Source organism: Misgurnus anguillicaudatus, chromosome 20 (assembly GCF_027580225.2).
Source record: "Misgurnus anguillicaudatus chromosome 20, ASM2758022v2, whole genome shotgun sequence".
Taxonomy (NCBI): domain Eukaryota; kingdom Metazoa; phylum Chordata; class Actinopteri; order Cypriniformes; family Cobitidae; genus Misgurnus; species Misgurnus anguillicaudatus.
The window spans coordinates 659,892-731,980 of NC_073356.2; the positions used below are offsets into that span (position 1 = coordinate 659,892).

The following is a 72,089-nucleotide window of genomic DNA, read 5'->3' on the forward strand; positions in this document are numbered from 1 at the left end:
GTCCGAGAATCAGACACAATAGATACCTTTAAATCTAGACTTAAAACTTTTCTCTTTAACAAGGCATTCACATAATTGTTTTAGTAATGGTACTCATCTCACAATAGATAGCTTGTACAACCTAATAAATAAATAAACTAAATCATCATTTTCGTCAACACTTCAAAGCATGGTAAATGCTATTAATATTTTTAAGAAAAATGTTTAATCTCTCCTTACTCGTTTACATATGGGCAGCAAACCATGAGCCGGGCATAAACTTTCAAAAACAAATGTCACGTACAAAATAGAAAAGGCTACATATAAGGAAAAGAAACGCTACTCTGTGCACATACAAACCACAATACAAGGCCAAAACTTCAAAACTAGACCAATAAAACCCTGAATCGGGCCATTAATTGCCAAGCGCAGAGGAGTGATTGAAAGTTATGTATGGCATTATGTTATCACTTGCTCGGCCCTCCTCCTGAGGTTTCTGAGTCGAGTAGGGGAGTACTGTGAAGCCCAGACAGGCATCAGGGAGATGGCTGGCGCAGTCATGTCCCCGTTTCCCCTTCACTCCCTTGCTCGTCCAGATTTCAATAAAGCTCGGTGGGTATAGATTTGTGGTGTTAAGCCCACTAGTCGGGGGCGGGACTTCAGTCCTTAAAAGGGTGTCACTGCATCCATTTCCAAAAACATTCGCCGTCCCGTGCATTTTTCTCGTTCTCCCTAAACCAAACTGTGCAGAGTCTGTCACTGGGATGACGTTGTATCTTCAATACGTATATGTACATGTGTGTGTATGTGTATGTGTATATATATATATATATATATATATATATATATATATATATATATATATATATATATATATATATATATATATATATATATATATATATATATATATATATGTTTGTGTATATGTACATGTGTATACATATGAATGGTCCCTACGCTAATTGGGTTTTGTTCTTCTTTCTTCATGTCTCGTCCTTGTCTCCGAGGACAATGAGACAAACAGACCCAGTTCCGGTAAATGTGAAAGTCGGCACACCTCTGACCCACCGGCAGACCTTCAACGTGATGCCCAGCTGATGCATGACCAACGACCACCGGCAGAACCCGCTTAACCTCCGCCTAATCTCCTTAATCGTTTCAATGTATATATAAATATATCTCCCAAGGGTTTTTCCCTCCTAGGATTTTTTTTTACTTCCCCGGCTGAGCCTGGGTTTTTTTTCTCCTAGGGGGTTTTTCAACCCAGGGAGACAGCCTTCTTGTGCTTAACTTAACTTAGCACCCTCTTCTTTACGTTAGATTAGCAATACGCACGCTTATAATGTTGATTCATAGCCGCAGCAAATTTAGTTGCTTGTGCTATCGTGTATTATGTTGTGCTATCTGTCGTTTTTCTGTGCTTTCCACTGCTTCTATTAATGTAAAGGTGCTTTGAAACAATCACCAATTGTGAAAAGCGCTATATAAATAAAATTGAATTGAATTGAATTAAAGTGACTGTGTCTGATTCTTGGACATCAGTTGGCAAATCATTCCAGAGCTTAGGGGCTAAGTTGTAAAATTATCTACCACCTTTAGACACGTTTGATACCCTAGGGATATTTAAGAGACCAGAATTTTGCGACCGCAGTGTACATGATGGATTGTATTCTGATAGTAATTATACGAGGATGTTAGGCCATTTAAGGCTTTGTAGGTGATTAGTAGTATTTTAGATTGTATGTTATATTTAACTGGTAGCCAGTGTAAAGATGCCAAAATTGGGCTTACGTGGTCATACTTCTTAGATCGAGTAAGCACTCTTGCAGCGGCGTTTTGAACCACCTGAAGCTTGTTTACCTGATTTGCATGGCATCCCCCGAGTAACGAGTTACAATAGTCTATTCTAGAGGTCATAAAAGCATGGATAAGCTTCTCTACATCTGATGCAGACAGCATATGGGATATTTTTCAGATATTTCTAAGATGAAAGAATGCTGTGCGGCAGACCTTGGAGATACGGCTATCGAAGGATAAATTGCTGTCGAACACCACACCTAAGTTCTTAACCGTGAAAGATGGCACCACAGTGCAGCCATCTATGGGCAACTTGTAATCTGACATATTTTGTTTGGAGCAATTCGGTTCAATAATAAGTATCTCTGTCTTATTGGAGTTTAACATAAGGAAGTTATGTGCCATCCAGTCCCTAATATCGCTAATGCAGTATGTTAGCTTAGAAAACTGGTGGGTTTTGCTAGGATGTGAGGAGATGTAAAGCAGGGTATCATCCACATAGCAGTGAAAATTATATATGAGAAAATTATATATGAAAATTATAATGAGAACAGGATAGGACCTAAAACTGATCCCTGTGGTACACAGTATTTACCCAGGGCGTGATATGACTCTTCCTCATTTTCATAAACAAAATGATATTGATTGGTTAGATACGATCTAAACCAGGCTTATGCTGACCACTGATGCCAACATAGTTTTCTAGCCTATTGGGTAAGATTGTGTGATCTATTGTGTCAAAGGCTGCACTATTGGCTAGTAATATAAGAATTGAGATTTCACCATGATCGGATGTTAAAAGGAGGTTATTTGTAACTTTAAGCAGTGCTGTCTCTGTGTTCTTAAAGTAATACCTCTTTAAGTAATTTTGTGGGAATGGGGTCTAATATACAGAACGATGATTTGGATGATACTAATTTAGAGAGCTCTTCTATTGTAGTAGCTTTTCGTATGGTAATCTAGTGTTAAATGTACTATTGAGTGGTGGCTGCTTGCGTAGCTTCGATGTTTTCCCTAATAACTGCAATTTTGTTTGTAAAGAAGTTCATTAAATTGTTACTACTGTGTTGAAATTTAGTATCGGTTTCGCAACTGTACTAAAGAGGAAACAGGGGTTATTATGATTTTCTTTAATAAGCTTGCTGAGATAGGTAGATCTGGCAGTTTTATTGCCTGTCTGTAGTGTATTTTTGTAATGTTTCCATGCTGTGCGCCATACCTCTAACTTTGTGCTTCAATCATTTATTTCCATTTTTCAAAGCTGCCTTTTTAACCTCTGGGGTCCGACCATTTTGGGACACTGTCCAGAGGTTGTGACATGCTCTTACATTTGGTCTTTTTTCAGTTGCTTTAAAACATAATAATGGCAAGTGTCTCATAACACTGGGTTCAGCACAAACTGGGCCACAATATTTTATGAGCTACATGTATGTACATGTTTGTATTTTTGAGAGAATAATGTTTATGCATGGTTTTTAAAAAAACAAAATTTTTAAGTCACTGATATAAGTCCACAAAACCCATACTAAACATGTTTTAACAAGACTTTTCTAAACAGAATCTAGTAGTCTAGAGTTTTTTTCTTTAAAATTATGTGAAAATCATCCTGCCTACTCATTCACATAAAACAATGTATTGATTTAGAAATTGTAAGACACTTTTTGTTTAGAGGGGCCGTATGCGAGAAGGATTGATTGACAGCTGAGCAACAAAAGACTCGCATAATGAGCTGCATAATGAGGCAGGAATGTGAGAGGAAACTACAGTAAAGAATGTGAGGAGGACAAATAAATGTAGACATGTTTGTTTGTGGTATATTAAGAAGTTAACTATATAATCAAAATAGAATTGAAGGTCAGTAGGACATTTTCAGTTTATTTGGAAACAAACCCTATTCAAAAATGTAACTTGTATAAACTAAGAAACTGATACACAACAGAGCTGTAAACTTCATGTGGCTCATGTTATCATATAACTTTGCCCAAAAAGTGTGAATATGTTTTTCCACTTCATAGTTTTGTACTGATGAGAGGGATGCAGACATGTAAGAGAGTTATAAACAGCTGTTAGCATAAATTGTCCACAGAAATACCCTTACACATAACTGACAAGTAAATTTCACTGATAGCACTACATTCAGATAAATTATCATGTACACAAACTAAATTCAGAACATCTCAGATAAGCAGTGATTAGTTTTATAAAAAGCTGTTTTCAGATGACTGTTTTTTAAGATGCCCATCGATTGCCTAGCTTCTGTTTATAATGCGTTTCTGTAAGCGGGTATGAACTTTAAAAACACATTGCATATGGCTTCCATGTGCGCGAGCTCGCGTCTCCACCTAAACAACGCGGCGCTCATAACAATGGTGTCTCGTGTAAAGCACAATGGATGGAATTGTTAACAATGTATGTAATCATATTACAGCACACACTTAAAAGATCTTGCAGTGCAGTCTTACTCACAGCATGTAGAACTGCCATTACGTGATGATCACACGTCCTCGTTTGTAAACAATGCGAAAGTTTTTCTATCAGAATATATATATATATATTTTCGATTGTGTGTTTCCCCTGCTTCTATTAATGTAAAGCTGCTTTAAAACAATTACTAATTATTTAATTAAATTTAAATTTAATTTTAATTTTAATTTTAATTTTAATTTTAATTTTAATTTTAATTTTAATTTTAATTTTAATTTTAATTTTAATTTGTGATGGGAGTAATTTACTGTAATTCCACTACTTTTATCAGTAACGAGTATGTAACAAAGTATTTTTTTAAATCAAGTAACGCAATTACAATTACTGAAATATAAATGAGTTTGAGAAATAAATAAATAAATAAAATAAATAAATAAATCTGAGAAATGTTCATATATATCTTAGATGTTTACATCGGCCTTCATGGAAGAGAACGATCCGTGATTGTTGTTTCCAGAAAAATATTCACACTGCGCTGTACAACTTTTAAAACGTGTTAAAACTCCATAGAATGTGCGAGTGCGCATTTAGTGTCAGTTTCAGTTTCACTCGCTCCGTATCCGACAAAACAATCCACCTGCTCTGTGTCCGTCGGACAAAACAATCCACGTACTCCGTTTTCTGATTAAATATCTTCCTTTAATCCTGTGTATCATTTAAATCCAACAGAAAACATATACAAACAATATATGACCAAAGAGTGCACTACTGCCACAAGCTTCACAAGCTGTGTCCCAATTCCATGGCCGCGCCCTTCTAAGCATGCAACCTAAAAAGGTGAGCACTCGGTCTTTCAAGGTGGAAGCCTCAGAAGTTCGCGAAGAGAACTGAAATGAGACGGTCTAACCTTCGGAGGACCCATAATTTGCGTCATCTGCTGCACACACACACCGCGCCTGTCAGCAGAACACATCAGAGATGTTTCTGGCTTATTAAAATAAATATGGAATCAGAAAAATGATAATTTTTTTTAGAAAATATGAAAATATTTAAGAATATGATCCAAATTCTTAAAGAGACAATACACAATTTTAACACACTATATATTTTCAATGTAAACACACAGAATATTTGTCTTAGTTTATTTATGTATATCATTTAGATCATTAAGCTTACATATTAAGATAATTTCTAACAAAAATATTCAACGGCTGAATCTAAAGCAAAATAGGCTCCTACAGTATGTGATATATTAGAGTCTTACATGTAAAATAACCCATCCATATTATTTTGTTTGCTTTTTAAATGTATATATGAACAGGACTGAACAATCAGACATAAAAGTACCTTAAAAGTTACTTTCCCTAGTTACTAATTACTTAAGATATACAGTAACTGGTAGAGTAACTCAATTACTTTTAAAAGAAGTAACTAGGAACTGTAACTAATTACTAATTTTCCGTAACACTGAATTTAATTTAGCAGGCCAGGTCTCCCCAGAAATGCTTCCAATTGTCTATAAACCCTATGTTATACTGTGGGCATCCAGCCATGAAGTAACACTAATCTACTATTAGTCTCATCACCCCAGAGCATATTTTATTGTCTGACATTGCTTTTGCAATTTCACACACCTCTTTAATAGTACTGTCACGGACAGGGGCTGGCTGTTCTAGGCTAAAGCCACGCCCCTTCTCAACTTCCACCTCGAGGAGGTCCCCAAAGCCAACCCAATGACCAAACAACACGAGAACAGGTAAGTATAAAACAATCTTTATTAAATTTAAATATTTAAAATGTCTTGGGGAATGGGGAAAGGGGGATTAAAACTAAATCTAGCTCTGCCCTCCAGGTGGGCCTCAGCCGGGGGATGACGGGAAACAAGGGGCCAACGGGGGTCCGGGGCGTGGGATTCAGGCTCCGTCCTGGCCTTAATAATCCGTGGCGCGCTCCTTCTTCCTCCTGGAGGCAGAATCAGAACCAGTATGAGTGTGGGGGGTTATTATATTGGTCGCGTACCTGAGTCTTCCTCGGGGAGGCTCTCCCTTGTAGTTACACAGTTTTCATCAGGTTACTCACTACTCCTTTCCTTCTCTCCACAGGTATCGACTTGGACACAGAAGCACAGTTAGTTTGCTTTAAGATGGCTCTCACCTCTCGACTGGACTCAGCGTACCGTAAGTACAGGTCTTTGCTCGGTTTCTCCTCAAAATATTCACTCTCTATCCTCTTCTCTCCACAGGTATCGACTTGGACACAGAAGCACAGTTAGTTTGCTTTAAGATGGCTCTCACCTCTCGACTGGACTCAGCGTAGCGTAAGTACAGGTTTTTGCTCGGTTTCTCCTCAGAATATTCACTCTCTATCCTCTTCTCTCCACAGGTATCGACTTGGACACAGAAGCACAGTTAGTTTGCTTTAAGATGGCTCTCACCTCTCGACTGGACTCAGCGTACCGTAAGTACAGGTTTTTGCTCGGTTTCTCCTCAGGTTCTTCTCCACAAGTCTACCGGATACAGTGCATGCTCCGTCTCTATGGATCGACAGCTTAAGAGATTAATAGGCACACAGGCAGCAGTGGCGGACTTACAGCAGTCGGCGCGACGTGCCATGGGGTAGGTAGTTCTTAGGTGGCGTCGGGGGCAAACCCTCACGACCGCTCGATGGTGGCAGAGGGGTGGAATATCCCAACGTCTCACCGGGCCGAGCGCTGCCCTTTCCTCGTTGCCATCAGGCGTTCGAACTCTGGACAGGGGCGCCCCTTTGTAGAGGCCATGGGACGATGGAATTACGTCACCTCTCTCTCTGCAACAACAATGTTTATACAATCGAAAACGTCAACAATAATAGCTCCAAATCGTACTCACACCTCTGCTGTTTCCTCGGCGCTTCACCGCCACTCTTCACATCCGCCCGATGTCTAGACGGGGGAAAATCGTTTCTGGGCACCGTACTATTTCTGGAGGCCCGAAGCACGCTCACAACGTATGCTGTACTGAACAGAGCTAAAGCCAGCAGCCTCTTTGTCCTCTCTCGACGAAGTGCGTGAAGGCGGGGGTTAATCTGACAAGACACACAGGAATACACCGCAACCCACAGCAATATACAGCACCACGTCAAAAATAAAGGTTTCCACAGCACAAAGACTCACCCACCACTCCAAGTGTACGAAAAAGACGCCCGTCTTCCTTCACTTCGCTTAATTCAGATTTGGCGATGGAAATATGCGGCCCAGCTAGTGGTGTCGTTGTTGTGTCTGCTTTGGTAAGTATTTCCTCGGCTAACCCACCACGCTCTGTTAGGGGTAGGGCCGTCCTCCTTCTCCTGGAGGGAGTTAACATAAGCCAGGTTAATACACAAGATACTTTCAGCTAGATCTAGGTACTCACAGCGATGCCGTCTTAAATCCCCTTTTTCACTTCGTCTGAATCCGTCATGTGTTCGCTCTCCTCACAACCTTTAAGGTTCGCGATGACTTCCCAATTAACAGTTCCAGCCTGAGAGAGAGAGAGAGTTAGACAGCCACAAACAGCGCACCAGTGGCCACAACACAGCGCTTCCACACACACCCAAAAGGTCTCCAGACTGTGAATAAACTTGGCCTTAAGTATTGCCTTGTTCAGCGTATCTTCCAATCACTAACCGCTGTCCCCAACTAGGCACAGGTGCATCGAATTCGCCGATTTTCCGGCTCGCGGCGCTTACCGGAAGTCCGGTGTTCGTCTTTTCCGGTCCGGGCGGAAACACTTCCGGGCGGAACCAAACTTCCATAATTTTGGTTCCGCCCCAAAGAAAAAAAAGATCGTCACCTTGTGACAGTACCTTTGGTGATCTCCGACTGGAGGAAACTGGTGACATTGGATGGCAAAAATAACAATCTTAGAAAACTTACGCTTAGCATTAGCCAGCACTTTAAGTTTGGATCTAATGTCAGACGCTCTGGCTCCCGCAATACATTCGACCATGGTGGCTGGTGCCTCAATGTTCACATTCCTGAGAATAAAATCACCAATAACCAGGGCACTTTTAACAGACATCTCAGCTGGTATGCTGCTGAGGGGGGACAATCTGTTAGATAGAATCACAGGAGCGTGGGGTGGGTGCCAGTGGCGGAGTGGCCATCGGGAGAGTCGGGACATTTCCCGGTGGGCCGGTAGTGTTTTGAGGCTGCAAGGGTCGGTCTGATAATAGTTATACATTGCGAGTTATATCAACCCGTCTCGCGGCTTGATGTGCGGTCGCTTCCCGGTGGTCAAACTGTGCAGCCTCTTTGCTCAACATAAAAGTGCTCAACCTGTTCGACAGGTCCAACCATGTTTAGGATTTTAAAATATATAGGGGGATCATTGAACAGCGCTCCCCAAATGGCATAGCCTATCGGCCTTTGATGTAAAAAGCCGCGACGCCGAATGCCTGTTTATTGGAGTACATATGCGGTCGGATTGATCCATCAAGCAGATAGACTATTTGATAGTAAGTGTGGATAAAGGATGTTTAAAATCTCTAGCTTGGTGGTCAGTACATGAATGGATCAAATCAGCACATTTGCAAATGTTTGTCTCCATATGGCTATATAATAAAATAAAAATAAGAAGGGTAACTTTGCAGTATTGCAGTATTTGATGATTTTATTATTATTATGAAAATTTTTTTTTTTTGCAGATTGATTACGATTTGTATTACCATAGTTTTACTACAAATACAAGACCTTTTTTTTTACCACGGAGGGCCGGTGGTATACGAAATTTCCCGGTACATTTTTTGGTCCCACTCCACCCCTGGTGGGTGCAGAATATGACAATTCCGCCTGACAGTCACCCAGTTAGTCAGCTGCCTTGACTCTGATGTAGGAACCGAGCCTTGTGTATTACCATTAGCACTAGGCACATCCGAAACAGTGTTTGTAACATAAGCAGTCTTACTATCCTCAACTAGCGTTTGGATGCGCACTTCTAGTTCTGCAAACTTCTCCATCAGCCTATCTACTTTTTTACACATAGTGCATGTAAAACCCTCTTTGCTGGTGGGGAAGGCTAAACTATACATGTGGCATGAAATGCAGGTTACAATAACAAGCAGAGTCTTACCGCTTTCATGCTGGGTGATGGTTTCTCCATTCACCCGAACGAAGTCCGTGAAGCTGCAATGCGTGGGGGACTCGGTCGCTGCATGCCTCAGTTGCTTACGGACGTCTGGAGCCAGGGTGAAGTGGGCGCTGTGCTGCACGTTGGATCTACAAAAGCCGGGCAGCAGCTCCTCCACAGCATCCCGCTCTGGTGAGGACAGGTCTGAAAAGCATACATCGGATAAATTCGCCAGTAAATCGGCAAGGAAGACAGATGTACTGCTAGCAGGCTTTATGCTAACACTGGGTTTTACTAGTATTAAATCATTTCGCTTAGTAATACTTTTCAACAACCATCAAGGTAAAGTATTCCTAAGATAAACTAATAAGTTATATTATATAGATAGGAACAATATAGTAAGAAAGGAGGATTTAGACGATAAACTTGACAGGGCTCCGAGCTAAGATCATGCAGCAGTGTTGAACCAGCATTCAATGCTGGTGAACCAGGTAATGAATTCCAAAATTTTACACATTTCATTCATCTGAGCAAAGGATGTTTTACAGAAAGCAATTTTACAGTTTCCACTAGAAGCCGCTCTAGTGGACCTTCTACACGCAATCTCTCAATCAGTGCACACAAAGGCTTAGGGGCAAGACTATTTAAAGGAGGTCTACGTAGGTTCTGAAATTTCTAATCGTTACTGACACCAGTGGCCGTTATAGAAACTGCAGCCAGTCTCATGCTCGTTTTTGGTGGGCACACTCGTACGAGAATGACCACAACAACCAGAGTTGCCGTAGCAACCACAGACAGCTCATTGAGATTCACCAGCATGTAGGAAGTTACAGTACAGTAAGGCTATTGTTTGACAAACCATATTTTAGTAAAATGTTGCAGTGCTACTTTATATTTTCAACTGAAGTCTACTTCTAAAGGTTTTGTAACACTACACTGTAAAACAGACCCCCGACACTCACAATCATAATGCACTTGTGCTCTGAATAAAGATAATTCATATAAGACAGTAACTTTTGAAACGGTCCTGTGCTACATGCTATTGTTAGCATTACACCACAAAACCAATGCTATCGTTAGCATTACACCACAAAAACAATGCTATCGTTAGCATTACACCACAATAAAATAAAATATATCACAAATGGCCTGTAACTGTCTTACCTTTGTAGTAAAAAGAAAGCCAGATCGGGGGATGTTTTCATACGCAGAGCTGACCGGAGCTCCCTCCAAGAATCAAATGCCAATCTGATGTTTACTCTTGTCTTTCCCCCGACGCCGGTCACGCTCTATTTTGGCCACACTAGATAAGGATTACATTATGTTTGGCTCATAAATATACAAATGAAAACTCTATCTTAAAGATTTTTTTAATTAATAAGCTACATAATGCCCCTTTAAACATTTAAAAATTTATTTTACATAATGAAAAAAATAAAATTTTCAAAGCTTAAAATCTTGTATCTGCTTAAAATCTGGCAACGTTGGTATTTTATATGCTTTCTATCTAAAATTTTTAAGGCTCTATTATAGAGTCGTTCAATGCGATTATGTATTGAATAACTTGTCTGGGACCAAACTGTCAATCCATATGTCTGATAGTATCATAGTATTTAAAAACAGAAATGCATGATCATAAGTTAATAATAATCACAGTCATCAGTAGGGGTGTGACCAGGGCTGCCTTAACCTTATGTGAGGCCCTGGGGCTAAGAGGTTTTGTATGCCCCCCATCCCCTCGATTTATAGTCTCATTTTTTTAAAGTGTAATATCTAGGTAATCTACATCACGAAATGCATTAGTTTCTTTCGAGACATACAACTGTGAGTTTTCCCTCTTTGACCCAGAAAACACCATAATATTGTTATTAACATATCACAAGACACTTTATTTAACAACCACACACAGCAACTTGTGATAATAAAACCAAAATGTGTGAAAGTATATATGTTTATAAGCTTTATGTTTATATAGTTATTGGAATATACAAATTTGCAGAAAATTGCCACTCACTAACCAAATGCCCAGCACAGTTTTAAAAATATAAGAAGTTAAAGTTAGTTTTAAAGTGAAAATGCTTTAATGATAACAAAAGATAAGTCTTTATAGACAGAATCTTGTTTTTTAATCAGTTATTAATTGTGTAGGCTATTGAAGATATAGGGCCAATCCCATTTCTCTGTCTTACCCCTTCCCCTTACCCCTACCCCTTAGTTTTGCACGTTCACGTGAGAGTAAGGGCTATCCCAATTCTCGTTTTGATCAAGGGGTAGGGCTAAGGGCAAGTGGTAGATACCCCTTAAAACCAAGAATTTCCGCGAGCTTACTTGAAACCAAGGGGTACCCAGAATACACTTCGCAACCGGCAAAAATGCCGGCCAGAGAGTCCCATAAATGTAAGTATTTTCGGCTTAATAATTAATTAAAAAATTACTAACGTCTTGTTTTGTGCTCTACACAGTCCTGTTCATATATATTTGAATTATGTTCTTAATTTAAATGTTTTAAAATTTCGCTAGTTTGCTACGCTAACGTTACGTTGCTGATTTGCACAACATTCCCGTATTTGCTGATTTGCACAACATTCCCGTATTTCTCTAACTAGCCATGAATGGACTGCATGCTTATCTACAGTTTTAACTAAATTCCATTAACGTTAGCAGCGAATTTCGTTTGATATCAGTGCATAACACTACTTGCTTTGGAGACATCGGTACGTGCTTTACGTATACCGTCCTATATCACACAGGGACGCCATAAGAAACTCGGCGGCTGATTCACTTTCGCTTACACTTGCACTCGGCATCTTGGAAGTTTGTGATCAACATTTGTCGCGTCTGGTGATGTTGCAGCCAGCAAACTACGATGTATGATGACGTAACCGTAACCAAGCGGTGTCTCATTTCATAGGGGTATGTTTTCACCCCTAGCGCTTAACACTTGGTTTTGAGGGACAAGGGCTAGGGGTAAGACGAAGTGGTAGGGGAAGGGGAAGGGGTAAGACAGAGAAATGGGATTGGCCCATAGTATGCATTGTTTTAGTATTTATGCATACATAAGCATGTAAAACGAACAATTATGAATATGCACAAAACAGACAGGGAACATACCTGTATATATCTTTAGATAAGGAGATTATAAATATGAACGGTGCTATCAGGGGATGATCATTAGAGATGGTCTTGTCACTCTTTACTGTCTTAGACTTGCACCTTTACCGTTGCATCGTATTTCTAAACCAAGATGTGTGTATTTGTGAGCTAACGTCGTGTCAAACTACATCGCTCCAGCTGCACACTCGTCACTGATATAAACGCAAGTAAACTTAAACTTTATAACAACTAACAGCATTATGTGCAGGAACTCCTTTCTTTATTTGGCCGCACAGTTTCTTACGCACGGTTGGAGAGACTTCTGCATGACAGAGACTGGCAAGCGCGCGCGAGAAAGAGACCTGCACCTCACTAGTGCTTATTATGAAATTTCAGAAATGACTCTTTCATTTGTTGGTGGATTATTTCCCGTTTCTCTGTCACATTCAGTCTAACATGCAGGATTGCCAAGTTGACAACGCGCACTTAATTACATTACAGGGAATAGAAAAATCTGTTACGTCTGACATTTTATTTCACGGTAAGTTACCATGGACCAATCAGCAGCCATGTAACATGCAATTGGAGTGATTGACAGAAAACCTGACAAGTTACAAAACAATATGACCTTTTCAGCTAATCATGAACGCAAACATGGGAGGCCCCTGAACTTGGGAGGCCCCTGGGCTTCAGCCCAGGTAAGCCCGTACATTAAGGCGGCCTTGGGTGTGACGAGACACTTAATCCATGAGACGAGACGAAACACGAGATTGGGTTCACGAGAACGAGACGATATTTTTACACTTTTTAAGAAACTGAAATCACATTATTTTTAAATGTTTTAACTAACCCGAGAAGATGCAATAATAATAATTGATTCAAATAAAGTATTAAAACCAAGTTACATTAAACAACATTTTGTGGCCTATAAATAAAAAGCATTATGTACGTATTATAACAAATGCCTGCAGGGGGCAATAGAGGACTCGTCTCGCGGACGCTGTCTTCAGTTTCACTTTAGACGGAGAGAAACGCTTATTTTTAGTCAAACAATGTTTAAATCCATATTAAAATGTAATATATGTCCATTTCTTTACACTAGAAATGATACAGCTACTGTCATTTTTTGAGCAAGAACATGCGGACATTAAATCATGTAAACTCTGTGTGAGGGTTTAATCTGCTGAGACTTCACATCTGACACTGATCAACAGACAAACACAACGCGTCTCAGACTTCACACGAGCTCCCAAACGAACATTATTGGAAACCCAAACAAAAAAAGCAAACGCAGTAAAAGACAAATATAATGCATGCACTGTAAAAGGGTCAAACAGAAAGCTGCATCCTCCGGAGGTCGCATATGCAGGCTGCATACGTCATCAAGGTTTATTTCAGATCATTAACTGAGCATTACATTCGCAAGTTGTGAGCATATTACAATAATTTGCGAGTAACTAAATAATTTGTAAACTTTATAATTGTTAATAGTCTCTAATAAGACACTGATGAAGTAAATGCAGTTTTAAAATGCGACCTCCGAAGGATGCAGTCTTTTATTTGAGAAACGGCCAGCACCTCAACAAGAAATCTCGCGAGACACATTTAATCTCGCAAGATCTCGTCACACCCCTAGTCATCAGGGGGTTAAGCGTACTACAGATCTCATTTGTCAAATGTGTTACTGGCCTAACATGTGGCGAGATATAAAAAAATGTTGCACAGAATGTGAGCGTTGTATGGTGGCCAAGGCCTCACAGACTAAGGTGAGAACATTTGCAGAGAGTTTATTAGCTAGTAGGCCTTTGGAGATTATTGCCATTGATTTTACAGTGTTGCAAAGTAATGGACAGAAAAATTTCTTAGTTGTAACTAGGGATGCATATCAATTAATCGCGATTAATCTATAGCAGAATAAAAGTTTTTGTTTACATCATATATGTGTGTGTACTGTATAAAATAACTTTGTATAGTTAAATGCACACACATGCATGTATATATTTAAGCAATGTTTACATGTGTATATACATTTGTATATTTATGTATAATTTATATTATATATAAATATAAATACTTAATATATAAATATATTTTTTTCTTAAAATTATACATGCATGTTAGCATATTTATATATACATAATTATTATACACAGTTCACACACATATATGATGTAAACAAAAACTATTATTCGGCTATAGATTAATCGCGATTAATTGATATGCATCCCTAGTTGTAACGAATGTTTTTTCTAAATTTACACAAGGTAAATGATGAAATTGTGGAGCATACACTATTAGATTGGGTCACTCAGCATCAAGAGTATTTAAACTCTATTTATGCTAGTTGCCAGAATGCAATTGGAGGCAGTAGCTGAACACAGTAGAGCTCCTGGCACTTTAGAGTATACTGTATCATTTGAAATCATTTTCAGGGTTGTCACAAGAACCAAGACGTTTGGAGTTCTACTGTGTATGAGGTGGTGACTTGTAGTGATAAGGTAGGGACATTGTACAAAATGAAGCCACGGGGAACAGAGGGGACTATTAAAGTTATGCATCGCACCGTTCTACATGTAGTACAGCAGGCCAGCACCCAAATCCTTTTCGTCTGCCTCAAGCTGTGACACAGAATGTTTTCCCCAATATAGTGGAAGTTAGTTCTCTACTTACTCCCTTTAGACCTTGGCAGTAGTGATGTAGTTTGAGTACTCACCAGGACAAGAATCAGGCAAGGGTGTATATAGTAGAGTCAGTAGGGGGTGCCGCTGAGCTGTTTTTTCCACACTGCGTCACATGCGGCTGGGTGGATTTGCTCTTATATACACCACTTCCGGTGGATGTGGCGTGCTGTTGAATTGTTTGGTGCGCATGTGGTTGTTTGTTGCTGGAAGGACAAAGTGCTGAAAGGCCTTTTTTAAATGAGTAGTATTTATTGTTTAGAGTTTAACGGATTTGTCTTTTTGTGTATTGTGAGGTGTCTAACCCCCAGCAATACTTATATTGTATGTATGCTCAACGAAGTCCTTGAGTGAGATTAAATCGAGAAAGAAAAAAGTTTAATAAATGTATTGAATGTAATGTATTTAATAAAAATATTTATAGCAATATTGACCTAAGTGTATTCATAGGTCTGCGGGAAGCCTTTGTGGGATCTTCTACCCATGTAAATTGGAGTGGCGTAGTCATTGGTAATTAGAATTATTAATCTGGCTCTGTTACATCTGTCCAGTAACAGTTTCTGCAGCATCCCTCCTGCACACCATTGTCACACTCTCAGCTGGTATATCTATCCCAGTTAAGGAGATGGGAGTAGTTCTATTTCGTTTCTCCTAACCGCTTGAGGCGGGGCTTACAGCGCATTGATGTCATCACACAAATGTGCTGGTCGAGTATTAGTAACCACAAAGTCACCTGTGACATGGTTGACATCATCGATGTTCCCAGGCACAAAAGAGAAGTCGACCCAGGAAGTGATCTCTTGCATCTTCTCTCGATTAAAGGAGGATTGAAATTGGTCTAAGGCGCTGAAGTTTCACTACCCACGAGGTTGGAGCTGTGAAAAACTGGTTTACCCTCCTAGAGACTGTGTTAGTCTAGCCATAATTCTTTCAATTCTTTCGCTCAGAGGGAATATTGAGCCCAGCGTGGCGGTGTTTCTCACTCTGAAATTAGACAAATCTAATTTACTTTATATAATTTAGAAAATTCTTATTGTGGCAGCAGATTGTTGTTATTAAGTGTTCTATTAGAACTTAAGCAGCAGTACAGCAGAGTCTACTCAGAGCCAGGGTGTACTTGCTGGTGGCTACTGTATTGTATGTTGTCCCGCCTAGTTCACGCTTCATGCTTCAGAGACAGCACTTACCCTTTGGCCATTAGATACTTGAATTGCACTGATTGCTAGCAGCACTTCTCCACCTGTATACAGTTGCACTTTTCTCTCAAAGGGGCATGGTACTTTTTAATGTTTGCAGGTCTGGTCTCATTGTCTACTGTCTGCTGGGTACTGTTGTTGTTGTTGATGTTCAGTGTTTATTCTTATGATGGTTGTCTGTTATTCAATGTTTATATCTGATGATATGATGATGCTTTTTATGTCTGAGGGTGTGGTACCAAGACATAAGTTATAGATAGATAAGTGTACAGAGCAGCAGCGTTCTCACTGAAACCCCACCAGCCAGGCAAGCTGAGCTGCCATCGCCATCATCATCATCAACAGGCAAAGGGCAGGACGTGGCTCTCAGACCGGATCCCAGGTCACAAGTCAGAATACAACGGCGGCATCAGAGGCTGGCCGAGCATCAGTTCAGCCAGTCTTAAAGGCAGCATTAGCCCATTTGTGACTGGATACAGCACCAGCGGCCATACCCAAGCAGAATGCCCTTTTTAGAGGTTCCACGCAGCCCTCCACATGGGTAATGCCATCCTCAGCCCCATATATTGAAGAGCTGCAGAGATGCTGGGCGGACCTTAGACGGCTTTTCCATCTCCCCAGGGACTGCAGGGTACTGGCAGCCATGCAGGACGAACCCATATATGGTCTTCAGAACATGCCGAACATAGAACCATCGCACTCGCATCATGGCCAGTTACCCATCAGGATGCACAGATGGTTTTCGTTGCCCTACTACCTCCAAGACTCGTGGCTCTGCACAGGATAACTGAGCCGAGGCAAGTCGCCCCTCTAGAGACCAGAGATGGCGGACTGGCAGACGGTCACAGCATCACGCCGGCGGTTAAACGTTTTTCCATCTATCAGCTCGAACGCTGGAAAGCGATAACATCAGACCCCTGGGTGCTGGCAACTCTGTCAAGGGACTACAGCATCCAATTTCAACGATGACCACCAAGATTACGAGGGGTTAAGACAATAGATGAATGCTCTCTTAGAAAAAGGGGCCATTACACTAATCGACAGGCGGACATGGGACGGTGGGTTCTATTCAACATACTTCAAGACATCACAATAACCCCCTTCAAGGTCCTGAAATTCCATATGTTGTGCACTGTGGATGTTTACAACCAACGACCTAAAGGATGCGTATTCCCATGTTCCGATTGTACCACATCACAGGCAGTTTCTTCAGTTCTTCCCAACTTAGACCCACTGTGCAAGTCTCTTTAGTAATGCACACTTTATTTAAAAGTTGTTGCTGACAGACACACAAGAGAAAATGTATCTCAAAACTGTTGCACACCATTTCCAGGAAACATTGAACGTGCCCCCCATGTAAAACTACAGTGCAGAATGACATGACCTTATTGTGTGGAGTTTGCATGTTCTCCCAGTGGGGGTGTAACGGTTTAAATTACTCACGGTTCGGGGCGTATCATGGTTTCGGTACACTTTGGTCACAAAAAATAAAAACCTATGGCATTTTTAATCTCTGTCAAAATCAATATTTTCACTTAAGAGCACTTGTATTATTATACAGTACCAACTTTACTGTGCACTTCAAAATGAACATAAAATAGCTCAGAACACTGGGTTACTTTTAGTATTCTATGCCACTATCTTCAAGTTTTTTTGCAAGAATATCAGTTTGTTAACATTTTAACACAGAAGGCAATGTGTGCCGTTTCTGTCTCACCTGCGATCGCGTGCTATCAACAACACCCTGGTGATGACGGCGCAATAAGGACTCGTCATATTAGATGTATTATTAATTGCTTTGAGCATACAGCACTTGCGAATTTTACATTTTTGCCACGTTTTCTTAAACATCGCTGCTGCAGTAGACTTAAATCAAGCTGGCGGTGCCTCTTGAACCAAACTTCCATAATTTTGGTTCCGCCCAAAAGAAAAAAAAAAGATCGTCACCTTGTGACATATGAATTAACCAATTCTCGCTATGAATATAGCCATAGATGCTGGAATGGTTTAAAGAAAGAAAGAAAAAAAGAAAGAAAAAAAAACATTGATCATAATTGGCAAACGTAAGATATTGTATGTACTATATGAAGTCACTGGGTACCATCAACTGTGTGATTATTTATCAAAATGTCTTATTTTGTGTTCAACAGAAGAAAGAAACTCATACAGGTTTAAAACAACACAAGGATGGGTAGGGGAGAGTGGGGTGAGTTGTGCCAGTTTTTACTCAAAGTGACTTTAAAGTGAGGCCATGACAGTAATGCCTTTAACGTAAGGTTGTACATATATTTCAGGATGTTGTGCATCCCTGAGAACAATAACTTTGGATCTGAAATAAATTGTTTCAGAAATATAGCTTTTGGGAAAAAAGTGGTCTTGTGGCACAACTTGCCCCTGGTGCGGGGTAAGTTGTGCCTTTAGGGAAAATAAATTGTGCCAGTGAATATTTTAATGTTATGAATTGTAATGCTATATTAAAGCAAGACAAATTCAATACACAATTACTCATTTAAGGTTTATTTAAAGATTGTCACTCTATTAAGCTGTTGGAATAAGTCATATTTTGTAGTTTTTGGAAAAACACAACTTAAATACACAATATATGATATTTCTGAATAATTTCAAGCAAAGTGGCTTTGGCAATAGATGCCCGTTGACATACACAGAATGCTGTCTGTCAATTATGTAATGAATAAGAATAAAGTGACTAGACTAATTTCTAAACATCCTATTGTGACTTGGCCACTTAAAAACTTAATACGACTTCTCTTTAATAACATAGTACAAACTCAAAACTGAAATCAATGTTAGCTAAATAAAACAAAAGGCAGGTAGGCGTAAGTCAAACACTGATGAGGCATGTCCATCTCCTCACTTCTCCAGATTATCCCCTGTGAGTATGTAGGTCTAGGGGGTCTGGATCTGGCCTACTATTTTACATCCCACTTGTCAATACTGCAGGGGAATATAAACTTATGCTGTTATGGCTGTACCACCAAGTTTTTGGGGTGTGGGTAGTTTCTTGAGCAATCACCTCTGGTACAACTTAACCCAGGCCCTTTGGCACAAATCTCCCCAGACCTACAAGTCTGAACAATTAGCATGATCCAGCAGTTAAGAGCTAACATTATGCTAACTGTATAGACTCCTTGTCTAGCCTGCGAAAGCACTAAAACATGTGTGAAATATTTTCTATTTTTCTATAAAAAACTTAATCTAGGGTGACTATACATGCCATTCTTCCCGGACACGTCCTGGCCAGGATTTCGGTGCGTCTTCCGGAAGTTGTATTTGTTGACCGCATATGCCATTCAGTTAAAAACATAAGACATACAATCGTAGTTTCATTCTTCCATTAAAATGTAACGGTTGCTTTTCTGTAATAATAATAATAATAATAATAATCCTCTATGACAGGGGTCTCCAACACGTTGCTCGCGAGCTACTGGTAGCTCGTGTCTTAATTGCAGGTAGATCGCTCGTGGGTTTATTTATTTATTTATTTTCTGTGGTTATGGCGCATTTGGATGTCTGGTTAGTGTTACAAGCGCCTGTGGTACTAAAAACTGGGTGCGTGTTTGGCGTCGCGTTGTAGACCGGCGTATCATATGACATCAGTAATTATGTATGATCCAAAATCAAACAGATAAGTCCGCGCATCTGCGCCCCGGCAACCGGCCAATCCATCCGCGCAATGCTGTGAAGCCCGCGCTACAGCAACCGGCCGATGCGCGCAACGCTTTGAAGCCGAACACACCTAGAATCGAGGCACTATGTTTAAAAAGGATGACGTGATTTTCGGATTCACCTTTGGTAAAACGAAAATACAGTCGTTGCCACAGGTTCAATGGGTTATCATCTCATATTTAAACATCAAATGTCAAGAGATACCAGAGAGCCATACGAACATTACATCTTGACTGAGAACAGGTGAGAGGATGACATGACACAGCTAACGTTAATCGCTAAGATGATAGCAAAAGACTTAAGGCTGTTTAATATTATGAAGCTTGTGCTTTGACTGAACGTGTCTAAAAGCATGCTGATGATGCGCATCCAAAACAGGAGTTAAACTTTCTGTCCAGTATAACTTAGTTTAAGTCTTACATTTTGTGCAGATGCACGTTATATAATACATTTATGTTGTATCAAGGCTTAATATTATGTAGAGTGCGTCATACAGTAAAGCGAATCAGTTTGTGTTTATTAACCCTTTAGTTTCACTTCATCACGCAGCTTTTCCTGTTAGAGGTTTCTGTTAAACATCTATTTCATTAATAATATACTATTCATTTTTCTGTCATAGTTTCTTCAAAATTAAATTTTATTTGTGTGTTTTTAATAAAAATATTTTTATTTTCACAATGACGCCCTTTTCATTGCCTCAGTTAATCGAGTACTCGTTTTTCAGACATATGGATTAATCTAAATGAAAAAATGACATACATGCACATCCCTATTATGAATCCAAAAGCAGTAAATACTCTCTGTATGTTTGGATCATCTTTCTAAATCTGATCTTTAATAAATTATTTTTTTTATTCAAACTGTGTTTTTTTTGGAAGAATCCTACCCATATCTAAGAGGTAATAAAAAGGATAAATAAAGACAACATGAAAGCTTTTTTGTTGTTGTTTAAAAGGATCTGTACTTTCATTTGATGTATCGTATGTTTATGTTTAAAGAAATGCATTTTCTGGGAGGTATTAAAATTTTGTGAAAAATATTTAAAAAAAATGCTGGCACTGGCTGGCAACTTTAAAAAAAAATGCTGTAGAGGAAAGAGTTCAAATCACAGTGAATTAATAGATTGTTGTCTATTAACTCACTAATTTAGGTATTACGTGACACAAGTAGCTCTCGACCACTTTTATTTTTTAGAAAGTAGCTCTCCAATGAAAAAAGGTTGGAGACCCCTGCTCTATGAGGTGCGCGGTCGTCAAATATGACTTCCGGAAGACGAACCCAAAATCCTGGCCAGGACGCGTCCGGGAAGAATGGCGCGTATGGTCACCCTACTTAATAATTTTTTGGAGCTAAAATGTGCCTACCTCTCATGCCATGTGTCTCTCTTTCTTTAAGGATAAGTCAAATTGACTTATCAAAATTATGTGGTCACATGACCAATTTCTTCTATGGTTTTCCAGAAACAAGGGGTGGAACTACTTCCCCCCTGGCACAAATCACCCCACTCTCCCCTAAATTATGACAAAGTTTTAATTTTTGGGTAAACTATCCCTTTAAATGCTATTCCATTACATTTTCCAAAGCAACACATACAGTGCATTATACATTCTATCATGTGCATTTCCTGGGAATTGAATTAACCCATATTTTACTCACACTTTAGTTGTATATGACTTTCTTCTTTCAAACAAACACCATTGGAGTTACATTAAATAATTTTCAGGCCCTTTTCAGATTTATAATGGTATTGAATAGTGCCACATTTTTAAAGCTACAAAAACTACTCCCACCTCCTTAACTGGGATAGATATACCAGCTGAGAGTGAGGCAATGGTGTGGAGGAGGGATGCTGCAAAAACTGCTAGTGGAGGTGAGAGATGCCAATATATAGAGAGACTCTTTGAGCTGACTGGTTGGATTATGGATTACAGTGTTCTTCTTCTTCTTCTTCCGTTTTAATGGCGGTTGGCAACTAACTTTAATAGTGCATTACCGCCACCATCTGGACTGGAGTGTGGTACTAGAGTCTAATCCTTTCAAAATATGAGACAAATATGCAAAAAAAATAATAATATATACACAACACTCAAACAAAACAAAATCAATCTAAATTATTTTAATTAATCCTGTATTCCTCAAAAATTCAATTACATACTTAAAACAAATTCCACCTGAGCTTATTTGTAAAATGTCCTGTAAATTTAACCTCATATGTTCTCCTTGCAATTGTGCTATTAATCTTTGTCTTTCTTCCTGATATTTAGTACAGTGTAAAATAACATGCTCTATTGTTTCTGAATTACCGCAAAATAGACAGTTGCCATCAGCATGCTTCTTCATTATTACCAGTGTATTGTTTAATCGTGTGTGACCATATCTCATTCTTGAAAATACATCCTCCTCCTCCTTACTTCTGTTCGTATTTCTGCCCTTTCCCACTTTGTTCTGTATACTATAGTACTGTCTTCCAGTCTGCCCACTGTCCCATAATGTTTGCCATTTTCCCTTCATTTTGTTTTTAACCATACTTTTAATTTCTGCTTTACTGTAATTTACCTCAATATCTATGTTAGGCTTTCCAGCTGCTTGCTTAGCGTATTTATCTGCTGACTCATTTCCTACAACTCCTATATGAGCTGGTACCCATACAAGAGTTACATCAATTCCTGACCTCACCAGATTGTTTGCCACTTTTAGAATATCATATACAATGTCCTGCCTTGAGTTTGACTGAAACGTTTTGATACTAATTAAGGCTGAACTGGAATCTGAAGCAATTATTGCCTTCCTAGGCCTATTGACATCCACCCAAATCAAAGCTAGCCCCACAGCGATCAACTCTGCTGTGTAAACGGCTAAATCATCACTGATTCTTTTACCCACTTCAATTTTTAATTTAGGGATAACATAAGCAACCCCCATTCTTGTATCCGTCCGTTTAGATGCATCTGTATATATAATTAAATCCTCCCTATACCTCTCCATTAAATAGTTCTGCACCCTGTATTTGTCTATGTCATTTTCTTGCTTTTCTTCTAATAGTCCCAAATCAATGGACATCTCTTTAAAAACCCATGGTGGATTAACTGGTAACGCTACAGTAGGACTTATTTTTAACTCATTAATCCTCATTTCATTTACTTTATCATTGATGACCCAACCAAAACTTCTGACTTGAGCGTTTCCACGCTCTTGACATTGCTTCAGCACTGATTGACTCATATGTTTTTCATTATGACCTCTCAAGTTTGCCCAATACACAAGGGCTAGCTGATCTCTTCTAAGGTGAAGAGGCATTTCTCCCATCTCCACCTGGACAGCTGTCACTGGCGTGGTTTTGACAGCACCACAGCATAATCTCAACGCCTGATTTTGGATCACATCCAACTTGTTCAGCCATGTTTTGGCTGCAGATCCATATATTAAGCAACCATAATCAAATATAGACCTGATCAAACCTGTATAAATTGTTCTTAAAGCATGTCTACTTGCTCACCACTCCGCACAAACACCTCATTACATTTATTACTTTTTTGCACTTATCAATTATTTTTTGAATATGCATTGCCCATGTCAATCTTTGATCAAACCATTTGCCCAAGTATTTAAAGGAATCAACCCTTTCTAACTCATTAGCAGAAAGTTTCACTTTTATTTCCTTGGCCAGTTTCTTTCTTGAAAAAAAAACATTATTTTGGTTTTATCAATAGAGATCCTAAAACCACATCTAATAGCCCAATTATCCACTACATCAACTGCTTGCTGAATCTTATTCATCACAAATTCCACATTCCTCCCTCTTTTCCATAATGTACCATCATCTGCAAACAATGCTACATCTACAAAATTCTCTACTTCCTTAAAAATGTCATTAATCATGATGGAGAACAATAGAGGACTGATAATACTCCCTTGCGGAATACCATTTTCTACCTGATACCGCTCACTTGTCACCCCATTTATCCTTACTATTATTGATCTCTCTGACAAAAATTCCTTAATCCATGTAAACACTCTTCCCTTGATTCCCATATGATTTAACTTAATCAAAAGGCCTTTCTTCCACATCATGTCGTACGCTTTCTCAATATCACAAAAGACAGCCACCACTGACTCCTTGTTCACTTGAGCTTTTCTTATGGCATCCTCCAAACACACTAAAGGATCCATAGTACCTCTACCTCTTCTAAAACCACTCTGATAATTTAGTATCAATCCTTTAGTCTCAACTATATATATAAGTCTGTCATTTATTATTCTTTCCATTGTTTTCTCCAATTGTGACGTAAGTGCTATTGGCCTGTAGTTGTTAGGAATCTTTGGGTCTTTTCCAGGCCTTTTAATAGGGATAATTATAGATTCTTTCCATGCTCTTGGAATATTTCCCTCTGTCCATACCTTATTGTAAAGACATAACAATATTTATTTTCCTTTATCAGTTAGGTTCTCAACATAGCATAACAAATCCCATCCCCCCCTGGTGAAGATTTACCTAACTTTCTTAGTGCAATATTTAGTTCAGTTAATGTGAATAATTCATTCAACACCCCTCCTGTCACATCTTCATTCTCAAAATCATGTTCATATTTTTCCATTGTTTCTGCTCTTGCTCTTTTTTCCTGTTGACTCAGATTTTCATTACTATGTACCTTACTTAATACCTTTGCCATTATCTCTGCTTTGCCAATGTTACTAGTGATTACATTCTGACCATCATTCATCACAGGATATCCATACTCTTTTCCGCTCCCTTTCATTTTCTTTATCATGCCCCAAACTCTCTCTACTGGAGTAGTCCTTCCTATAGAGTCACAGAACCTTCTCCAGCAACTATTCTTAGCCTCCCTTATAGTTTTCCTTACAGCTGCTTGAGATTTCTTAAACTTGATTAAATTCTGGAAATTGTGTGTTCTTTTCAAAATTCTAAAAGCTTTGTTCCTCTCTTTATTTGCTGTTTTACATTCATTAGACCACCATGGTACTATTTTATTTAAATTTTTGGATTTAGGAATGGCTAAACTTGCAGCACTGATTATGCCAGCACCAATATCCATGCACAAACTTTCAATATCTCTGTGCACATCTATTGCTGAAAGCATCTCATCACTACTCTCTCTAAATTTTTCCCAATCTGCTTTCTCTAATATCCATCTCTCATTTTTGACTTCATGTTCAACTGCAGCTTTCATTCCTACTTGAATTATAATAGGGAAATGGTCACTACCTACAGCATTGTCCTTTAATACCTCCCATTCACACTTATCTGCTAATGACATAGTAGCCAATGAGAGATCTATTGCTGATTCTGTTCCCCTAACAACATCAATTCTAGTTCCTGATCCATCATTCAGACAAACTAACTCTTCCTCATCCATAAATTCTAACATTACATCCCCATTAACATCATTCCTTTCCCCCCACAATGTACTATGTGCATTAAAATCACCACACCATATCACTCTCCCCTTTGTATCCTTCCCAATATCTGCCAATTGGCTTAATTCTAATTGCCTACATAGATTATAGAAATTTATTATCTCTATACTACCTTCGTTTGAACAAACTTCTATTATAATGTACTCTAGATCAGTCCCTCTTTTAATTTCTCTATATTGAATGCCTTTTTGTATGAAGGTTATGACTCCCCCACCTTTACCAGCTTCTCTATCTCTCCTTATTGAGGTATATCCTTTAATAACAAAATCCAGTTTAGGAATCAACCAACTTTCCTGTATACAAATAACATTAGGTTTTACACACATCTCATCAACATATTTTTTAAATTCCTGCCCATTCGCTATTAAGCTCCTCGCATTCCATTGCAATATAATCAAAACCATTATGCAGTCCCACCCCATGTCTGAGATTGTTGTGTTTCATCATTAAGAATGTCTCTCACTCTTTCCCAAGGCATTCCCTTTGCATCCAGGAATTTCTCGGCTGACTTGACAATTATTTTAATTCTTTCTGTTCTACTACTGGTCTGTGCTGAACAATTGATTATTTCAGCCATGAAGAGCACAAAATCACCTTTACTCACAATCAATGTATCTTCTTGTAATTTTTTACATTTGACACAGTCCCTTACATCTTTAGTCCTATCCTTTATTGTTTCTCTCATCACACCTCTTGGACTTTCTTAGTTGCCTCTGCGTATGAAACACATTGGACTGCTTTAATTCGCTGTACCTCTTGCATTCTTTTGTTAGCCTCACAACCCCCATATGCTGCGCTATGTTCTCCTCCACAGTTACAGCATTTTAGTTTTGCCCCCTCTTCACACTTTCCATATTCATGTTCACCACTACATTTACTGCACCTTTGTTTGCCCTTACATATCGCCGCTACATGCCCATACCGTTGGCATTTAAAACACCGCAGTGGAGGCGGAACATAGACCTTGACATCATAGCTCATATAACCAATAAAAACTTTCCCTGGGAGTTTGTCTTCCTCAAAAGTTAACATTATTGATAAACTGTCACAAATATTTCCATTTCTTCTTGTTTTAAGTCGTTTTGCTTCCCTTACTTTAACATTGTTAATTCCTTCTTTCACTGAATCCACTGACTCACTTAGAGGAATCCCTGATATTACACCCCTAACAATGTTTTTATCATATGCCATTGAACACTTCACTCGCTGTCCATTCAGTTTATTTATCTTTATTGCTTTCTGTTGTTGCTTCTCATTTTTACATATTACCAATTAGGGCTGCACGATATATCGAAAATGTATCGCCATCGCGATAACTGTGTATGCGATATGCATATCGCAGGGAGCTGCGATAACTTGCATTTGTTTTACGTGTCTATCATTTGTGTGTTGCATGCTTAGATCGTCCAAATTACACTGATCAGAAGGTGGTTCCCACACACTTACTTTACTTGAGCGGCTCTCTCAAGTATATTAACAACTGCCCACGTATATTTAGCATCAAATTTTGTCTTTTTTTGTCCGTGATAATGACATTATGCGTGCGAGCACGTCATGTCTTTTCTGATGAGTTCGCTGTGCGTTCGCATGCTTTCTGTTTCTCGATGAATTAGGTGCGACGCAAAGCTCAGTGTCACATTGAATCATTGTATCCTTCCATGTTCCTGAACTTGATCATAGTTGTATCCATTAGAGGTCTTCACGGAAGGACACGAGTCTATATTTTGAAAGGTCAGTTGGGTCCGAGTCGGTCCCGTTTTAATTACTTCAGGTACCGGGTCTGTTTCAACCCAAGTCGATCAGAGACGGTGTTGTGTCGAACTCAGTTCCCCCTATGTTTCCCCTTTAGTGTAGTGCTTTTATAGCGTTTTCATCACGTTACATTTAGAAAGATTAAAGATTTGAATTGGTTATACTAAAAAGGCATAATATCATGTATTTTATAATACAATTTATTAAATATTTCATACATTTGACCGTTTTCTATTAGGGTATTTCTTTTAAAATATAGCCTGTCTTTTTCTTTTTTTTCCTTTACTGGTTGTCTTAAAAATGTAATGTTTGCATACATAATTAAATAAATATTATACATATAATATGATTCATACTGTAAAAATAATTGACTTACCATTAAGAACAATACAGATACATTACAGAAATGCACACATATACATCTCAGTAGCCATTAAAACTTAATATATAAATAATAAAACTTATAACGTGATAAAAACGCCATAAAAACACTACACTGAAGGGAAAAATAGAGGGAACATAGGGGGAACAGACTTCGACACAACAACGGCCGTGAAGAGTCAAGGGCTCGTTATAGTCGTGCGTAGGTCCTACGGCGTAGCATCGACGTCGTAGCCTACGCGTCGGTTTTCATTTATACTTCTGCGTCGTTGTCCGCGTCGACGTGTATGTACACATGCAGACCGCTAGTCGGCAGTATCCGAGAAAATCTAACTAACAGTAGCAGCAGTGCAACAGCCGAAGAAGCGGCATTGTGTATGTTTGAAAGAAACAGGCAGCAATGGCGGCACGTCGACAGCGACTATTGTTGGAGCTTGAAATGTTAAACATTGAAGAACAGATTATTTTTCTAAAACTACTAAAAAAGAAACGACGACAAAATGACAGAAGATGGGGTGTTCGACCATTGCATCAAACGAGAGAACACGAAGGAGAGTTTGTCACGCTTGTCCAACAGATGCGGGACATGGATGAGGAGATGCATTTCCGATATTTTCGTATGTCGGCAAGTCGATTTGACGATTTGGTTCGTCGTTTACAACCCTTTATAAGTCATCAGTCAACCCATGGTATGCCAATAGATCTTCGGCAAAGACTGGCAGTGACCCTCCGTTTGTTAGCTTCAGGTGCTACCCAACAAACAGTAGCTGCTAGCTACAAAATAGCGGCATGCACAATGTCTTCTATTGTGTCCGAGGTCTGTAAAGCACTTTGGAAAGCATTGCAGCCAGAATTTCTACCATGCTGCAATGCAGCGCAGTGGGAAGCTATCGCAGCTGATTTTTGGCGGTTGTGGAACTTTCCGAACTGTGTTGGAAGCATCGATGGAAAGCATGTAAACATCAAGGCCCCGCCGTCATCTGGTTGTGACTATTTTAACTACAAGGGTGTACACTCCATTGTCCTTTTGGCTACCTGCGACGCCAGGTATAGATTTACCATGGTTGATGTGGGAGGATACGGGCGAGAAAGTGATGGAGGAATCTTTAAGGAGAGCAAATTTGGTTCCATGTTGCTCGAGCAGAAACTGAATCTGCCCCCGCCAGCCAATCTCCCAGGGACCAGAGTCACACTGCCACATGTGATAGTTGGAGATGCTGCTTTTCCACTTCTGAATAATCTCATGCGTCCCTTTCAAGGTATGTTGTGATATATTTTGTGTGTGTGTGATGTGTATGTATTTCGTGTATATATTTATTTCCATGCGTGTTTGTTATGGACTTGAGCATTGCACATTGCATGTCTATTATAACTATGTTTACAATTCTAATATAATCTACTGTAATATCCTCTTGAGTACATTATGTATGCAAAAGTTATGTAACTACACAATTAAAACAATTGTATTTTGTTTTCCCAAAGGAGGCGCAACCAAGACAATGGAAAAGCAGATTTACAACTACAGACATTCCAGAGCCAGACGTGTTATCGAGAACAGCTTTGGAATTTTGGTGGCAAGATGGAGAATTCTGGGACGAGCCCTGGAATTCCATCCGGACAAAGCAGTCGATGTTGTGAAGGCGTGTGTCATGCTTCACAACTTTCTCACATACACAGATGAAGTGAACACGCCTGCAAACCGATACATCCCTGCTAATTTTGTGGACACAGATGCTTCTGGTGTCCCTCAACCTGGGGAATGGCGAGCGGTTGTTGCAGACAATGGTACTTTACATGCACTTGATCCACGCTACCTGTCAAGGTGCCGTACCAGTAGAGCTTCTATGGGTGTTCGTAATGACCTAATGTCATTCTTTTAGTCACCACAAGGACTTGTACCATGGCAGAACCACATTGTTTGTCGTGGACTATTAAATAATGTTCTCTAAACAATCTGATTGTTAATATGTGACTTGTGAGATGCAAGTGTAAGGCCAAAGTATCACATTTTGCTGATATTGATGCTTCTGTGAGACGATGAAACATTCTTGGTCAAAAGGCATATCAAATAAATGTGATTTGACAGAAAATGTATTTGTGTGGTATTGTACTTTCTAGATATTATTACATATTTCAGGTTAATCAATTTCTGTTGTAAGCTTACGCAACAAATTATTCAACAAATTAATTTTTGGTTTGTTTCTTGGCTGATCTATTACACTTTATAGATCTGTTTATTTTCCATGTAAAGAAACACATTACAACATATTACAGTTGTTTGTTATTGCTTAACACACATATTATCAAACCGTATTCTGCGCAAAACACAAACTTCATGGTAAAAGTTATGAAGTCAATCTCATATTCTCCTATGGAAAATTACTTTTGACTGATGAAAATACATGACAAACACCAGGCCTACAGTACTCCCTAGCCTTGCAAAATACCGGTGAAATTATAAATTAATTCTTCAGTTTCACTTTAATTGGAAAAAGAACCTTAATGTATTTCCAATGACCACATTTTGAATGGAAGTTTCTTTTATTCTCGGTCTAAAAATTTTAAAGGGTGTACATTACATGAAGCAGTACAGAAAAACAAAGTATGTCAATGATGTGAAGTACATAGTTGTGTGTTTTCATACTCGGAATCTGATTAAATCGGTTCAAATTGAAGGAATTTTTGTTGAGTTTTTCAAGACACATTGAAAAAATTTTACTTGTGTTAAGTTTAATAATCTAACTGTGTATCAGGTATGTGGTTTACCAACCGAGGCAAATAAAACCACTTTTACGTGTGTTAGCATTTGAGAAATGCTGTAATATTCAAGTTTGAAAGGCAAGAATGAATGCACAATGAATAGTGCAATATTACGAAGACAACAATGTTTTTTTCTTTAAACGTTTTATTAAACAATTCTATTATTAAATAGATATTAAAAGTCAAAATAAAACACTATAAACATGAAACTGGTGTAGTAGCACACAATTAAAAGTGGCAGCACAGTTTATTTCTGTTGCCGATTCAAGTATGGAATACACATATACAAACATTAAAAGGTAATACAATAAAAATGGAACTTGTGTAACGTAATGAGAAAAGTGCACACAAACGTGGCAGCACAGTGTATGTCTGCTGCTGTTTCAAATATTGAAATATACATATATAGACATTAAAGGGAATTAAAATGAAACGTGTGTAATGTAATCAAAAAAGTGCACACAAACGTGGCAGCACAGCTTATGTCTGTTGCTGTTTCAAATATTTCAATATACATATATAGACATTAAAAGGAATAACAATGAAACTTGTGTAATGTAATGAAAAAAGTGCACACAAACGTGGCAGCAAAGCTTATGTCTGTTGCTGTTTTCAGTATGGAGTATAAATATGAAATATACATAGACATTAAAAAGGTAGTCCAATCAAAAAACACTAGAAAAATTAAACTTGTGTAATTTAAAAACAAAGTGCACACAATTAAACGTGGCAGCACAGTTTATTTCTGTTGCTGTTTATCGAATAATAGTTTATAGATGTCGAAGATGGCCTGCGGCCGATGTTCATCGGGCAATCGACGCAGCATGTCCGCAACAGTTTCTCCAAACCGACTGTATTCTTTCAAAAGTTTGTTCTGGAGTTCACAACGACGGGCCTCCAGCAATTCCAGCTGCTTGGACAAGTCCTCGTCCGGTTCTCTCCTCTTTCGCTTGTGCGTTGATTTCGGGCTAGTGAAAAGAGGAGATGGCGGGCAGGCCGAGCTGGACTCTGGGCTGGAGGACGATGCCATCGACTGGGTTTGCGTCTCCTCTGCTGGCGTGTACTCTGTCGGCGTTTCGTCACCTTGTGAGCTGGCCACGACCCCGTTCTCATTTGCACTCTAGTAAAAACACGTAAACAATTTAATGAGCACGTTTTCGTACCAAATAAAGAACAATACCAACCGGGTCATGTAAGCAAGCAAGCAAACAAACAAACCAACTAGCTTGTTGGCTACTAGGCTAGCTAACGATCATCTGTACTAGACACGCTTTTATGCAACTCAAATAATCATGAAAGTTATATTTACCTCATGTTTGTCGTAGTTGCTTTCAGTCTGCCGATGCTTTACATGTGGTTCCAGCCAAGAAAGAAAAATGTAAAGTGCTGGAACTTTCTTTCCTCCTGGGTCGCCGCTCCTGGCACTGCCTAGCTTTTTGCGAAGTCGAACGAATTTGTCTCGCATGTTCTTCCATCGCTTCAAGCATTCGGTCTTCTCCAACCCCATATTTTCCACGATTTCTCGCCAAGAATTACTGGCCATCTGCGCATCTTTATAATGCGAAGAAGTTGTATCATAAAGATGGACGTATTTTCTAACTTCTTCAGCCAATCTCTCTTCGACTTGATCCATTTTTTTTTCGTCGCAAGCGGAAATGCGTAGGAGGAAATGCAACGCAATAAATAGGGTGGGCTTTTGGCCGGTGAGGGAGGGATTCTAGCCAAACAATCACAGCGCTTGCGGTCCGCGTAGAACTGACGCGCTGTTAGAAATTTTGTGAGGTGCGCGTCAGGCTACGCAGAGCTACGCACAGGCTACGGCGTAGGACCTACGCACGACTATAAATCGCCCTTCAGTCAGCGCTAACGCACTAAAGCGCATGTGCAGTCTCAAGCGTGCCTCCGGTTTCTATGGCGATGAAAACTGACTCTTGTTTATATAAAGTCACGGCCACGCGCTGCACTTTCTTTCTCCCATGTTTATAGTATTATTATCAATGAACCGTCTTTTTATATCTAAAATGTTTGCTACAAAGACGGTAGCAAATAACCAATGTTAATGCCAAGCCCATGTACTGAACGAGCAGCTCAAACTGTCAAACAGTCATTATGTAAGCTGAATCTACATACTTTATATAGAGTATACTTTTGAATCTAAAATAATTAAGGATTAAGCTCTTTTAATCTGCAACAGAGGAATAGAAAGAGAGGCACTTTTACTGCTTCTACACAAACCAATCAACTTTATAATCTTTAGACCTATTTATAATCCATAGACCTGCATTGTCTATCATTAATATACTATACATTTTATTGTATAAAGTTAGTCTTTCTACACCTTTCACAATGTTAATAAATCCATTTAAAGGGGGTCATATTCACAAGTTCATTCAGCTTTGTTCATGTCAAAGAGAAAGGAAAGAGAGTTTGGAGTGGTTGGATTTATGAAATTAATATAAATATTCAATAAATCAAAGTATTGCGTTATGGTCACACATTACTAGTTTTTTTGTCACATGTATAGCATATTTTAATTACATCTTTAGAATATGCATTACCTCTTTATTTCATACCATATCTAAATGCTAAAATAAAAGCAAATAAAAAAAGAATTTCTCTAAGTAAGACATATCGCAAGGCATATCGCCATCGCACCCACCAACAGAACTATCGCATATCGCATATTTTCTCATTATCGTGCAGCCCTATTACCAATAAAGAACCATTCCTCAACTTTTTAGCGCTCCTTACCTCCCCAATTTCTTTATGCAGAGATTTAGTTAGTTGGATTGGACTCCAGTCGTCAAAAGTAGTCCCCTCCTGCAGTAGTTTGATAAATACCTTGATCTCAACTTCACTCCTTTTCACCGTTTTTATTCCTTTTTCAATGTCACTATTATCTGATTCATCTCTATCTTTATTTTTCCGTTTTCTCTGTACTACTTTCCATTCTTCCAAACTCCCGCGTCCAACATCCATCTCCCCATCCTCACTTCCTGATCCGTCACTTTCAAACTCCTGACCATTCACAGTCCAGTTGTTGCCAACCGCCTTAAGCGCCTGAAGTTCCCGATCCACCATGCGATCCACAGACAAACGTCCTCCCGCGTTCCCTTCCGCCATTCTACAGACTCAGCTCCCCCCGACGCAACTTCCTCGGATTACAGTGTTTCTCAACCCTGATCCTCAAGGACCCTCTTCCAGAATGTCTCCTTAATTAACACACCTGATTTAAATTATTAGCTTGATAGGGTGACATTCTGGAAGGAGGCTGATGAGTTGGTTCAGGTGTTTTAAATAAGGAGACATCTAAGGCCCTGTTTACACGTACATGGTTATTTTTAAAAACTGAGAGATTTACCTTCGTTTGTGCCCCTCGTTTACACGCAAACGGAGAACTCGCCTCTGAAACCGATTGTTTCTAAAAACTCCGGCTAGAGTGGAGATCCTGAAAATCTTCGGTTGCACATAAACTGAGACAAACGGATGTTTAAGCAGGCAACGTCACAGAGTATGCGCCAGAGCTCGCACCTACGTCAAAAGTGCGACCTATGTTTACATGTGACTGCTACTCTGAACGCTTCCAAGATCACATTTATGTTCGTGCAAACTCGTTTCGTGTGTTTGTATTTGCAAATAGAGCTGCTCCATTATGTCGAGGAGCAGAGACGAGTGCTCGGAGGTCAGCAATTTTACGCGTGTTTGACTTCATGCGGCGCTGCAAGAACCGACAGACGGATGATGTCAAAGTACTGCCGGTGATTGGCTTACGTGGGCTTGAGCGTCTCTTGACGGCAAATATGCACGTGTACGTGTAAATAAACACTTTTCTGAAAACTGACATGTGTGCACGATATTATTTTTGAAACCGGAGAGGTTGAAATGTCCGTTTATGAAAATAGCCATCCACGTGTAAACATGGCCTAAAACTTTCTGGAAGGGGGTCCTTGAGGACCAGGGTTGAGAAACACTGGATTACATGACCATGCTCCTCCTTTATTTAATTTAGTTAAATAAACTTCATTAAATGTCTTCCGAGGTAAAGCAATGAGTTTTTGAAAATACATATTTATATTAAACTCTAGAAATTAAAGCCGTAATGTTTTATAAGGTATGATATGCTGCAATGTCTGCCTGAAATGAATTTAACAAAACAAAATGAATTGTCTTTTGTTTGTAACATACGTGATGCGAAATGCAGAGACGATCTCAGTCCCATTATATTAAAGAAAAGACTGACGCTTTTATGTGTTAAGAGCGCAATAGATCCTTAAATCTAACATATTCATACTGAAAGCTAATCCAAATGATCATTTCAATCACTGCAATGGAACAATTTGTTGCATGTTTCCACAAGATGTCGCCATACTCAAGTAAGAAAAATGCATGTTTGTGGTTTATTTAAATACTTTTGCCAATGTGCTCAAGAGGTGTCACCCTTTTCATATTTTGTAACTTCAAAACCTTGTTGTACAGATATGAACGTATAAGTGATGTACTTTCTAAAACCGCAAACGGAGCGGAGCTATAAAAGCCTGTTGAGTTTAGGCTATAATATAATATCCTCAGATTATGTGGAAAGCGAAGTCGGGCCACTATACTGTGCCTCAAATAAAAGAGACGACGAAGGAGGCGCTCTCCTGAACACTTTAACAAGAGAGGAAATCAAGAAATTTGGACAGTGGTGAACGAGCAGACGGTGACTCCTGGTTATGGAGAGAAATTCCTCATTTCTGCCATTAGAAAGTCCGTTCTTTTAACCCATCACTGTCTTCTTTTGGAGAGGAAGAGCTGTCATGGGAGGCACGTTGCACTTCTCACGCGTCTGGATTGATGGTGAACCGCGAAACTTCACAGTGGATGAAGAACATCTCGACGTTGACGTGATACACTGTAACAAAGGCAAGTAAAACACATTCCTGTCATTGTCTTCCGAGGAGCGTGATAGCTACAGTTTTGTTTATGTAACCAGTATACAGCACAAAAATCATCACAGATTTTATCTATTGACTTGACCTTATTAAAGGTCGATCGGTATTTATTGTCACAGTCTAACATCAAGTTTGAACGAAAATTGATAGTCTGCGAACGAAAATGGAACTGCTTTAAAAGTCATATTTAATTTTGGGAATAAGTTTTGATTTCTTTGGTAATATTTGCATATGATGGACACTCGACAAATGTTTTATGCTGCAATGTCTGCCTGAAATAATGAATTTAATAAAACGACATTAATCGTCGTTTGTTTGTAAGAGTGTATGCGTGATGCAACATGCAAACACGATCTTAGTCCTATTTAAAGAAAAGACTGACGCTTTTATGTGTTTGTTAATATTACTAAAGGCTAATATAATTTTCACGAGGCGTCCTGCAGTGTCATTCAGAATTGATGAATGAATGTAGGCAAAAGAGTTTTTGAAACATGTTAATGCGGTATGAGGCGTGGTAAATGCACCAGGGTCAGGTCATAGTGTTCATGCATCACCACACTACAAATATTAAAGATTAACACGAACAGTCTCATTCTACCGGAAGGGGCCTCCATAGTTTTAGGAGATCTCTCGGTGTTAGTGTATAAAATAATGGTTCGATCTTGAACACCGTGATCAGGCAGGCACAGTTCGGATTTTAAGATCGATCTATAGCTGCTGTTTATAGACTGCTTTATATGATTAATTTTCACCCATTTGGAGACCAGAGTGAACAGCCATTAAAAGTAAAGCTGAACCTGGTAATGGAAAAAGAGGTCTGGATTTCATCAGTTCGATCTTTTGATGAATCAGTCCAAACATATGTGGCACTATACATTGCTTTTGTATGTGGATCTCGTTTGGAAGTTGACTGTATCATTGTTGTTAAATTTATGGGATATGTGGATTAGTTTAACAGCCAGAAAAGTCTTTAATAACAAAATGGCCACAACCTTAGTGTTTTCTTGCTTACAAATTCTACTCTAGTAGAACATCCAAAGCATTTCCCATGAGTTTAAACAAACCAAGCAAGTCAGCAGGATGGTAGGCTAAATGACATTTTCAGAGTTGTTGAAAAAAACCCTCAAACAGAGCATTTGTTCCAGAATGAATAAGCCACGTATAGTGAATTCAAACCTAGCAACGGTTGTTCGTTTTTTCCTCTTCAAGTGGTGTAGATTTTGTTAGATAATGTCCCTGCTGAAAAAAAAGCAATAAAACCATTACAGAAAAGTGTAATGGTTTTCATTAAAACACCCATAGGAATCACACTGCAAAAAATGTAAGAAAGTCATTTTTTGCATTTTTTTGCAGTTCATTAGCTTTTACCATTAAAACCACTAAACTGTAGTGTGTTTTGGGCCATATTCCATTAGATCCAATGCATAGAACCAATACAGACCAAGAAAAACCAATACACACTGTAGTGTGTTTTGGACCATATTCCATTAGAACCAATAAAATTCCCAATAAAACCATTAGAATTTTCTGTAATGGTTTTATTGTTTTTTCAACAGGGTTTGTTGAGGTACAACACATCTTACTTTTAAGAATGGGTATATTTATAATGTATGTGATGTATTTGTAGCATATGATTTATGTGTGATGACATCTAAACAGCTGTGAACATTTTTTATTGAAGTGTTTTATGTGTCTATACACATTTCACATCTCTTTCGCTTAAGTTATCTTGACATTTTTCATCTAATGATTTTCATGGATTTAATGTAGCATTACTTTGTACCAGATTTTTCTGGATATGATGTTGCTGCACAGCCTCTAATTGTGAAAGAGTTTAGTGAATTTTGTTTACACATGTGGTGTTGCTTTGGATGGCCGTCACACGTTTTTCCTTCAGATGTTCAAGACCATGTGACTTTATATGATCTAAGCATTTATTAGCAAACAAAAACACTGCAACTGTTCTCATAAATTATTTAAAACAACACTGTAAATTAAATATTAATAAAATAGCAGACAGCATGCTTAAAAGAAAAAAAGAGCTCCAGGGATCATTAGTATTAATTTGTCGTTCAATATACATACAGTGTAAACAGATTAGTTTGGAGGTTCAGAAACAAGCATTACTGGTTAAAAAGACGTTTACATAAGCCTTTTGACAAAAATTAGTATGCATGAGTTTAGCCCTTACCATGCTGACCCTTTTACTTTCGCTTTTTCAGACTCCCATTGGAGTGGGGTGTGCACTGGACCAGCCTAGGGCAATGAGGAGTCATAAGTCCAGTGACCGGAAATCACCTTCCCGTCAGCGCCTGCCACGTTTTAGTCTTCACTCCAGGAGGAAGAAGGAAGGTGTGATACAGGGAAAGCTACGTATTCGCTCCATGCCTGGTGCCTTTCTGGTGCTTGGTGTGGTGGTGGTTATTATTGGCACTGCGCTTGCCGTGGCAGGCTACTGGCCTTACCGTGCCCATCGTGCAACACTGGACACTGTAGAGGAAGGGTCCTCCGGCACTTCAGGATGGGGAGTAGGGTCCAAAGGCCTTTTATCTGCAGCAAGTCTGGTTCACAGTGAAAGGATGAAATTACTGGGTCCTGTCATTATGGGAGTGGGACTCTTTATACTTATTTGTGCCAACACGGTCCTCTATGAGAATCGTGATAGGGAAACTCGAATGCTTCTGGCTCAGATGAGGAGTGTGATCTGCTCAGTTTCTGCAGCTGTTCCTTCGGCAGACCTCTTACAGGTGAACTCTCTTGCCAGGCACTACCAATGGGTCAGCAGTTTACCTGCAGCCCACCTGAACATTCTCTGCTTGCAGGAATTATCCAGCTCAGAGCCACTACTCCAAGTGAAGAGCATAGATGAGGAGGAGAGCGTACAGCAGCGGGAAACCATGCACACCGAGGTCCTTCATCATCAGGACTCTTCGTCCACCTCCTCCATTCATTCATCCAAATCCTGCAACATTAGCAAAGTAATTTTTTGTGATGAGGAGCAAGGGACCACCCCTGGGCTTAATTTGCGGCTAGAAAGTCACTTTGGACTCAGCAACTGTGTTACTGCGTCCTCCATGTCGACACTAGGTGGGGAGGACTGCGAAAGCTTTTCCATCCCGAACAGAAGATCTTACAGCATGAGCCACAGGACTAGACCACAAATAATTCCATGTAATGTGATGCATACAGAGGACAAGCCCATGATCTCTATGGGTCACCACAGTCTGCTTCCAAGACAATCCAGCTCTGAGGTGTGCGTGAGTATGGTTGGGTTTGACCTCGAACTTAAACCTATGGAAGAACAGAGGCACCGCAGCTGGCCTAGGCTAGACCTCAGAAATGTCAGGAGGTACCTAAAGCTTGAGAACAAGGACGACTCTGTTGACAGATTACTGGACCAGCTTGAGCAACAATGCTTACAGCTGGACAAAAGCTATGGCTCGGGTCCTTTCCAGTGAGGCGAGGGTAAACGATTTCTTCAGGGTTAATGGACTGGCAAATCTCATGGTTATATGGACGAGCCTTACTAAAAGGTGATGCACACCTGGAATAACCAAACCAGAAATGGACACAAGTTTCTGGTGGATGTTTTAGCACAGCTTCGGCAAACCCTTTAAGCTGACCGATCTCCAAGAACAAACCAGTTCTCTCACTTGACTAGTTTTTGCTTAACTGGTGTGTTTTGAGATCTGTGGAGTATGGAAATGTTCCCCAAAAGGTATTTAACTTGGTCCACGCTGCTCTTAATGGCATGGAAATTTGAATTCACCTCAAGGCATTAGCTGGGGCGGAGGTCTTTTTAAGACATGGTAACATGCTAAACAGCTTAAACTGCATGAATCCTATATTCTGTGTAAATGGGGAACAGGTGAAATCAGTTTGTTATTGTTTCGAAAGCACTACTTGTTTTCACGACACAGTAAGCAGAATTTTTGAAGCATCACAAATATACGAGGTAAAATACATCATTGATACGTAAATTCAAAGCAAGACTTCGGAAGTTAAGTTAGCCAGAAGCATGATCCCAGTGTTGATAATTACTAGAGGTTTACTTTGAATTATAATGAGATTTGTGCAAATGGATAATTCCGGTATTTTGACCAAAATAAATTGATTCTTCCATTTAATTTATTAGGTTCTTCCTTTGCACAGAGCATCTCTCTTCACATATTCTGTTCCATCTCTGCCTTATGGCAATCAAACAGAACAGGGTTGTCTTCGCTTCATTTATGAAGGTGTTCAGTTTTTGCATGCACTAATGCGGGTACATACTGTAATTGCTTACCCTTTAGCAGGCGGAGCTGAACCCAGCTCCTCCTTTTTGCAGTGAGAATGTGTAAATTCAATCTGTTTTCAAAACAGTCAACTGTCTCTATTTTGTCTGTGTAGCCTGTTTTTTGTACACAGTGTTGTATGCCGTGTGTTAATGTACTGAGCAATATCCACAATCTGACTGACAGATCAGTTATTGTGTCAGACCCTTTACACATTTGAATTGAATTTCCATGCCTGTGTTGCAAATAAAAGTAAAAACAAAACCTTGTTAAATGTATTTGCCATCAATGCACTGCTTTGAATGCAGTCCTGCATGCAGTATTGGGCTAGTTACTAAAAAAATGTAATATAGAGTATTACTTATTAGTAGTTATTATTTTCAAAAGAATATTATTACTTAATACTCCCAGTAACGGTGATTAGTTACACTACTAGTTACATTACTATTCCATTACACCCCAAAAAATGGTATCCATGAAATCAAGTTACAGATAAATAAAGAGTAAAACTAGCTCAAACTATTTTTCTTCTGTAATTTAATAATGCAGTACAGGGCTTAAGCTGGTGGAACCAACTAAACATGTTCGCAGAACGATAAAGAGCTAGCTTCCTGCGTTGGTGACGTTGTGACAAAAAGTAACTAGTAACTAGCCATTTTTTGGATGTTAACTGTAATGTAAAAAAAATTTAATTAGTTACACTACTGGTAACCAGGAAAAGTATAATATTATTACAGTAACTAGTTACTAATTGCTGCCCAACACTGCTCATAATATGTATATTTACCTCAAACATTTTTGTCTTTACTGTACCTTTTTCTGGAATTAATTTCACTTAAACTGTTTAACATACAGGCTCTGCTTAAGAAATTAGAAAATCTCTCATCTTGATTAAGAAACCATGTCCTGGTATCTTCTATTAAAGAACCACTAACAGGTAATTGTGATATTTTTGGCAGTTTTTTTAATCGCGGTATGCATCTTGGCATTTATTCATTTTAGCAGTTGTTTATTGTTAGTGTTAGTTCATAGACTGTGCAACTAATGTTAACAGATAAAACATAATTTTACATATGATTTAGTAAAGGTGGTTAACAGTACACTTACTGTTGAGAGGAGCCCCTTTTGTTTCAGGTGGAGGGATACCAATAGAACAGACCTAATGCTGTTTGAGGGGATGCGCAGTCTCACGTTGGTGTCCTCTATATTTTAGGTTGCTATGAAGTTTGTTTAAAATTAGTAAATTAAATATTTATACTTAAAACAATTCAGAATCAGATTTCAAAATTTCAGCTGATTCTTCAAAGTCTAACCATAACATTTGCATAAAGAAATGCAATTGGTCTTCTTTGCTATTGAATTTTTAAATTGCCTTTTTATTTCTACAGTGTATCAATATCGCCTATTAACGATTGCAGCTCAGCCTTGCAATACTAAAGTCATTGGTTTAATTTCTGGAAAACACCCACTGTGTACTGTAGGTCTGGAGACACCAGTATATAAATGCTTATATTTTTTTACTCTTAATACAAATTTAAAATTACAAGTTATATTATTAGATTATTGTATTAAAACCATGTCATCCCAACATGATTTAGGACTTTCTCTAAAAAGCATCTATTTTCAATAGAAGCAAGACAAGTTGACCTTTTGAACAAAGAAAATTAAATGAGCAATGTTATACGAATAGGCTAACATTTGATTCATGCCTTATAAAATAAATAAGAACAATTTATATGAATTTATATCAAAATATTGTATCATTTTTATCAAAGTGGTCTCCAGGGGCGTCTGTAGACCCCTTTGTCAAGTTTAAGTTTACGTGATTTACCTTATTTGGCAGTGTATGCATTTACATTGATCACAGCAAAAACTGATCTATATGCAATGTATAGTAACCCAATTCACGTTTGTACAAGCAAAACAATCACATTTGAACTGAAACATCATCTGTGTGACACAATCGCATTTTATTGCTGTTTGTGTTTCCTTTCTGCATAGCAAATCAGCACAACGAAGTCCATGAGATGGCATGCGATTGAGTTATCTTATGAAAACATGATGAAACTAATGCACGTTTCTCAACAATATCAATAATCTGATTTTGACTCGATCACTACTTGGCTACTTTAGATGGACATCAGAATGTTTTTATAATTTTTTGAGAGAAAGTAAATGTTTTATATGTTTGCAAATTGTATGCAATTTATGCCTTAATGTTAATAATGTTCACCAAATTGTATGCAATTTATGCCTTAATGTTAATAATGTTCACGTTAGAAGTATGTGAAGATACTTTAATATTTTTTTGAAGCTTGTGTTAGAAAAAGTAATGGGTGGCCTGTACCCCAGTAGAGCTTTATGTGCCACACATTTTAAATCCACTATCTACCCAATAAATAAAAATCAAACATTAACAAAAACATGACAAATGACATTTTTTGTGCATTTGGTTTATTGAGTTGTAAGTAATAAGCGAAGTTGGAGTAAGGTTAACAGAATTACAAATTCCCTGTTGAAATTATCCTCAGCAGTGTTTTTGTCAGAAGCCAACCCCACCCCCCACCCCCCCCCCATTAGATTTGAGACTTTATATGACTCCTCCTGGGCAGGTATGCAGTCTCTCATGATCTCTTTTAATTTAATTGGTCATTTATAAGATGGCTTCTGCAAATCTAACAGCTTGTAATGCTAGCAGGCAACGAGTAACAGGAGGCACAGCAGAGGATTAAGACACAAAACTCTTTTGTATATGTTGTTTTAAACAACCTTAATGTTTCTCATCCAGTATAAATAAACATAGAACTATTATTTTTTTATTTTATATTTTTGATTCAATTTGGCCTTTTTTGTAAATAACTTTTATGGTGTCCTTATTCCAAATAAAAAGATAAAATGCTGAAATGAGGTAAGGGTCCTTTTAATATATACGTTTTTAAAGTAGGTTTAAATTCACTAGTTTATTCACAAACATGCATGTAGTAGCTGTATGTAGTACTGTATGTAGTAGCTCATTTTGCAGCGTTGTTGAGAATCTGGTAAATAATTGTGTTGTACAGATACATTATCTACATTATCTTCAGGCAAACGATTATTATACACCAGTAGTGCATTAAAAACGTTGGGCAAAAGTTTGTACAGTTTTAGGCTGCCTGTTGGTACCTTCTTTACAGAATCCATTAAAAACACCACTTCTCTCTGCTAAACACCACCAGATGTGACCCACACAAGTCTGAGAAAACATTTTCAAACCGATCTGTGAAAATAAACATTGTGGATCATAATATGACCTGTTTACCTTACACAGTGAACTGCAGGCCATGTTTTTTTTAAGTGGATAAGAGTTTTATAAGATATATCATGTGACTCTAAGCTTGGATTGAATGCATGCTGTTGGAGGTTGTTTATGTGTGTGTGTGTGTGTGTGTGTGTGTGTGTGTGTGTGTGTGTGTGTGTGTGTGTGTGTGTGTGTGTGTGTGTGTGTTAGTAAGGAGGTTGTCTAAATGGCCTGGGTGTAATTGTTTTTTACTGCTGCATGTCCCAGAGGCAGTCTCATTGGCTTGTGTGGAAGAAGTCAATGGGTTCCAGGTGCGAATCGACATAGCTTAAAAAGATAATGTCACAGAAAGAAAGGAGAAGAGAAATCCGGCAGTCCTTGACTGAAAACGCTGTTTTTCTGGTCTTTTTCTTCTTGGGTATGTAAAAATGTCTTAAATTAAAAGACAAATGAGCCATTCAATTCTATTTATTTATGTAGCGCTTTTCACAATTGGTAATTGTTTCAAAGCAACTTTACATTAATAGAAGCAGGGAAAACACAGAAAAATCGACAGACAACATAAGTAGCAAAATACAGTGGCTATGAATAAGCAAGCGTATAAGCCAATGTTGGCTGACTCCCCAGGGTTGAAAAAACCCCTAGGAGAAAGAACGTTGAAGAACGGCCAGTAGATCAGTGGTGTGTTAACCTTCACGGCAGCCGGAGCTGGGTCTGTTTGTCTCAATGTCCTCGGGATCCAGGACAAGACAGGGAGAGAGAAACAAATCCTGTTAGCGTAGGGGCCGTTCGCATGTAAAGCAAGTGTCACACAGTGTTGTGGTTTAATATCCGCTCGGTTCCAGACAGGCTAGCTATTGCGGCATTAGTGTATTACCCAGATGAGTAATGTGAATGCTTTGTTCAGTACACGCTAACTATTGCGAGATAAGTACATTTACTAGACAAATTATGTGAATGCTTTGTTAAAGAGAAAAGTCTTAAGTGTAGACTGATCGACTGTGTCTGATTCTCGGATATCAGTTGTCAAATCATTCCAGAGCTTAGGGGCTAAGTAGGGAAAGGATCTACGACCTTTAGACACTTTTGATATCCTAGGGATAATTAAGAGACCAGCATTTTGTGATCGCAGTGTACGTGATGGATTGTATTCTGATAGCAATTCTTTAATATACGAGGGTGCTAGGCCATTTAAGGCTTTGTAGGTGATTAGTAATATTTTAAATTTTATGTAATATTAAACTGGTAGCCAGTGTAAAGATGCCAGAATTGGACTTATGTGGTCATACTTTTTAGATCGAGTAAGCACTCTGCGGTGGCGTTTTGAACCAGCTGTAACTTGTTTACCTGATTTACGTGACATCCCCCGGGTAACGAGTTACAATAGTCTATTCTAGAGGTTATAAAAGCGTGGATAAGCTTTTCTGCATCTGATGCAGACAGCATATGGCGTATTTTTTAGATATTTTTTAAGATGGAAGAATGCTGTGCGGCAGACGTTAGAGATATGACTATCGAAGGAAAAATTGCTGTCAAACATCACACCTAAGTTCTTAACCGTGGAAGATGGCACCACAGTGCAGCCATCTATGGCCAACTTGTAATCTGACATATTATGTTTGGAGCGATTTGGTTCAATAATAAGTATCTCTGTCTTATTGGAGTTTAGCATAAGAAAGTTATGTGCCATCCAGTCACTTATATCGCTAATACAATCTGTTAGTTTATAGAACTGGTGTGTTTCGTTAGAATGTGAGGAGATTTAAAGCTGGGTATCATCCGCATAGCAGTGAAAACTTATGTTATGTTTCCTGATAATGTCTCCTAGAGGTAACATATATAAGGAGAACAAGACAGGACCTAAAACTGATCTGCGTACGCCATATTTAACAGAGGAGTGATATGACTCTTTCTCATAAACAAAATGATGGCAATTTGTTAGATACGATCTAAACCAGGTTAACGCCTGACCACTGTAAAAACTCAACACCTTCAGGACAATTTGTAACAAGGCTACTTTTCATTTTCATTTAAAGAAAAAAAGTTTAAAAATGTGTACCTGTGTACTTAAAGATCATGTATTATGCTTTTGCAAAAATTCCTTTTCATGCAGTGTGTCATGTGGTTGTAAGTGAATGTAAACAGTCTGCAAAAGCGGAAAGTAAACCGTAACTTAAGATCGCTGAAAAGAGATGTCCAGAGTTTGAATCACTTTTCCGTAAAGTTGCTACAATGCAATGCATTCTACGTAGTCTCTACTACGTTATGTGCAGTGTTGGGGTAGTTACTCAAAAAATGTAATTAGTTACTAGTTACTAGTTACTTCTTAAAATTGTAATGAGATTACTTTACTAGTTACTGCATTTGAAAAGTAACTTCACTACTTATTACTTTACTTTCCTTTTTCTTAATTTACCACATAGATACATGGACATGGTTTAGGCGGGGTCGGCTGATGATGAGTGACTACTTTAAATGACCGGCCAGGGCTCTAGACTAACTTTTTGCACTGGTTGCACTGGTGCAACTAACATTTTTTCTTAGGTGCACCAGCACAAAAGTTAGGTGCACCCTAATTTTTGACCCCATCGGATTTATAGTTCGCCCAAAAATTAAAATTCTGTATAATTTATTTGTAAATCAGGTTTGTAACTCTCATGTTGTTACAAACCTGTATAAATGTCTTTGTTCTGGTGAACATGAATGAAAATATTTTGAGGAATGTTTGTAACCAAACCATTCATGAGCCCCATTCACTTCCATAGTATTATTTTTTCCTACTATAGACGTGAATGGGGCTCATGCTTGGTTTGGTTATTAACATTTCTCAAAAAATGTTGCTTCGTGTTTAACAGAACAAAGATATTTATACAGGTTTGTAACAAAATGTATTATTTATTTTTGGGTGAACTGTCCCTTTAACACCGCAAGTTTAGCGCCCATGGTGGTTTCATACAGAATATAAACATGTAGGGCTATTTTATAATTTTCATGTTGTCATTCCATTTTCCTTATACGAGTCATGCACAGTCCTGTTTGATAACCCGCATCCGCGCGATTAAAATAACACTTGACCCGTTATCCGACATCAGCATCAATTTATTTCATACCCGTTTTACTGCGACCGGCCGCACCGCAAATCGTGATGTAAGTAGAAACCTTTAAAGATCTTCATGCAGAACATTGACAGAAATAAGCACAGGACCATGACTGTTTAAATATATTATCATTTAATGTGAAACTTTGTGAGGGTCGGCTGATTGACAGCTGAGCGGTCAGCAGTGTTTGAACACTCATAAGCGCTGCGCTTATATTTATTATTACCTTATAAATTGATGATATGATTGCAGTGATTCCAAAGGGATGTCCAAAAAAACTCAAGTAGAATGTTAAATGTTTAAAGTTTAATGTCTCTTTCTCGCTGCCCTGTGTAAACCCACGCGGGTGATGGCATGAAACGCGTGAGGAGCTTGCATTTTGCATTACCTTAAATTACCTTAAATTACCTTAAATTATGGTCATACAAATAAAAGTAAAACAACATTCAAAACTGTAATGTGTAAATTTATTTATGTAAAGTTACACTCGCAATAATAACAAAACATTGTGCTTTTTTAAATAGGTAAAAAGTGTTTTGTGCTGCATCGGTTTGGGAAGCGCGTCACACAATAAATACACTCATATAGGCTACTTTTGAATTCGTTTTGTTAATTTGCTAATTATTTAAGGGAAACACATTTCATATAGGCTTATTTATTTTATTATTTTTTCACCAAAGAAAGGCGTAATCATCACGTTCTATTCATTTTAATGCTTTTTGCGCATAAACTAAACCCGTGGGGGAATTATTTATAGGCCTAAATGAATCAACAACGCAAATCAAGGAATTAACTTATTTCTCTATTTAAGACAGTCTGCCAGGGCGGTAACAGTGATACATCAAACACCGAAAAGTTTATAGGATTAGATTTGGAAGTAAGATTATGAAGAAAACAGCGGTCCTGACTCCTGGCTTTTTTCTATAAATTGAGCGCACGCGACATTGCTGTTCGGGTTACGTTCAAATAATTTCTTTAAAAGAATTATGCTCTGGCTCTGACTCGATTGAGGTTCATTACCTAATTCCGTCTTCGGGTTCAGACCTCTCGATCCCTGACCGGTAAGTTAAGCAGGATCTTTCGCCACAAGTGTTGTATTGCCATGCTGGGCTTACAAATGCTCAGACAGGTTGCTCATCGCGTTGTCAGCAGTTGAAAGACACTTGTCGTGTGGGCATAGTGTGCATTTCACACGAATATTTTTGTCCTTTCGAGCAATACGCTGAAAGTTATGTGAATATCGCCCCAGTGGCTGAAACCCTCCGTCTTCATTTCCCGCTCCCCTTTGCACCAGCAGCTACGTCAAATCAATCTCTATGGCAACGGCACACGTACAGGGACACGCATGCACGCACCACTGAGAGGCTGTTTACACTTGGCATTAACATGCGTTTTCGTCGATCGGATCACAAGTGGACGACGTTAATGCCAGTTGTAAACGGTGTTCAAAACGTTTTGAGCTCGTCCACTTTCGACCACTTTCAACCACATCCAGAGGTGGTCGAAACCACTTTCGATCGGATCGCTTTGGAGTTGCGGAACGCACATGTGATTGAATGCGTTCGAACAGCCACACGCGACCGCCTTTTCTCCGCCCATTTATCTAATCTGAGGTATTAAACACACGTTTTACGTCTTTTTTGACTTCTGGCGTGAACATTCGGTGAACAGCGCTATTTTTAGCCTTTCATTGATAAAACTAAGCGGCTGATCTCCGTAGTTTCGTTTTGAAAGCGGGTGAAAGTTGCGCGATCCAATTTCATCAATTGCGCTGAAAATTCAAAGAAAGCTCTTACATACTCATGTACAAAACATTGTGCAGTATGTTTACTTGCTAAACAAGCAGTGGACACTGACATTATATTAGATCGCGTCCATATAAACTCATAATTACTCCCGCTCGGGTTTGAATGACAGCAGAGAGACTCGCCCACCGTCTCACAGACCACCCCCTCATAGTATTCAGCACAGAAGCGGTCGAAAGTGGACAAAAGAGACGGATTTAAATACCAGGTGTAAACGTAATGTGTCTCTCTCGTCCACTTGTGATCCGATCGATGAAAACACATGTTAATGCCAAGTGTAAACAGCCTCTGAAATAGACAGAACTTTACACCCAGGCAAACACTGCTTGGGTAACGCAGGAAAGCGCGTTCCTATAGTCTAGTAAAGTAGTGTAGTTACCAATATTATTAGTGTAATGCGTTACTTTACTTCGTTACCCAAAAAAGTAATGTAGTTACTGTAATCCGTTACTTTGTAACTCGTTACCCCCAACACTGGTTATGTGTATAACATCACGCTGTGCTAATTCTCTGCGCGGTGTAAGCGAATTCGGTTAATTTTCACCTGCAAAGGAGGAGGTTCTGAACAATCAGTAATTAAATTAAATCTACAATACCACAACTAATGACTGCTGCTTTAATCTGTAAGCTAACCTGGACTAACTCAGCCTTACCTTGTTTACCAGTGATGTGTATACAGTTTTTTGGCACTCTGCATATCTTTTTATTTAATAAAAACTGTTATGATAGTAATGTGAAGTATGAATAGGTTTTAGTAAAAAAACAAAGACTAGACCCATCGAAGCCTGTGAATATTTTCTCCCCCAAACAAAAGTGAGTGAATATGTACTGTATGCAGCATTGTCACTGTGACCATTCAGAGCAGAGTAGCGTCACACAAAGGAGGGGTTTGGCAAGATCAATCTTCGGACGATTCATTTGAGAGGCGTTGGGAAATAAGGAAAAATTAAATGCATATTACAAAACAAGTGTTTTTTGACCTTGCATGCATGTAAACCTGTTGTTGGTGACTCTAAAAAGCACATATTAACCTTTCTAATAGCATAATATGGACACGTTAATAGGTCAAAAATTATGGTACTACTATTTTAGATTATTGACTTACGGTTATTATTGAGTCAAATACAATATTCAGGAGTTTTATGCTGTTTATAATCAGTTTCTCTATGAAGGCTCCATATTGCTCCATATAATCAATTCAATTCAATTTTATTTATATAGCGCTTTTCACAAGTGTTAATTGTTGCAAAGCAGCTTTACATGAGTAGATGTAGAGGAGAACACAGAAAATCAATAGATAATATAAGCAGTAGAACATAGCGGCTAAGGTTAAACCGTACAAGCAAGCGTATTAATAATGTTATATATACAGTAAGTGCTAAGCTAAGCCAAAGTTGGCTGACTCTCCCTGGGACTAAGCAGATTAAACTGGTTTAGCCGGTGGTTGCCGGTCGCGCATCGGCTAGGCATCACGTTGAAGGACAGCCAGTAGATCAGTGGTGCGATGACCTTCACAGCAACAGGAACTGGGTCTGTTTGTGTCATTGTCCTCAGGGTCGAGGACGAGACAGGGAGACAAAAACAGAGTTCTATTAGCGTAGGGGCCGTTCGCATGTAATGCAAGTGTCATACATTATAGTTGTTTAAGTCAGCTCGGTTCCAGACAGGCTAACTATTGCGGCAATAGTGTATTACCCATATGAGGTGTGTGAGTGCTTTGTTTTAGACAAAATAACTACTGCTGGAAAAGTACATTTACTGGACATATTTTATGTGAATGCTTTGTTAAAGAAGAATGTCTTAAGTTTAGATTTAAATTGATCGACTGTGTCTGATACTCGAACATTATTTGGTAAATCATTCCAGAGCTTAGGGGCCAAGTAGGAAAAGGATCTACCACCTTTAGACACTTTTGATATACTTAGACATATTTGATATGATAGGGATAATTAAGAGACCCGAATTTTGTGAGCGCAGTTTACGTGGTGGATTGTATTCTGATAGTAGTTCTTTAATATACGAGGGCGCTAGGCTATTTAAGGCTTTGTAGGTGGTTAGTAATGTCACAGGGTGACTATTGTAGGGCAGAACCAAAAGCGGCAGAGATTGGTTCCGCCCGAAGATGGTTTCCGCCCAGGCCGCATTCGACGACACACCACTTTACTTCCTGGTCTCCCTAGCAACCCAAATCAGGAGAAAACAAGCAACAGGTGCAGCAAATTAATGTAGCAGCTCCGATTGGGAGAAGGAATAAGGACGGGCCACATAAATAGAGCGGTAGCAACTTACAGAGGGAGAGTTGTTTCGGGCACGAGCTCCATTGTTGCCTAGGGCAGAAATTCACACGCTCCGTCCTTGGAGGAGCCAGAGGGCGCCGTTGATCCATAGAGTGCTTAGAGCGAAAGGAGAGAGTACGGCAGCCAAGAGAGGCAAAAGAGGACGGAGCTGTGAGAGTTAAAGGAGCACTGCACCACAGTGCTTGACCAAAGTGGATGTTGATGAAGATCTTGTGAACCTTATAGGTTGAAAAACGAGCGGAGTACGACATACATTGAGAGGAACAAAGGAGAAGGAAACGTAGAAAATTGCGACAGTTGTGAGTAACAAAACCTTTTATTGAAACGAATTGAATACTGACTTGTGATTTTACTGGATACCTCCAGGAGAGGGAGGGCGGCCCTACCCCTGAGATAGCGTGGTGGGTGAGCCGAAGGAACCTCCACTGAAGCAACCACAGCAACGAAACGAACAACTAGGCCATATTTCCCATCGCCAAATTCGACCAAAGCGAAGTGGAGGAAGACGGGCGTCTTTTGTGTACACCTGAGTGTGGTCTTTGTGCTTTAGAAACTTTCAAGTTGAAGTGGTGCTGTGTATTGCTGTGCAATCGTTGTCTTATCAGACGTACCCCCGCCTTTACCTAGTTCGTCGAGGGAAGACGAAGAGGCAAACGGTCCTAGAGAGACCTATCTATTATATGCTGTGAGTGTGCTTCAGGTTCAAAGCAACGGTGTGGTGCCCTGGAACGATTTCCCGTCTGAACATTGGGCGGATTTTGGAGAGTGGCGGTGAAGAACAGAAAAGTGGCAGTGTGTGAGTACAATCACGGGCCATTAGTGTTGATACCTTACCTGTGTGATTTCCATTGTCGCAGAGCTAGAGGCGAAGGAGTTCCGCCGCCCCGAGGTCTCTACAAAGGGGCGCCCCTGTCCAGTGTTCGATCGCCCAACGGGCAGAGAGGAGAGGGCAGCGCTCGACCCGGTGGGACGTTTCGCCCCTCTGCAGACCATCGAGCTCGCCGAGAGGGTTCGCCCCCGGCGCCGTATAGGAACTGTTGCCCATCTGACACATCGTGGACGTCAATGGACGTAAGTCCGCCACTTCGCAAAAGTGCATTTTAATTTTATGCTTACCTTGTGTGTCTGGTCATTGGGGTGGCTTTGGGAACCTCCTCGAGGTGGAAAAAGGGGCGTGACCTTATTAACATCTGGGTCCACCCCTACCTGTGTTTTAAATTGTATGCAATATTTAACTGGTAGCCAATGCCAGAATAGGACTAATGTGGTCATACTTTTTAGATCGAGTAAGCACTCTTGCGGCGGCGTTTTGAACCAGCTGTAGGATAATCATAAGGCTTCTTCTAGAGTTCATCTCTAAAACTATGCAAATCTGACTTAGTGCTGTCAGACGGCAGTGAGAGAGACAGAATGGCAAACATTAAGTGAAGGTGAAAGTATTTCAAGCAACCAACGACCTTGATGTTTTTACAGGGAGTTTCACAGGTCTGTTGATGTTCATCATTTAATATTTCCCTATTCATGAATATCAGCTGAAGTCACTCACATCTCAAACTTGTCTGATGCCATTTTGAGTACCTGAAGTGGTCGCAAAAGAACTAGAAGCTATGCCTTCAATATGTTGTAAGCATCAAAATAGCTATTTTTGCAACATTGAGAAGGCTCTACACAACATGATACTTTGCTCGAAGTTTCACCTGTGTCTCTGCACGTGAACTCGAGCATTGGGGACATTGTTTTTGTATACAGAGTTTGCTGGAAATAAGGTTTTGAACGGCTGACTTTGGTTGTGTTGTCGTCCGCTTACCGCCATCTTGCCAGTCAAGATGTATCGATCTCCGAATGCGACGTAAGGAGGGAGGAGGAGAGTAAAGATGGATAGCTCCTTAAAGCATAGTTCCATATAAATGCACGGATAATTCTGTGTTTTGTCGCAATATTGACCTTCTAGTTGAAAAAGGAGCCTCATACGAGATTCTTTCATTCGCATTTGGAAATTGATTTTTTAGGACTGGCAAAGGTGGCGAGCGGACACCATAACAGCCAAAGTCAGTTGTTCAAAACCTTTCTTTTTAGTAAACTCTGTGTACACAAACAATGTTCTCAGTGCTCATGTGTAGAGATCCAGGTGATACTTCGAGCAAAGTTTCATTTTGTGTCGTGCCTTCTTAGTGTTGTAAAAGTAGAGGTAGTTCGGTAGCAGTGGACAGCGGCTGGAAGAACGCATCAGGGATCGAGTAGGCATCACACCCTAACCAAGATATTTTTTTAAAAGTAGGATTTGCGAAATGTTGTCTTTCGTAGCCATTTCCCGTATCCGTAAAATCATAGACAGTAAAAGATAAGAAATCCGTAAATCGTAGCATGCTATCCAATGCTTGTCAGTAGCCTACTGGTACTCGGTAGGTACTCAAGATGGCGGCAGGCAACTGGAATGACGTAAAAAGGTCACATGACTGATATTTATGAATTACCAGGCAAATAAGGGCAATGTTAATACCCAGTATAAACATAATTTGAACCCGATAGATTCTTATTTAATAGTTTTGCAGCTTTTTAATTCAAACAAGATCAAACAATGTTATCACATAATTACATACAATCACATCTGTAACCCTGTGTGAAATCTAGGCAAATGTTTTAAAATCTTATGAAGTTTAATTTCACTCATTGATTGATTGCAATCTTTGACATGAGCTTACTCAGTCAATATTTACAAAATCTTCTTTACATTATGTTGGATGAGTTTATGTAAAAAACAGTCAATCACAAAAAATGACTTAAGCTGGGTTTTCACAGACTGTCGGATGGAAATTAGCATTTCGCTACGATCTGGCATGTTTACATGTATGATTGTCATGCTTGTTCATTAATATGCACTGTCCCTATCAAATAAATAAATAATAAAAAAGCTTGTCAAGTATGCAATGCATTCTCAAAATGTGACCTCTGCATTTAACCCATCCTAGTGTAGTGAACACACACACACACATTCTGGTTTCCATGTTTTGTGGGGACATTCCATAGACGTAATGCATTTTATACCACACAAACTGTATATTCTATTCCCCTTACCTACCCCATTCCCTAATCCCAACCATCACAGAAACCTTTCTGATACTTCACATTTTCAAGAAACATCATTCTGTTTGATTTATAAGCATGTTTCCTCATGGGGACATCAAAATGTCCCCACAAGGTCACAAAAACACTGGTATTCATATCTTTGTGGGGACGTGATTATTACCAGGTACACACACACACACACACACACACACACACACACACACACACGGAGCAGTGGGCAGTTATCCCAGCACCCAGGGAGCAATTGGTGTAAGGTAACTGCCTTATAAAGAAACTTATATGTCAGTAGTCACTTTATAGTTATATTGTTTACTGAGCCTAAAGGTTATGCATACAGAAACTAGACCTGAGATGAAGACCTTGAAGTTCAGGGTAAACATTTCCGGTCGGGAATGAGGTCTATGAGTGGACTGTGCTGGAAGATAAACCTCTGTATAATGTACTTTGAGCTGAGAATTATTACACGCTGAGCCTTGAGCATTAAGATCCTTTTAAATAAACGTAACAAGACCTTTGAATGTCCTTTTACTGTATCCAGAGGGAAGAAATGCTGACATACTAAAAGTGACACTGTTAACATACTGTATGTCCTTCTTGTTAATTATACATTTTAGAACAAATCTCCTATGGAGATATAATTACTTCCTAGAATAAGATGCTGTTATATCTTATTATTATTGCACATGCTGTAAATGGCCCATCACGTCTTAACAGACTTAGCATTGTTTTGCTTATGTGTGACCTCATCTAAGATAAGGAAAGCTGAGCAGATTGAAATAGGCTAAACAAAAGACTTTGACAACCAATAGATCCTTTCAAACATATTCAATTCAATATTGTTTATACAGCGCTTGTAACAATTGTTTATCATATCAATGTATCATCACATGAAAGCAAAGAACAACAAAGCATGGCAGTTTTAAATATAGTTTGGGATGAATAAGGAGGATAGAGTACATGAAGGTATTCATAATTGATAGAACAATGTAGTATGTAATAGTCTAATTTTAGTATTAGCATGGTTACTAAAAAAGTTTTTAAAGTGGTTAAGGTACTATCACAGAAAAATTCAATTCAATTTTATTTATATAGCGCTTTTTACAATACTTAATTGTTTCAAAGCAGCTTTACATTAATAGAAGCCGTAAAAGCACAGAAAAACGACAGATAGCACAACATAATACACAATAGCATAAGCAGTCAAATTTGCTGCGGCTATGACTCGACATTATGAGCGAGCGTATTACTAATGTAACGTCTAGAAGAAGAAGCTAAGTTAAGCCCAAGCAGGCTACCTCCCCGGAGTAAAAAAACCCCTAGGAGAAAAAAAAACAAAAACCCCGGGTTGTTTAGCAGAGGAAATTTAAAAAAAAAATCCTAGGAGGGAAAAACCCTTGGGAGATATATATATATGTATATACACAAATATAAACGGATAAGGAGATTAAGCGGGGATAATGCGGAGATTAAGCGGAGATTAAGCGGGTCCTGCCGGTGATCGTTGGTCAGGCATCAGCTGGGCATCACGTTGAAGGACGACCAGTAGATCAGAGGTGTGCCGACTTTCACATCTACCGGAACTGAGTCTGTTTGTCCCATTGTCCTCGGGGTCGAGGACGAGACAGGGAGAGAAAAACGAAATCATATTAGCGTAGGGGCCGTTCACATGTAATGCAAGTGTCACACAGTGATGTGGTTTAATCAGCTTAGTTTCAGACAGACTAACTATTGCGGCATAATTATATTATCCACAGTTGAGGATTTTGCAAATTGGGGGCCCACTGCGACGGTATATATGGTAACTAAAGGTCACCTTCCGATCTTTAAGAGAAAATGAAACCTGTCGACCCATTTGACTAAGGCCTGTAACCCCACTGTCGTCGTTAATGCAGGTTCAGTGGCAAACGGGTCTATATTGCATACTATTTACAAGACCACGAGAAAACGCCAACATCACTACCTGACCATACGTGTCAAGCCGTTTGACTAAGGCTGGAGGCCCCACTGTCGTCGTTAATGCAGGTTCAATGGCACACGGGTCTGTATGGCATACTATTCGCAAGACAAAGAAAGCGCCAAAATCACAACCCAATCATACGTGACAACCCGTTTGACTAAGGCTGGAGGCCCCACTGTCGTCGTTAATGCAGGTTCAGTGGCAAACGGGTTTGTATGGCATACTATTCGCAAGACAAAGAAAGCGCCAAAATCACAACCCACCCATACGTGCCAACCCGTTTGACTAAGGCTGGAGGCCCGACTGTCGTCGTTAATGCAGGTTCAGTGGCAAACGGGTTTGTATGGCATACTATTCACAAGACACACGAAACGCCAAAATCCCAACCCGACCATACGTGCCAACCCGTTTGACTAAGGCCGGTAGCCCCACTGTCGTCGTTAATGCAGGTTCAGTGGCAAACGGGTCTGTATGGCATCCTATTCACAAGACACACGAAAGTTCCAAAATCGCAACCCGGCCATACGATAAGATAAGGTTTTTATTTATTTATTTGGTTGGTCTGTGTTATGACCGCGAGTGCTTTGTTCCGTACAAATAACTATTTCAAGTTAAGTACCTTTACTAGACAAATTATGCGAATGCTTTGTTGAAGAGAAAAGTTTTAAGTCTAGATTTAAAATGATCGGCTGTGTCTGATTCTCGGACATCGGTTGGTAAATCATTCCAGAGCTAAGGGGCTAAGTAGGAAAAGGATTTTCCACTTTTAGACACTTTTGATAGTCTAGGGATAATCAAGAGACCAGAATTTTGCGACCGTAGTGTGCGTGATGGATTGTATTCTGATAGTAATTCTCTAAGATATGAGGGTGCTAGGCCATTTAAAGCTTTGTAGGTGATTAGTGATATTTTAAATTGTATGTGATATTTAACTGGTAGCCAGTGTAAAGATGCCAGAATTGGGCTTATGTGGTCATACTTTTTAGATCAAGTAAGTACCCTTGCAGAAGCGTTTTGAACTAGCTGAAGCTTGTTTACTTGATTTGCATGGCATCCCCCGAGTAGCGAGTTACAATAGTCTATTCTAGAGGTCATAAAAGCATGGATAAGCTTCTCTGCATCAGATGTAGACAGTATACGGCGTATTTTCGAGTATTTCTAAGATGGAAAAATGCTGTGCGGCAGACGTTGGCGATATGACTATCGAAGGATAAGTTGCTGTCGAACATCACACCTAAGTTCCTAACCGTGGAAGATGTCACCACAGTGCAGCCATCTATGTGCAACTTGTAATCTGACATATTATGTTTGTAGCGATTCGGTTCAATAATAAGTATCTTTGTCTTATTGGAGTTGAGCTTAAGAAAGTTATGTGCCATCCAGTCACTAACATCGCTAATGCAGCCTGTTAGCTTAGAAAACGTGTGTGTTTCGCTGGGATGTGAGGAGATGTAAAGCTGGGTATCATCCGCATAGCAGTGAAAACTTATGTTATGTTTCCTGATAATGTCTCCTAGGGGTAACATATATAACGAGAACAGGATAGGACCTGAAACCGATCCCTGCGGTACACCGTATTTAACCAGGGAGTGATATGACTCTTCCTCGTCTACATAAACAAAGTAATAGCAATTGGTTAGATACGACCTAAACCAGGCTAGCGCCTGACCACTGATACCAACATAGTTTTCTAGTCTATTGAGTAAGATTGTGTGAACTATTGTGTCAAAGGCTGCACTAAGGTCTAGTAATATAAGAATTGAGATTTCACCATGATCGGATGTTAATAGAGTGCCGAAGTCATGACGTCACTTTGTAGGCCAATCCGGAAGTTAGCGGCGCATGGGTTCCCTCGATCGAAAAGCCATTCATTTTCCCCATAGACTTTTGGAAAATCACAAAAAATAAGATCTGTGTTCAACAAAGAGTTATGAACCTTACACGTTTTGTCTATCAAGATAATCTTTATAAGTTAATCGAAAATGTATACATTTTGAAGCCTAAATAAAGCCGTCAGATATAAAATGCTAACGGTATGCTATAAACGGACTACAGCACACCGGTCGCGGATCAACGTCATCATCAAGCTTCCTCAAACTTTATTTAAAAAAACACGCTCGCTCATTATGATCTGCGCTGTTTATGGACACTTATCCACTTTTTCATGAGAAATATTGCCCATTCGTTATTTCCAAAAATGTTAGAAATTGTGTTTACGCGTGCCTCTTTGAGATTTTTTGTTAATGTTTTATTTATTTATTAGTTTATTATTTTGTTAGTTTATATAAACCTTAATATTATTTTCTTTGTGATTAAGGTTATTATGCCTGATCATTGTGCCCCAAATAACCTTTAAAGATTATCTTTCACTGTATAATGTTTGATTGTATGTTTGCATACCATTTGCTAATTCGCCAGAAAAAAAAACATCTCAGAAGCACTAGCTATTGCCGTATCAATTTCCAATCTTATGTACTTTTTCTTAGTTAGACGATAGAAAACCATAGATCGAGGAGAGAGAACCAATATAAATCTGGACATAACAGTGCAGCTTAGAGGCTGGTTTACTTACCGGTATTGTAAGGGCCAGCATGATTGAGGGACAAGGTTTATCAAGTCTCATTAAGTAAAACTATGGAGAGATAGAGGAGTTATAATAGTGGTCTATGTATTTATAAGATAACTATACAATCTCTGAACAAACAGAACACAGTTAAATTCCAAACATTTAATATAATAGTTATATATAATTATATATGTTGAATTTAAAGAGAATTGTCCAATAGCATCAATGCTTAAATACAATATATTATAATTAAACCATATGTGTTCCCTAAATAAACCAAATATACTAATTTTGTTCACATTTTCTATATATTTTTACCTGGTAATCCACAAGCCCCAATGTGAGAGCCTGTGTAGTAAATTTTATCTCAGATTACTGTGAGCTGACTGGTGTATAGTTACAACAGTATACAATAGTTTAACATTTAATTTTTGGTATTTGTTAGACAGTTGACTTACAGTGCATTCAAGCTATAGATATCAGCGTGTTCTCTGGGAATTAAAAGTTAACAAAATGCTCCAGCTCCAATCACTGATCCACAGAAACAATGCAGCAAGTTTTGTAGTAAACATCTTTATTTTCATAAAATAAGTAAACTGAAAACAAACTATATACTATATAATTCACATGACAAGTCTCTACAGGGAAAGAAGGTATTTTTGCAACACAATGTGAATGCCCACATGGAAAATGCATGTGCACGTGTGTATAGTTGTGGCGAATTTTAATCAAGGTCCTCAAGGATGATTTCTTTGGGTCTCCTCCATCCAGCAAAGTACGTAATGGAATCCTCAAAATGAGCAACATATTCACACACAGCACTGAAAGTATCTATATCTGGCAATCCTGTCTCCATTCGAATCACACTTTCACTCATCTGAAATGCTGAATTCCTGTCATGACAGTTACTTGTTTGCCTTTGGAGTTAGTCTTTAAGAAGCTGAATCTCTGTTATGGAATGCTCTAACTCAATCTCAAGCTGGATTCTTCTTCTTCGTCCAGACTGCAGCTCTTCTTTAGTTGTGCTTCTATTTGGTTGTTCCTCAGCATTGATAGTGAGGGTTTGATCAGCCGGAGATGGTTCATCATCTTTGTCAGGCATAAATTGTAGCCATTTCCTCCTCTTTATCAATGGGTGGTGGAACATTTTTAGGCACATCAGTCCTATCCTGTCTCAGGGAGTATGAATGATCTTTCAAAATTTGTCCAGTGGGAACATCATTTGTGGATATAAACAAAACGGGGACATTTTATCCCCTGCAGGAAAATGACAGCAGATGCGAGAATGGACACTGGGCATCCGGTCAGCTCGTCTAAGGATATATTCAAAATAAGCAGTGTTAGTTTTATGGAAGTTACACCTTTACAAATTAAAATTACAAAAATCACACAATAAAATATGTGTATTAAATTAGAATGGAGTTTTCAGCATTTACATTAATCTTCTTCATTGATCCGTCCATGTTTATATAGCACATTCAATATAGTTAACATTTACTACTAAAATAACAAAGATTAATATCATTGTTACCTAATGCCTAACTAGTGCTGTTTACAAATACAATCATTATTATTAGTGGGTAAAGCAAAGTTGAATAAAAGTCAATAAACCAGGTATTATTTTGAATATTTAAATTAAACACATTTCTCGACGTAACGTTAGCCTTTAATAAAACTGCAGCGGATCTAATCTATTAAACAGCAAAGTAAACAAGCTTTAAGATATTTTAAGAGAAAGACACAGGTATTTTAGCTGTTGATTTTGTTATGAAAAACGTTTATTCTTGCTAACTTAGCCTTTTTAATTCCATCTGACCGTCGAAGTATCATATCATTAGCGTGTTAAGCAATATGCACCATTAAAGTTTGGTCGTGGCCACATTAAAGGGAAAGTTCGGCCAAAAACGATATTAAACCCATGATTTACTCACCCCAAGCTGTCCGAGTTGCATATGTCCATCATTTTTCAGACAAACACATTTTCGGATATTTTAGAAAATATTTTAGATCTTTCTGTTGATTAATTCAATTCAATTCAATTTTATTTATATAGCGCTTTTCACAACTGTTAATTGTTGCAAAGCAGCTTTACATGAGAAGATGTAGAGGAGAACACAGAAAATCAATAGATAATATAAGAAGTAGAGATAGCGGCTAAGGTTAAACAATACAAGCGAGCATATTAAAAATGTAACTTATACAGTAAAGTGCTAAGTTAAGCCAAAGTTGGCTGACTCTCCCTGGGACGAAAAAACCCAATGGGAAAAACTCCTAGAAGGACAAAAACCCTTGGGAGAAATTAATATATATTTATATATATGTAGATACGGTAGGGATAGGAGGCGGGTAAGCGGATTAAACTGGTTTAGCCGGTGGTCGTTGGTCGCGCATCGGCTGGGCATCACGTTGAAGGACAGCCAGTAGATCAGTGGTGCGATGACCTTCACAGCAATAGGAACTGGGTCTGTTTGTCTCATTGTCCTCGGGGTCGAGGACGAGACAGGGAGACAAAAACAGAGTTCTATTAGCGTAGGGGCCGTTCGCATGTCATGCAAGTGTCATACATTATAGTGGTTTAAGTCAGCTCGGTTCCAGACAGGCTAACTATTGCGGCAATAGTATATTACCCATATGAGGTATGTGAGTGCTTTGTTCTAGACAAAAATAACTACTGTGGGAAAAGTACATTTACTGGACATTTTATGGGAATGCTTTGTTAAAGAAGAATGTCTTAAGTTTAGATTTAAATTGATCGACTGTGTCTGATACTCGAACATTATTTGGTAAATCATTCCAGAGCTTAGGGGCCAAGTAGGAAAAGGATCTACCACCTTTAGACACTTTTGATATTCTAGGGATAATTAACTCTTTCCCCGCCATTGACGAGATATCTCGTCAATCTGCAATACCGCTATTATCCACCAGGTGTCCGCAACTTATAAAAACCGGAAGTATTGCCCTAGGGCAGTAATTCTCAAAGTGTGGTCCGCGGACCACTGGTGGTCCGCCAAACCCCCCCAGTGGTCCGCTAAAAGATGACCTAAACTAGGCAAGTGTTTATACCAGGGGTTCTCAAAGTCCGAACTGCGGTCCGGATCCGGACCCGCGTCCACTTCATATTACAAGTGCATTAATTTCTATGTGATTGCTAAATGTGTGCATTTGCTACTTTAAGAGTATTCCTGGTCCGAAAATAAAACGAGTTATTTAAAAAATTCCTGTGTGACGCTGTAGCCATCACACCCAGATATTATGCATAGCTACTTCATGCACTACGGCTTTTGATCAGTAAGTCCATATCAATCTGAAATCACTGTTGGTTTGAGTCGTTTAAAACATGCATTTGAAAAAGCAACACTCATCAAACATAATCACTAAACATATTCTTTATTATCATGAAAATACCTGAAAACGTTTGAAAAACAGCAATATAAATAATTATTATATCCTTAAGACATTTCCTGGAGCTGCGTGTGTCTGGTTCTTCGTTTGCAGCGCATATTGAGTTTCTGCACGAGAGCGCCCCCTGGCGTATGGATGTAGCGTCATTTGACCGTCATTCATTGAGACATTGAGAAGCATAGTAAGCATTATTTCTTGTGTTTATGTTTAAAAAATAATTTTTAGTTTAAATGCAAAATACACTTATGTTTTTCCCAAACTATTTGTGTTGATTTGTTATATAAACAAATGATTTACATAAAGTTTTTCCGGACCTATGTAAATGATGAGAATTCAGATTTGGAACTTTGAATGTAAACTTTGAGTACCCCTGGTTTATACAATTATCACTTATTTAAGTAGATTTTTAATGCACTTGCGAAACTGTGATATCAGTTCTTGCCTTTCTGTTTTAATAACATAAAAATGGATTGGTTGGCTAAACCAAAGAGGAGTCAAAATAAAAGATCAAGCATCAACTGAAAGCAGCTAAAATCCACAGATCTATTAGTTTTGTAATGTACTAGTTTTTGTTCATGTGTAAAATCCCTGTAATTTCAGTGATTTTGGACATTAAGGGGAACATTTTTTTCCAGTATTTTATTGTTACCATAGCTACAATCATAGACTTCATATACCCACCACCTCAGTTTTAGTATGTTTAATTGCATTTTTTTCTACACATGTGCAGTTTGTTGTTCATATTAAGCTGCAACTCATTTCACATTTACTGAAATAATGAAATGAAATAAAATTCATATAGCCTAATAATTTCTGAACATAGCATTGCATTTGTTTTTAAAAAATTAGTTTTTGACTTGAAACAGTGGCATATTAAACTTAAACTTAGCTTATCCTTCCTATTTTGTTGTTTTTTGGGGGAGTGTTAGAGTGAGATTCTGTTAGGTGGTCCTCAGAAAAAAATTGGAAGATAAAGTGGTCCTTGGGCTGAAAAAGTTTGAGAAACACTGCCCTAGGGCAACAGCTGTATGTCCGTGTATGTTTTAAAGATCGGTCTGCATCTGATCTCTATTAAAAGTCCTTCACAAAAATGGAATTATCTCAGCTTTTTGGTCAAAATTTGGTGTTTTTGATGAAACCTACACATATTTGAGAGGTGATAAAAACAGAACACATGAAGGTAGGATGAAACAGATTTTTTGTTTGAAAGCAGAGGGTCTGTTCTTTTATTTCATATATTGTATGTTTATATATTTAAAAAGGAGCATTTTCTGAAAGGCATTAAACTTTTGTGAAAATCATGAAAAATACTGGCGGTGAAAGAGTTAAGTGACCAGAATTTTGTGATCGCAGTTTACGTGATGGATTGTATTCTGATAGTAGTTCTTTAATATACGAGGGCGCTAGGGCATTTAAGGCTTTGTAGGTGATTAGTAATATTTTAAATTGTATGCGATATTTAACTGGTAGCCAATGTAAAGATGCCAGAATTGGACTGATGTGGTCATACTTTTTAGATCGAGTAAGCACTCTTGCGGCGGCGTTTTGAACCAGCTGTAGCTTGTTTACCTGATTTGCATGGCATCCCCCGAGTAACGAGTTACAATAATCTATTCTAGAGGTCATAAAAGCATGGATAAGCTTTTCTGCATCTGATGCAGACAGCATATGGCGTATTTTTGAGATATTTCTAAGATGGAAGAATGCTGTGCGCTAGACGTTGGAGATATGACTATCAAAAGCTAGATTGCTGTCGAACATCACGCCTAAATTCTTAGCCGTGGAAGATGGCACCACCGTGCAGCCATCTATGGGCAACTTGTAATCTGACATATTATGTTTGTAGCGATTCGGTTCAATAATAAGTATCTCTGTCTTATTGGAGTTTAGCATAAGAAAGTTATGTGCCATCCAGTCACTTATATCACTAATGCAGTCTGTTAGCTTAGAAAACTGGTGGGTTTCGCTGGGATGCGACGAGATGTAAAGCTGGGTATCATCCGCATAGCAGTGAAAACTTATGTTTCCTGATAATGTCTCCTAGAGGTAACATATATAACGAGAATAGGATAGGGCCTAGAACTGATCCCTGAGGTACGCCTTATTTAACGGGGGAGTGATATGACTCTTCTTCATTTACATAAACAAAGTGATATCGATTGGTTAGATACGATCTAAACCAGGCTAACGCCTGACCACTGATGCCAACATAGTTTTCTAGTCTATTGAGTAAGATTCTGTGATCTATTGTGTCAAAGGCTGCACTAAGGTCTAGTAATATAGGGATTGAGATATCACCACGATCGGATGTTAATAGGAGGTCATTTGTAACTCTAAGCAGCGCTGTCTCTGTGCTATGGTGGGGCCTGAATCCTGATTGGAACTTTTCATATGTATTATTATTCTCTACGAATGTGCGTAGCTGGCTTGCCACTACTTTTTCTAAAATGTAATGTTACGGGGTCCAGCCATGGTCCACGACCTTCAAGTCCAAAAAAAGTGCGTCCATCCTTCACAAATTAAATCCAAACGGCTCCAGGATGATAAACAAAGGTCTTCTGAGGGTAATCCGTGCGGTGTTGTTGTGGAGGTGTCCATGTTTGAAATTTTGTTAACGTAATTAACTACCCATCTTAGACTCAGGAGAGAGTATTAGAGTAGTGTACGCACTTTTCTTAGTGACGTATGACAAATTCGGAGGGCGGGGGGACAGAGCAGCAGCAGAGAAACCGCGATGGCGGCGCTACCGGAAGGTAGTTAATTACGTAAATAAAAATTTAAATATGGATATTTCTACAACAACACCGCACGGATTACCCTTAGAAGACCTTTGTTTATCAACCTGGAGCCGTTTAGATTTAATTTGTGAAGGATGGACGCACTTTTTTTGGACTTGAAGGTCGTGGACTATGGCTGGACCCCATAACATTACATTTAATCAACAGAAAGATCTAAAATATTTTCAAAATTATCCGAAAATGTGTTTGTCTGAAAAACGATGGACATATGCAACTCGGACAGCTTGGTGGTGAGTAAATCATGGGTTTAATATCGTTTTTTGGCCTAACTATCCCTTTAAGGCAGTAAATACGGTGTTCACATGGAAATCATCGTTGTGTGAGCTTACCTTATGGCACAAACAGTTCTCCGCTGGGGAACATCGGACGGTAAACGAGCATCTTTCATCGATGACTTGTGGTTGCATCTCCGGACAAAACAAAACATGTCAAACTACAGCCTCTCCACAGTACAACAATATTTGGAAAAACTACAATTTGAAAAGACTAAATATATAACGTTATGTATATTAACTGAAAGGTAAACTTCTGAGAACGTGAGGCTGAAAGGCTAGTGACAGATTTCCTGTCATGATGACTTCTAAACTCCCCGCCAAGGATGTAGTCCTTATTAGCAACTTGTTAGCAACCACTGTTTTTAAGACACAATAAAGTTTAAAAAAATCACAAGCAGATTATAACTGGTGTATTTTATGTCATAGAACAAAACTTGAAAATATTTAGAGGCTTTGTTAACCACAGACCTTATTTCAGACGATTTAGCAAAAACCCATTCAAAAAACCCATAGACTTCAGGGCGAGGGAACCGGAAGTGCTAAAATGCTAACTCACTTCCGTGTTTTAGCCTACAAAGTGACGCCATTACTTCGGCACTCTATTGGAGGTCATTTATAACTCTAAGCAACGCTGTCTCTGTGCTATGGTGGGGCCTGAATCCTGATTGGAACTTTTCATATGTACTATTATTTGTCAAGAATGTGCGTAACTGGCTTGCCACTACCTTTTCTAATATTTTCGAAAGAAAAGGGAGATTTGAGATTGGTCTAAAGTTATTAAGCTCTCCCTGATCATGCTGTGGTTTTTTAATCAGCGGTTTAATTACCTGCTAGTTTGAAAGCTGTTGGAACGTATCCTATTTCTAGCGATGAGTTAAAGATATTTAGAACCGGGGTTGACACTACAGGGAATACCTCTTTAAGTAGTTTTGTGGGAACGGGGTCTAATATACAGGACGATGTTTATCCATGAAACCATTATTGTTTACTAGAAAAAGCAAATATGTGCGACAACAGTCCAGTTTACATGACGTGAAACCCTATTACGCTATGGTCATTAGCGCTTAGCTTGTTTGATAAGTTACACCCACCAGATAGTAAATATGTTGGTTTTTAGATGTTTTAAACGTCTCCTTTAATCAAAATCCGACATTTCCATCATAAATATATGACATACATGAAGTTTACATGAAGCAGCTCTCACAATACATTTCTGAACTGGCTTGTGTCCAGGTAAAGAGTTAAAGTTACTTAGCGCAGAGTACACAGTTGAGGTGCAGGATAAGTCAAATCAAGTTACTGTACCTGTCACGGGCATTTTGGACCATAATCAGGACAGACTCCAGTCAGCACTTTTTAAGAGGATATACCAATGATATATTTTTTCTGGTGAAATAAATGTTTATAAATGTATTTTTATTGTGATTAAGTGTTATTCTAAGTTCTTAGATATTTTTGATTGAGGTAAACCCAATATTTAAGAGTGTACAGGGCATAGAAAATAAACTGTATATAGAATACTAAAATGTAATACGAATAAAAATTTCAGGGAAGCAGTAGGACACTGGGCAGACCTCGGCTGGGCATCATGATGATGCGAGGGAAGTAGATCAGTGGTGGGACAAACATCACGGCAACTACTGGAACTGAGTCTGTCAGTCTCAATATCCAAACCGAGGATGACACAAGGAAACAAAACAAGATCCTATTAGAATAGTAGCCTCAGATATAATGTTAAAGTACAAAAAAATGGAAGTGTGTTTGTGCTCTGTTCCGGACAATCTAACTACTGGTCTTCAGTTTAGACTTTAACTGATTGAGTGTTCCTGATTCCTGGACATAGGCAGATCATTTCAGAGCTATAGGGACTATGTAGGAATAAGATCTACCACCTTTAGATGATTTTGATATTCTAGGGGTTATTAAGAGATCAGAATGTTGTGACCACAAGATACTCCGGACATCCCAACCTGCAAAAAGTCATTTCAGGGAGGTATCCCGAAGCCCCCCCCCCCTCAAAAAATAAAAATAAAGGAGGACAAGGATATGACATTTCAAGATATAAAAGCATAATATTAATTTCTAGAGGTCTATGCAATTATTGGTAACACTTTACTAGGTCTCATTTGTTAACATTAGTTAATGTATTAACTAACATGAACAAACCATGAGCAGTACATTTGTTACTGTATTTGCTAATCTTTGTTAACGTTAGTTAATAAAAAATACAGCTGTTCATGGATGATCTCTGTCTTACATGCGCTTAATGAGGCACACTAGCACACACACGCAAGGTCTCCTCCCCCCTCTCTGCCGTGCGCGTGCTACTCTTTCTTGCTCGCTCTAGGTTCCGGGAGATTTTAACTACTTTGTGGGCATCAGGGAGCCGAAATCAAAATACGGGAGACTCCCGGAACTTCCGGGAGACTTGGGATGTCTGGTACTCCATGGTATGTATTCTGATATTAAATGAAAGTGCTAAACCATTTGAAGCTTTATAAGTGATTAACAATGTTTTAAATTGTATATGACACTTAATTGGCAGTTTTCGTCTTGCATATGGATTTTTTGTCAATGTCTTTCATTTTTTTCTGGGCTTGAATAGTGTTGGTTGATTAACAGTCTATGGGACAGTCACAAACCTCACGGTTTTCATCAAAAATATCTCAAAATGTGTTTCGAAGACGATCGAAAGACTTGTAGGTTGAAATGAAACGGGTACGTGATTCATAGGATTTTTAGTATTTAGAGAACTATCACTTTAACTAACATTAACAAAGATAAATAAATGCTGAAAGTTTTTTTCATTTTTAGAATTTATGCAAATCTTAGCATTTCCATTCAGGTTTTTAAAATGCGGATTAAAATACTGTAGATGGATGAAAACATAACTATAGTTAGTTACTGTTACCTAATGTATTTACGTATGTTAACAAATACAGCTTTATTATAAATAAAACTATATTTTATCTTCTGCAGTGTTTTGATCCTTTGCCTAGAATTTGTGAAAATAATTTTCTTGTCCTTTTATTCTGCAGCTTCCTGAGGTCTCACCCTTAGATACTTTTCAAACACTATTAAAGGAGTTCACATCTGTACGGGACTCATTTGCCTGTTTTTTTTTCACTCCAAGTAATGCATTTCAAATACATTTTATATTTTTTTATTAATGAAAGGAAATTTGTTCTAAATTAAAGAAATGAATATATTGAACTATTAAAGAACCAGTAAGATGACAATTTTAAGCATCCTATCACTATTTATAAGTCCCGGACAACAGGTTTTAAATGCATGCAAGGTCAAAAAACACTGTAATTTTCTCAAAATATAAATTTAAAATAACCCCATTTCTCAGAGATCCCCAAACGATTCGTGTGAAGCCATTCAACGACTCAGCCTGCCTAAACCCCACCTTTCAGTAGCCTACTCTGCTCTGATTGGTCAACTGACAGAGTGTCTTTGCACACAATGCACAGATCACAGATCAGTCTCACAGACCACAGATCGGTGGCACAGACCAACAACAGTGCAACATGTATTGACCTCGTGCTAACATGATTTACTGAGAAGACATTGTCAACATCAATACACACCATTCATCATTAATCCAAGCAAGAAAAACGACGATTGAAACTAACATTTTTCACTCATTTAAGCATTTATCTAAACTAACCGGGTCATAGCAAAACCGTAAATAAGCATGCGTTAGCCGTTTGCTAACGTGACTCTCTGACAGTAAATTAACAGTTTAAACACACAACATCATTCATCATTAATCCAAACAATACAAACGACGATTGAAACTAACAATTTTACACTCATTTAAGCATTTATCTAAACTAACCGGGTCATAGCAAAACTGCTTGCTATCGTGGCTCTGACAGTATATAAGTTAGAGTTTAAACAACGATATCATTCATCATTAATCCAAGCAATAAAACGACTATAGACATTTTACACTCATTTAAGCAAGTATGTAGCTATAATCATACTTACAGGTTGTGGTTAGGAGACGCATGTTGTTCCAAATAAAGTGGGTACTGAACCATCTTGCATTGCCAAACGTCTAAATCCCTCTGTTAAAAATTAATTTTAACCACTGATTCTTCACAGCCAGACACGTTTAGAATATCCCTCCTTGAAAAAGTCTCCTTTGGTAGTGAAAACAACAAAAGCTGAAAACAGCGTGAGCTGATGTTTACACTCACACACTAGCTAGCTGTGGGCGGGTCATAGTTTTCGTTTCTCCCGCAGGCAAGGCTGTAGGCGGAGATTAGTATCTCATGTGACGTGGATAAGTTTGTGTGACGTGGATAATATCAGGAAGAAGACTCACTCCCTATAACGACTCGTTTCAGCGATTCAGAGTCGACTCCCTGCTTTAGAAGCCAATAACTTTATTAATCGTGCACTTTTTGGTTCAACTACTTTACACGTTGTTTACATTGACGCACAGCTACACGACACACTGCAATAAAGGGTAGTTTCGATTTTGGATCTGTGTGGCTCTTTAAATTTTTGTCTAGAAAAATATTTGAAACAGACATGCATTTTCTGATGTAAAGGTTTTTGGAATCAATCAAGTCACAGTAAACTTGTTTATGGTGTATATGTAAAAACTTTATACCAAGTTTTGTTCATTCTAATTTCATATTTATTATTAACTATTGTAAACCTTATTGTTATAGTTTTGTTGCATTTACTTTGTATTATGTGTCTCTAATCTCTTATCTGCTGTTAGTCCTTCAATTCAATGAATTTAAGATCACTCTTGCAGTGATGGTACTAAACCTCTTTGATACCTGATTAAGATCAGCTGTAGAGAGATGGATTTCAGAGAATCTTCAAGTGTTTATTTCTGGAAATAACCGAGCACAGATCCAACCTGACTAATAAGAATAACAGGCTTGAATGATTACCCACAAAAGTACAAAGCAAACTGGATTTTTCACATCTATTTTCATTATTGTGGAGATAAATATAATGAGTTGAACAGGGTCCATGCTTACCAAAGCAAACACAAATCACCTGACTGGAAATTAATTTGCATTTGCACATTTTAAGAACTCAAAGACACATGAAATTGAGCTTATGTAGCTATAGGCATTTGTGTTAACATTGTGTAAGTTTTAGCATTTACACAATGCATAATCTAAGCCAGGATTAAGTTCTCTCATCCTTCATCTCCCAGCGGACAACTCAGATTTTCACTTTTAAAGGATTGCTGTTGTTATTTTATATTTTATATATTTATATTCTCTGATCCCCACTGATCAGCCTGTTTGGCACACCTGTTTCACTGCTATCAATTTCCCTCTCTGTCTTTTCAATTTGAGCTTTATGTTTCAGGATTAGTGTAGAGAGAGTCACACTTTACCAGTTCAAGAAAGCAGATCGGGGAAAACAAAGGGAGGAAGATTTGATTCCAGACATCACAATCTGCCAAACCCGATTAGGATGCCCATAATCCCACATAACCTTTTTGATCCCTGGAATTACAGAACGCTCAGAAGATGTTGTGCAGACCCACACATATCACCCTTTCTCGGGTAAACCGTCCAGATAAACAGTATCATGTTCTGTTGTTCGTTACGAGTTGTGCTTTTGATTTGCAGAGCTACAGAAAAAAAATAATCTGAATTCTATCTCCTAAAACCTTCAAATTAAGACATGGAAACTCTCATTAGTCACATAAATGAAAATGTGTCAAATAAATCAAAACTATTCATGGTAAAATACATTGTTTCTTAAAGGAAAACTTTATTGTTTTAATACTAATGCAGGTCAGATGTCTTAATAGAATTGTCTGTCAAAGGTCTTTAATTTTAGGTCTAAAATATACAAACATGAGACAAACCATTAATAAGATTTCAGAAGTGAGGCAAAGAAAAAAATATGACATGACTTTAACTTGGTATATTTATAGATTTGCTTAGAATGATGCAATGCTATGGTTTTCGAATTCTCAAAATCTTTTGGGTTTGTCTGATGCCTTTGTAATTGGCCATTTCTGTTTATATGCTTTAAATGAGAAAGGTTTAATTTTGTATGTGGGGGGTAATCAAAGGTTCCGAAAAGAAGCATTTCGTCCTTATCACTTTATAACCTTTCTCCACAACAAATAGTCTCTTGTGCAGCTGAAAGGTTCTGTGGATGTTGAAGGAAGTTTTATTTTGATGTGTAAATATGTATAAATTCTTCATATTCTTTTAAAAATTGTATATTTAATTTTTTTATTGCCTGAAAAGTGATTGTGTTAAGACGGTCTGCACTGTATCATTCAGAGAGTATTAAAACCAGTGACATCTATATGTGTTGAATTAGTAAGGTTTAGTTCGTGTGTCTGTGGCTAGTGCAAAATCACTGTAGGGGGTTTGTTTATCATTTCTCAGTTCACAGAGCTGAAGAAAGTTATTCAAACTCTCCTGAGCTCTATTAGTTCTTACTAAGTCACTTTCGATCCCTCTCATTTCCCCTTCGTTCTCTCTTCTGAGTCATATCGAAAGCTTTCCATGCGCTCTTATATAAGATTATCAATTTTAAATGGAAAATGGGTAAATCACAGAAACTTCAAAGAGATTTTTTAAAAACTTCACATTTGCTGATCTCAATTTTCACCAGCAAATCACTTTGTTTCTCTGGACTCTTTACATACCCACACAACCACAAACAGAAAATGTTTGACCGCAGGTCAAAAAGGGACAAACGCTATTGGGTTAAATCAACCCAGGAAATGTTTATATTTGGCCCAAAAATAGGTTAAAAGAAATTACAACTCAACGGGTTAGTCCCGTTTTGACCCAATGTTGGGGCCACTATAAATGTTTATGTGACCGGGTATATCTGTGTACCAGGATTAGGTAAGCTGTGATGGACAGCTGATATCACCTATCAGGGAGGCAGTGGGGCTCCAGAGATTTTCTGATGCAGGTGCTATGGGGATGCTCAACACTTAAGAGAAGGTGCTTAAAATTTTGGGGCCTTTCATTAAGGAGGTCGCATCGGGCCACCCTTTATACACGCGTACATGCCCGCATTGACTAGCCTATACTCGTTCCACGACTATGTAAAAGTATTCAACACAAGGGCTATAGATACAACATACATAAGCTTGCCAATGTAAACCTCTGAAAATAATATTTCACAGTTCTGTCCCAGTCTAGCCCTAAATACAACGGAGCAGCAAACGCAGCAACAGACACTGTGCACGCTTCGGCTTAAAATGCTCAGATCACGAAATCACACAGCCAGTTACCAACACTAGTGATGAATCAGCATTGTTTCTATTGTTGGAGCATCATAGGGTGACCATACATGCCATTCTTACCGGTCCTGTCCAGGATTTCGGGTGCATCTTCTGGAAGTCGTATTTGTCTGCCGCATACGTCAAAGAGGATTATTATTATTATTACAGAAAAGCAACCGTTACATTTTAAGGTAAGAATGAAACTACGATTGTATATCTTATGTTTTTAACTGAATGGCGTATGCAGTCAACAAATACGACTTCCGGAAGACGCACCGAAATCCTGGACAGGACACGTCCGGGAAGAATGACCCGTATGGGCACCCTATAGATGTAACAATGCAGAGCCAAGATTTTTTCTTTAACCACCAAATTAATTCATTTTGTAATAGCCAACAGAGGGGAAAATCAAGCACTTATCATAGACGTCTTCACAACAAAACAGCATCATCAATGATGTTGACGCAGTCAAGGGTCCTCGTTCTCTCCGTATTTATAGCCAAAAGTGCCAGATTGGTCCTGTGTCCACTGCTGTTCCTCAGGTAGTTTTTGGTGTATCCATTTTGGTGTATTTTACTTGGCTAAATTTCCAAACTCGCTATCAAAAACAAACTGCCATGTGTTAAGGTCAAAAGTTCACCGGGCGCTGCACCCATTGGCCAAAGAAGATCACATGTTTGGACGTCATGATATTTTAGCTAAATATATATTTTTAAATTATTATTTAAAGCAACACTATGTAGTTTTTTTTACCTTTAAATAATGTCTCTAAATTATTTCAGTGAAAGAACAACTTTTAACTGGAT

The 72,089-nt window shown here is 38.7% G+C and overlaps 2 protein-coding genes across 2 annotated transcripts; one reads left to right on the forward strand and one right to left on the reverse strand.

The window, feature by feature from the left end:
* Positions 1 to 30,463: 30,463 nt before the first annotated feature.
* LOC129455611 (uncharacterized) lies at positions 30,464 to 34,017 on the reverse strand. Its single transcript, XM_055220380.2, has 2 exons — positions 31,580 to 34,017; positions 30,464 to 31,390 (listed from the first exon to the last, which is right to left on the reverse strand). Exons 1-2 carry the CDS (start codon positions 31,901 to 31,903, stop codon positions 31,010 to 31,012), a joined length of 705 nt encoding a protein of 234 aa, XP_055076355.2. The 5' UTR covers positions 31,904 to 34,017; the 3' UTR covers positions 30,464 to 31,009.
* Positions 34,018 to 34,769: 752 nt separating this feature from the next.
* tmem200b (transmembrane protein 200B) lies at positions 34,770 to 41,901 on the forward strand. Its single transcript, XM_055220379.2, has 2 exons — positions 34,770 to 35,172; positions 37,424 to 41,901. The coding sequence occupies exon 2, from the start codon at positions 37,466 to 37,468 to the stop codon at positions 38,657 to 38,659; it is 1,194 nt and encodes a 397-aa protein (XP_055076354.1). The 5' UTR covers positions 34,770 to 35,172; positions 37,424 to 37,465; the 3' UTR covers positions 38,660 to 41,901.
* Positions 41,902 to 72,089: the final 30,188 nt, after the last annotated feature.

What these genes read in the sequence shown, in the direction of transcription:
- LOC129455611 (XM_055220380.2), bottom strand. Translation starts at nt 31,903, where the DNA reads ATGGATCAAGTCGAAGAGAGATTGGCTGAAGAAGTTAGAAAATACGTC. An exon ending in GCAACTACGACAAACATGAG is followed by an intron (nt 31,391 to 31,579) that starts GTAAATATAACT and finishes TGTTTTTACTAG; the next exon opens with AGTGCAAATGAGAACGGGGT.
- tmem200b (XM_055220379.2), top strand. Translation starts at nt 37,466, where the DNA reads ATGAGGAGTCATAAGTCCAGTGACCGGAAATCACCTTCCCGTCAGCGC.